We start from the raw sequence: 72089 nt of genomic DNA, 5'->3' as shown, positions 1-72089 counted from the left end.
GGTGATGGATGTAGACCAAGAAATAGATTGGCTTTGTTGGGCATTCATTGGGCTTGTGTACAACTTTAAGAGTTTAAAATGGTGATGGGTGTATACCAAGAAATAGATTGTCTTTCTCTAGTTAAGCATTAAATGGGCTTGTGTACAACTTCATGGTGATGGATGAATACCAAGAAATAGATTGGCTTAGTTGAAAGTCAGTGTAATTCCAGTGTAATTCCTTGGGAGTGGAATTTTTTAAGGTGTTAATTTTTGGTGATCTTTAGAGAGATTGCATAAAAGTGGTACCAATGGCTAGGGGGTTCATGAAGCACTAGAATCCTTGATAAGGGTCAAACCGTTAGATTTCTCCAAGAGATTTTGTCGCAACCTCTCCTTCATTATACAAGAATGAAGTCTTGAGCTGTGCAACGATGAATTTGATGTAAATGGCTAGCTTAGGTTTATTTTTGGGGCTAGAGTGTGGTGGAAGGTTAGGTTGAGGTTTGGGCCTGGGGTTAGAGTGTGGTGGAAGGTTAGGTTGAGGTTTGGGCAAAGAGTCTGGTGGAGGCAAACGTTTAGCTTAAAAGAAGCTTGGGGTTATGGGGGCAAGGTTAAATTTGCTTAGGATTAAAGTTTTTATAAAGGCAAGGCTATCTTAGTACCAGTCACCAACTTGGCGAGGGAAAAAGCAATGACAAACTATAAAAATGGTGCAATTTACCATAGGCTAAACTGATAAATGAACTTGGAAGGGTTGCATCTCCATCGGATGTATGGGGACTTGGAAGGGTTGTATCTCCATCGGATGTATGCGGAGACTTACAATTACAATTTAGTACAATTGTAAGGTGGGGTGCAAGTCTATGTCAGTAGGTTATTAATGGTGTCCAGCGAGTGGATAGTAAAGTAAACAGAGGTTGGTTATGATAATAACACTGTATCCAATAAAAAGCTGGTAGAGGCATTATTAAGTTAAGGTATTCCAGGTCCTAAGATAACCAAAACAAAGGGGCAAGGTTTAGCATGGTTTAGCATTAGAGTTTTATGAGGTCGGGTTCAACTTGGTTCTAGGTCACCAACTAGGCGAGGCAAAGACCGAGGAATGTACAAGGTGGAAAAATGGAATTAACTTTCAAGGTGGAAAAATGGAATTAACTTTCAAGGTAAGGTCAAGGATGATTAAAGTTGTAGGTTATAACATACAAGGAAGGTGGGGTCAAGGCACATAAAGCTATCAATTTTAGCATGGTGCGGATGTACAAGATGAAGGGATAAAACGCATGTAGAAGGGGGATACAATCCACAAATAGCTATAAGACTGGTGCCTTTTAGATGAGGATAAAGTGATAAATTCCTTAGAAGGGCTACATCTGCACCGAATGCATGTGGAGATTAATAAACAACATGTACAATTGTAAGGTGGGGTGCAAGGCCGTGAGGGTAGGTTAATTACTAGCAAAAGATAGTAGAGTTTCCTCTACTATGGTTGCGGATAGTCAAGTAGAGAGACATAGTTGCATGGAGATAATAAGGGGCGCTTGAAGGTGGGCAAGTGAGGTTTTCTCTGCTCATGGGTTTGATGGAAATGGTGAATGCTCGGCTTGGGCAGTGTGAAGTAAGCAGATCTATGCAACAAGTGGATGTTTAATTAATGCAAGGGAAAAGGAATAAAGTTTGAGCTAGCTACTCTTCAGGTCTCAATACCAAGAGAACTGGTTGGACCTGATGTTCATGCAAGGGCAAGGGACCTATAACTGGGATGGATCATCACTTGTGGATGCAATTATTGGATGTTTCAAACACCTTAAGACACTCCAAATCAATTCTTAGCACTAAGGACATATGCTTTTAAACTCTTTCCAGATCATACTCATTGCATCTACAAGCAATGTAGGAGATAATGAGTAGAACTTGCTGATTAGCTAAAAAATGAGAAGTGAAGCGAAAGGGCAAGGCGGGGGGGGGAGGGAGACTTGTAGTAAGGGCGTGTTGCAATGTTTAACTTCCTGTTCTTGGATCAAGTAACAACTAAAAAGCGTTAATCAAGGGAGATAAGCATGGAAAAGGTTCATTAACTACCATAAGTAAGGTATAGAGGGAGATTTGGCAAAAGCACTCTACAGAGTAATGGGAATGGGGATTTGGAGAGGGGGGGAAAGGTATTATAACATGGATTAAGGCAGATGCATGAGTATACTGAAGCATCTTCAGTTGAGCAAACTCAGATGAAGCATCCCCGTCGATCTTGGCTTAGCAAAATCAGAGTGTTTAGGTAGAGTTGCTTACCAAAGTAAAGGGGAAGTGGATTGGGAGAGAAAAAGAGCTTGTGTCAAGCTGGAATCATGGGTATCAGCATAAGTAAGGTATAGAGGGAGATTTGGCAAAAGCACTCTACAGAGTAATGGGAATGGGGCTTTGGAGAGGGGGGGAAAGGTATTATAACATGGGTTAAGGAAGATGCATGAGTATACTGAAGCATCTTCAGTTGAGCAAACTCAGATGAAGCATACCCGTCGATCTTGGCTTAGCAAAATCAGAGTGTTTAGGTAGAGTTGCTTACCAAAGTAAAGGGGAAGTGGATTGGGAGAGAAAAAGAGCTTGTGTCAAGCTGGAATCATGGGTATCACAGACCAATGTTGATGAAGCATTTCCATTGATCCTTGTGAAACAAAAATGGCCTGCTCTTGTGTAATGGAAGGCCATGGAAAGGGGTGACCTACACATTGCAGGCCCTTTGAAAATGAGTAACACGATCTTGTTGAAGAAATGAACCCTTTCTTGTTGAAGAAATGAACCCTTTCTCTTGGAGACAGACCCGCAGAAAAAATGGGTGTAAAGACCTCCCCTCAAGCCATAGAACCGTCAATAGTGGGTGCCGCAGCTATTCCAGATTATCAACATTGAAGGTTGCAAGAAGCAATACAACAACAAGAAGCTAGGTGGTGCTGCTATAAGTGAGTTTATAAAGCAGTGGGGAATGAGCTTGAGAGGAAGAAAGAGAGGGAGGAAGGGAGCGAGGGCAAGGGGAAACACTACCTGTTCTGCCTTTGTCCTACTAGATGTGGCGGGTACAGGGGTATATGGGCACCCAAAATCCGTGGCTTTGATGGGTGTGGCACAAGGCATAGGGACAAAGGCAGGTTGAGAAGTGGGCGAAGATGCACAGAAGGCACTGGTTGGCTCTGCGGCAAGGGAGAGAGGGAGGAAGGAAGTGAGGGCCAAGTCTGCTTAATACTCACCTTACTAACTTCTTTCTGTTTTTTCTCATGTGTCTTTTTTGTCAAACACATGGACAAAAATGAGAGCAAGACGTATCCATAGGCAATGGTCAAGAGGAGCCAATGGGAGGAAAGTTATAGGAGCCAAAGGGTGTGGCACAAGGCACAGGGACAAAGGCAGGTTGAGAAGTGGGCAAAGATGCACAAAAGGCAGTGGTTGGCTCTGCGGCAAGGGAGAGAGGGAGGAAGGAAGAGAGGGCCAAGTCAGCTTAATACTCACCTTACTAACTTCTTTCTGTTTTTTCTCATGTGTCTTTTCTGTCAAACACATGGACAAAAATGAGAGCAAGACGTATCCATAGGCAATGGTCAAGAGGAGCCAATGGGAGGAAAGTTATAGGAGCCAAAGGGTGTGGCACAAGGCACAGGGACAAAGGCAGGTTGAGAAGTGGGCAAAGATGCACAAAAGGCAGTGGTTGGCTCTGCGGCAAGGGAGAGAGGGAGGAAGGAAGAGAGGGCCAAGTCAGCTTAATACTCACCTTACTAACTTCTTTCTGTTTTTTCTCATGTGTCTTTTCTGTCAAACACATGGACAAAAATGAGAGCAAGACGTATCCATAGGCAATGGTAAAGAGGAGCCAATGGGAGGAAAGTTACAGGAGCTTATCAAAACCATGCTGTAGAGGATGCTTCTGACTACCTGAAAGGTGTATAGCCTTTAAAGGGTTGGAATGGAGTTTCATAGCTTTCTGTGAAAGTGAGATGATGGTAATGGGACATGAGTTGCAAGCACGCAGGTGGGCTAACAGCAATGGTGTAACTAGTAAGTAGTTGGTTGGGGGTGGGGGCCGGGGGGCATCTTATTGAGGGTAAATATACAACCAATAGGGAGACAGGGCCAAACTGCTGTGAGGCATGGTTGCAGGGCATAATCACGCAGCCGAGAGAATACTTGATAGAGTGCCACGATGGCTTTCTTTAATAAGACATACAAATAAAAGAACAAGTGAAGGGGCCACGATGGCTTTCTAAAACAATAAGAAAGTTGTAAAATAGTTAGGTAGAGTTTAACTAGAATTATATAAGGTGAAGCATTGTTCATGAATGTCTCTTTATTGAGCGACTGAGTTTCCTCCTCGCAAAGAAGCAAACTAGAAATACTAGCAAAAATTTGAACATTTATAAGATTTTTGGATTAAGTTCTCACATATTTCACCGGTTTTTCTTTCCTATATATGTGTGTGTGTGTGTGTGTGTGTGTTTGTGTATATAGATATAAATATAAATAAATAAATAAATAAATAAATAATATAATAAAAAGAATATATATGTGTGTCTGTGTATATGTGTGTGCATATAAATATACATAAGTAAATAAATGAATTTATATATTTGTGTGTGTGTGTGTGTGTGTGTGTGTGTGTATGTGTATAGAATCTACTAGAAGTATGCAAGGTGAAGCTCTGCCTAAGCATTGTGAAAGAAATAGAATACAAGGTGAGGACTCACGATGGCCTGTTGAAGGTAAGGGGAGAGGAAAGATTTATCAAAAGTAGGTCTTAATCAATGTTGCAATTGTATTGTTTTAATATAAAATTGTAATGTCCATATATAGGTGAAATAAAAAGATCCAATTAATATTATAAAATTTAAATAACATTTAAGGTAAGTCTCAATCAGAACATTTGTTTATTTTCTTCTAGTCGGTATCGGCTACTCGCAAATGGCTTATATATTATAAAGGGGAGCCAATAATAAGGTAAATGGTGCACATTGCACATCAGTATTTTGAAACAAAATAAAACATAAAGGAAGTAAAATAAAAAGACGCATTAAAAATAAAAAAAAGAATATTTTAATGCTTTTAAATAAGCATTTTTAATGAAGTGATTTTTAAAAAAATCCTCAAATGAGAGGATCATTTGTCAATACCTGAATGTTTGAGAAAGGTGTGTTTGAGCTTAGGCTTAAGCCGATTGAAAATCGAGATTAGCCGATTGGAAAGGATGGCAAAGGAGAAAAAATCCGATAAAATATACCTGAAAATAGCTTGAATATTTTACAAATTTGTAAATTTTTGCTAGTATTTCCATTTTGTATTTGTATGAGGAGGAATCTTGCCACTTAGACAAAAAGACTTTCTTGAAGTCTGCATCATAAACTCAAACTCCTATGAGTATTTTGTTTGATGTTTTGATCTCTAAAGTCATTTTCAAGCATGCAGACAAAGTAAATGCTGCCTTGGAGAATTCCAAAGTTTTAGCTTTCTATTCACAAGACTTTTGAGTCCCTTAGGGACACTTGTCTCTCAAATAAGGTGATGTAAGGAAATAAAAGGGACAACAAATGTTATTTTACAAATACCCTTGGCGTGTGGCACTCATCCAGCCAAAGAATCCAACGGCTTCAGTGTTGCAACAACCTTGCACAATGAACCCTATGGCCTTCCACAGGCCAACAAGAGAAGTCAAGCCATGTGAGGATGTGAAATGAAAGGTGAAATAAAAGAATCCATTTAGTATTTTAAATCCAAAATAACATTTAAGATATGTCTCAATCATCATTGAAAACAATGAAAGTATGCCTAACTCAACTCTCCTCTAAGGCTTCTTTTAAAAAGCCAATAAACACATAGAGCATTCTGTTGAGTTCGTATTTCATGTGATTTAGACAATCGAGGTGGAAGGTATGGCCTTTTTTGTGGAATACTATCCTAGACGTGATTGCCTACTTTTGTAAAGAAACAAGTGAAAGGGTCACGACGGCTTTCAAAAACAATAAGAAAGTGACAAAATTGTTTAAATTGGTATCAATGTTTGGGAAAGGATTGCATCAGCTTAGTCTTGAGCCGATTGAAAATCGAGACTAGCAAGCTGCAAACCATGGTAAATGAAAGAAAAACGGATGAAATATGTGAGAAATTCATACAAATATTTTGCAAATCTCAAAATTTTTGCTAATATTTCCGGTTTTTTTCTTTGAAAGGAGGAAACTCGATCAATAGATACTTCTTGATGTTAATACTAATTGGAATCAAACTATAAAATGCAAGAAATATAAAACCATGTGAAGTTGTGAAATGAAAGGTGAAATAAAAAGAACTATTTAATATATGTGTGTGTAGAATTTATTAGAATTATGCAAGGTGAACCTTCACTTTAGCATTCTAAAACAATAGAATGAAAAAAAAAACATATATGTGTGTGTGTAAAATTTACTAAAATTATGTAAGGCGAAACTTCACTTTAGCATTCTTAAATAATAGAATGCAAGATAAGTAAAGATAGGATGTGAAATGAAAGGTAAGTCTCCATCATGCACTGAAAACTATGAAAGTCAAGTAACCCACCCAACACTAAGGGTTTCTTTTAGAAAGCCAAAAAGTTGATTCAATGCCAAAACGCCCTTTTTCCCTTCTTTTGGAGTCTTTGGCTTCTTGCAATATAACTCATCTTTTAGCAAACTTAACACATGCTATAATTAACTCAAAACAATGCAAATTAGTCAACCTTAAAGAGAAATTATTTGATGTAGTCATAGTTTACATCTGAATGATAGATTCATGATTATGAAATAGTTATCTTTATCGAGACAACATCAAAAGGCTCACTAACTTTTTGGAAAAACTTTTTGCTTTCTAGAAAGCATTTTTGCGTTATGAAGAAAAAGACTTCAAAAATGCGTGAGCTCTAAATCATAAAAAACATCGTAAAAAGCATAATTGATGACATCACCGCTCTCTTGAAATCATTTGTGCCCTTGAATATGTCTCACTTACTTCTTGGGGGTATTTGAATCTCTTGTTAATGTTCCACGGTCCCCTAGTCTCTCTAGGCTTTAGCGTCACTGATTCCATAGTTTGAAATAAAACTTTTACAAATATTATCTCTTTTAATCAAAGAGAGAAATCATATTTATATATTATTTTAGTCACATGAATATATTAGTATTGAATTTTGAATGTTTCTAAAAACATATTGAGTAGATTCTAGCACGACCATTCCAATGACCTTTGCAGCCTTGATTCATGCATTGTGGATAATTTTCTTTCTCTCACGAGTTTATTGTAACTCTCTTAGAACATTGCAAGATGTTAAAAATAGAATTTGGAAATCTCTTCATCTTGGTTGACCTTGATGGTATGAGATAATCCTTCCAATGTTTGCAAACTCGTAGGCTTGATCTTGCCACATTTCACAAACTTGTTCTTAAGCTCCTTCATATCTTGAGCGAAGACTTAAACTTCCCCAACCATGCCCTCTTATGAGCTAGTAAGTGCAAACTGAATTTATTTGCTCCTCAAAGTAAGTTGTGGTGCCCCATGCTTTAACACTATTGAGGTTGCAAATGTACCCGTCGATGCTCGACATATGCTTGCATCATAATTGAAGTGTGGCTAAAAGCATGTGCTACTCCTAACACAATAAGAAACCATGTTTCCACCATCTCTTTTAGTGCATGTAGCTAGCATGGTTGTATGTACATGCATCTTGCAAAATAGGCATGCATAATTTTATCATCCATGTATCTATAAATCCTAGCCAAGGCCAAAATGCCTCGATTGAACATGTGTATAATTGGATGGGACTCCTTGCTGGCATAAACTCTTGTGAGGAGCATGCATGGGATTATCAAGAACTTGGAAAACAATTGTACTTCAAATTCTGGAACACCAACACAAATCCTTTAGCACTGCTCGATCATTCATGCTTTGTTAAATGATTAAGCACTCGGTGGAATAAAATTGAGAGCTTGAGGATTGGCCTTCAAACCAGTGACATGGCTTGTCCATGGGCACTTTGCTCACAAGAACAAAAAAGTAGGGTTGATTCTTAGGTCTCTTCGTAGATATACGTTGTCTTTTCTCCACATGGATTGTAACTCCATGAAAGTCTTTAGTAACAATCTCCTTGTGAGTTAAGGGCCTACTTTTGATATGTTCAGGGTTGTTTGCTTCCCAATAATCCCACCCTCTTTCAATTTTTGCCTTGATTATGTACCTTGGAGTCGGTGGCATCGTCTTCTCTTGTTGTCTTTTTCTTGTTCTTCTGTTTCCTCAAATTTTCAGCTCTAACTCCTCCAAAAACATGTTGAATCTTTCTAAGTTTTTGATGCTATGTTGATGCTTGAGCTAATAGTGTGATTTCTTCCATAGCCTTCATCAAAGCTTCTTAGTCTTAATGCTTTGTTGTTCCCTCTGCTTCTCCTCTTCTCTATCTTTTCGGGTTGATCAATCCCTAGTTACGATACCTTAAAACAAGGATATTTTGAAATTTCCATTAGGTCTTACAAAACCTTTCCACAAATTCCAAAAAGGTCTTGCTTTATTAGCATAGCAAGAAGTTGGCCTTCTTTTTGTAGCCATCGATACATCATAGGTAAGAGATGCAAGCACCACAAGGAAAACACATACAGATGAGATTTGCCTTGTTGCTACCTAACATACTTGCATAAGAAGACACATAAAATAATTGTCAGACCTAAGGTAGGATTGGAAAGGGCTAAGGTCCAAGACATACATGTGCAGTAAAGGGGGGTCCTATAAATAGCATGGCCCAGGGCCTATATAGGGCACGATTGGGTGGTGAAGAGCATGTACTTGTCTCCTTGGTCCTACTTGAGGATGAAAATGCTTCTCCAATGGGGGAGTAATGTCAGGCCTAAGGTAGGACTGGAAAGGGCCAAGGGCCAAGACATACATGCGATAAAGGGGGTCCTACAGATAGCATGGCCAAGGGCCTATATAGGGCTCCCCCTGGTCTTATATTGTTATCACAACCAAAGGATTGGAGCAACAGGGATCTTCTCAAGCATGGAGGCATAGATTCTCTCTCTCTCTCTCTCTCTCTCACACACACACACACACACATACACTCTCTCTCTCTCTCTCTCTCTCTCTCTCTCTCTCCTCAATTGTACAAGGGCTTAAATGTGGCAAAGTGCAACTTCTTGGAGGATTTGTACAAGTAAAAGATCTGCAACATGTGGGGCTTTCTTGAGATAGGATGTAAGTATCAAAATAGAGTTTCAATTTTTGCATTTGATTCAATTATCTAGGTTGAACGAGCACAAATATTTAACAATGGCGGTAGAATCCAAGGTTGGGCTATAAGTTTGGAGCTCATTTTGAGCTATATCATGCAAATGCAAGGGCAGTTAACAAAGCTTTAGGATATTTCTAGCACAACTTCAGTTGGTAAGCCATCCAATTTCAATAAGGCAAGTTAAGGCAAGGCCTATTTCTTGAATGATAGATCTCTTTCTAGCATATCTTTGCTTGCCGAAGGAGGCAAAGGTGCTCAATAGGACCGACCATTTGTGACAGTTCAAGAAGCAGGATGATCAAAATGTAATTGTATATGGTGAAGCATGACTTCTACACATATGAGGCATATTGCATAAGCAAACCACACCAAGGGATGATACAAATTCTGGTCCAAGGGTGGTGATTCAAGCAAGTTGATAAGCAAGTTAAATTTACAATTAACAATTTTGAACTTATTACTTCTTGTAGCATTTTCTACAAAGCAGTTTGGCAAGCAAAAGCCGCTTTAGTCTCAACAAAGGTCTTGCGGTCAACTGAAGTTTGATAGCTAAGATTCTTGAGCTATCTCCTTTCAATGTTGGGCAATCTAAGGTACTTTTGTGATTCTCAATACGACGTACGATCATCGATTTGACAAGGTGGATTATCTATGAACGATTGACAAGGTAGATTTTATTTTTCCATGACATTTGTACATTGATAGGAGCACTAATTGGTTATGAGCACATAGGATCCATCACGTCTTATCTTTTTGATGTACATATGTGAAGCAAGGTTTCAATTTTAGGCATATTGCATAGAAGCTTTCGAAGTTGGGGGAACTTTGCAACATGTCTAAATGCTTTTTCACTAGAAGTCAGTATAGATGATTTTAAATCTTCTTATTTTGCTGTGCTTTTATGTTTACTTTTGCCAAGATCTTATGTTTTGCAAAGCAAGGTGCTTTGACAATCATCATTTGACGATCATCATGAGAAGCATGGCTTCTACCCCATGCCGAGGTACTTCTCATTGACTTGGGATTAAGAGTAATGGTGGTGCGTCGAGTGGGTAAAGTCGAGACGGGTATCAAACGATGCTGTAGGCAGAGCAGGTGCGGGTGAGGCAGCGCGCAAAGCAGGTAGCTGCGTGTAGAGGTAGGGTGGCATGTAGAGAGACGGCAACGTGCAAAGGCAAGCATTCATTTTTTTTAATCACTTCATAGTGAACGCAAACTAGCATGCCTGGTGGAGTGGTTATGGGAGCAATTGTCAAAGGTCGATTTTAGAATTGTGAGGGTTCAAATCTGTATCGCCCTTTTGTAAGGGTAGTAAACCTTAAGATGAAAGAAAGGAAATCTCATAGAGAATCTCAGCCAATAATTGAATAAACTTGCGAGGCTACCAATATGTGTGAGTAGGGTATGTAGCAAGTAGGCATGGTCATGCTATCAAGCAGCTAGTTCCTAAGATGACATGAATCTGCTAAGAGAGCCTCAAGGCAGGTAATCTCATCTTTCAAAGAAATCAAAGAAAATATAGTATGCCAAACTTCTTTTTGATGTTGACAAATTTTCTCTTCTTTTCATGGGGAAATATGATTGTTTCAAGATCTAGTTGTGAATACGATTCCAACTTGAGAGGATATGTTACTTAGTTTATAACATTGATTGTGCCTATAGGAGTGGTATTTTTTGGGGTATGACCCAGCTAATGCAAAAACACTCCATAAGGTTGAGGGTCTTAGATTAGACTCTTCACAATTGTATTTTTAAGGAAATAAGTCCTCAATTTGCCAAGAAGTACTAGATAAGTTCATCTTACCAAGTTGCTTACAATCACTATTGATGACATGAATCTAATTAAGGGATTTGGATTACCAAGGCAACACCCATGGTTACCACTTGAATAATGGTTGATCTTCACTAATATCTCATTTATTGTTTAACAGGTCCAAGAAATACTGGTCCTTTTGAGGCTAGACTTTTGGTAATATACCTTTCAGGTTTGGAAAGTGCACTTGACTCTAGGTAAGGGTAAGCTGTTTTCCATCTTCTAGTAAGCCTATGATTTGGTTTAGTTTCATTTGAGGATATGCTTTAATTGAGTTTTCCAAGTGGGATGCATATGCTAGAATGATTTCATCCATTTTGATCTTCAGTCACATGACAAGGTCATGTAAGAGCAAATAATTTTGGGATAGTAGGTACCCTATACATTTTTGCACCCTGCAATTATAGACCTACATGGTAGGATTTTGTTTGGCACATGTTGTTAGTCATAAGGTGTGCAACATGGTCTAGGAACTCATGGGGTTTGGTTTAGCTAGTGTCGAGCAAGGTTCATGAGGGTCCCTCTCACTCATGTCATTGAGTGCTTACAATTACCTCCACATGCAAGTACATCTCATACTTGATGGATGTCCTATTTCTTGACATCAAGATATGAACATATTCCACATATAGAGAATATGAGTCTCTGAGGCTGACACTGGCACATGTTTTTCGAATTATGTGTCACAACAAAGTCTCTAAGTGCTAGTCGAATCCATTTATTATATCAGTTTGAGCATGTTGTACCAAGAACAATTTTAATGTCAAAAAATTTTCGGATACGATAAGACTTGTTAAGGTTACAAGTATGAACAACATTAACGGGTAGTTGTTTACTCATATAGCAAGGCTATGTATTGTTAATGAAAATGTTTCATTGTTTGTACTAGATGTGAATTTATTGCTCACATTGGATTATGGTTCAAACATTTTAGCAAGGCTTTCAAGTGATTGCAAGGGACAATATTTAGTTTCTTTTAGCAAGGCTTTCAAGTGATTGCAATGGACAATATTTAGTTTCTTTCATGTAACTATTTACCCTCCTTTTCCATGTGTGCTATGAGCATAACATTCACCATAAGCATTGTTAAGTAGAGTCATGAAAATGTAGGTTCAGATTAGATTTTGCTAAATGCGTGCACACTAGGTTGTTATGGGCCTTGGTGTTTAGCAAAGGCAGCTTTGGAAATTCATAGCTTATGAAGTATTTCACACTATATGTGCAGTATCTCTCTAAGATTTGTTGTGAGTCTACCAATAAGAGGTAACGGCTTGGTTTGCGTGCTTGTAGATAAGTTACTAAACTTTGTAAAGTTTATTCATTTCCCTATTGAATCTCTAATGTTATCCAGGTTGGTTGTTCATTACTCTACAATATTTTGAGTAACTATCATCCATGTTTACCAATCATTTTTGGAGGACTATCTATAAATGATTGGGGAGAAGTAACTCAATATCAATATTGTCAATCATCTAGAGATAGTTATAAAATTACAAGTATTAGTCTCGTATTAGAGGATATGCTAAGAGCATACATTAGCAGAAAGCAATCCAATTGGAAAGCTTCTCTCTGTTGCTAGAGTTTTCTTACCATGAGGCAAAACATGTTGCAGCTAGGTTGTGTTCATTAAACTACGCATATAGTTGACATTCAAAATATGCTCGATATCCCCAAAATAAATTTATGGATTTTTATATTTGCATCAGCTCAGCAACTTTGTCCCAAGTTCCTTCCAAGAGACATTGTTCCTTCCATTTTATTTAGTGTTTTTGTGCATGCATAGATATCATTAAGATATATGCTACATACTTTACATCCATATAGACATACTGAATTATTAAGGACATAGACATTCACCCATTTTGATAAGCACCTAGCAAAGAAAATCAATCAAGAAAATAATCCAACGATGGCATCATCTTGATTATCATATCTATTCCAAAAGACTCATGCAGTCGAGAAGATCAACCATGCAAGATTCTTGTTGTCTGTCTAGTGATTTTGCCATATTTTTCAAACATATTAGGGTCTCATTAGTCATAACTCACTAATTACATTCTTGGGTACATCCTTGTGACTTTTTTGCATATCTAAATGCATTCATGATGTAAGTAAAGGTGATTTCATTTAGAGAGAGGCAATGCCTTTGCATCCTTTAAATAAAACCCACAATTTCTCGCCACTATCTAGGCCTATCACACATATTCTCCAAAAAATGCACTCGAAGAACCTATAGAGAAGCACTCATGAGTCAACAAATATTACCACCAACTTCGTATTATGAAGAGAGACTGAAGGAATTGCATACGTTGACGAGAGTTATCCGTCTTGAATAAGCTCCGACAAGACAACAAAACCTTCATACATTGCTCAGCTTACAAAGAATCATTATACAATGGACGAGAACATGCTCATGTTCATAGTAAATCAGTACTACAAACCTAGAAGATATCCTCCTAGGACACATGACAACCAATGGGGGCACAATAGGCCACTTAGCTGAAAGGTCCCTACTATGAATGTGGAGATAATCACTAGGCAAGCGTTTGTCCACACTATGGATATGGAGGTAATCACTAGGCAAGATTTTTTCCACAATATGAATGTGGAGATAATCACTAGGCAAGAGTTTGTCCACACAAGGATGAATGCACAAAGACTTTTGAATTTTGTGATGGTTGTGCAATCGATCATTTACTTCCAAACTGCCCCAAGAATTTTCCCTGATTCCATTCTTTCTTCAATGCCCCCTGCCCCCCCCCCCCCCCACACACACACACACACATAACCACTCTTTTGGCTTCCTCCTGGGTTGGTTATACTCTAAATCCCTTAGTCCCATTTCTGGTTTTTGACCTAAGACTCATTTGGGTTTTGACCTATGATGGTTTATTGAGAATTGGATAGGTGGTTACTTGATATGGTAAAACCTGTCAATGGTAGAGTTGATAACATGATTGAAAAAATTAGTCAAGAATACCTGCCTTCATGTATATATGGTGGTTTGATCTGTTTGGGCTAAGGAGGAGTGCCAAAGAATGCCTTGGGGATATATTGAGTTGATTCCTTTCTGGTAAGTGCTTTCTTTTAATATGATAATATGAACAGTGTTTTTGCTTTTGACTAAGTAGGCAGGGGAGTTACACTATCTCCTTAGCTCCATTTAGTGTCGACCTATGGCTATCTTTACTTGGTATAAGGCTCCGTTACCATTTATGATACTGATATGGATTGCTCTTGGTTTGTATTGATAACTTGGAAATTATCCTTCTTGTTTAGCAGGTATAGCTCAGCATAGTGTTGTCTTGGATGATGCTGTATACCTCATCATAAGGCTGCCGGTTCAGTTTGGCATGAGTAGGTTTTTTTAAAAATACCTTGGGCTATTTTGCAGAGAAGTTATATTTTGGATAGGTAGTTCTTGCTGGTTTGCATAAGTAACAACTCAATTTGGCTTCCTCCTTGGCTGGCTAGAGCTCGACACTAATATCTTTTGCTCCAGTTAGGACTTTGACCTAAGGCTCCCTTAACCTGGTATAAAGGCACATTTACCAATTATGTTACTCATATGGGGTTGCTGTAGGCTGCTATAGGTGTGTATTAATAATCGGTTAATTTTCCCGATTAATACACACCAAGGTATAGGTTGACTGCTCGGATGAGTACTATTGTCAATCCGATCAAGAGGGCATAGATCTCAAAAAAGCTAAAAGCAGTTAGGGTAGAATATGTGGCTTCCTTTGCGGCCAAGAACATGGCGTGGTCAAGGAAGAGAGCCTATCTTAATAGAACCTGCAAGAATAAGGACATAAAGTATAAATATCCTTAACATTAATCAGTCCAATGACAATCATTGGTAGATTTTAGGCTGTTGAAGTTTTTATGATGTTGTAATTGGCTACCAAAGTCTATTTAAGTTTATCTTTCAATGATAAGTTTACTTGCATTAAAAATATTGTACCTTTGTGACATGGATAACAACTAGGATGCCCGTACATCACCTGCATACAGAGCGAATGCTAACAGAATGTTATGTTGTTCTATGGGTGTAGGTGAGGGCTACTCTCTTTGGTTCAGCTTTTGGTTGCTTTACTATTTGGAAGATTTGATGCTTTGCTGGTTCAAAATTTGTGAAGGGATTTCTACCGTTTGGGATGGTGACTTGTACCAACCTGATGATATTCATTTGTATAAAATCATGCTATCTAAGTTTGTTTTGTACAATAAACCTTGTATTTATCTAGGTACCTTGGTATTTGAACATGTATATGTTCGTCTGTGGGTAATATAAGTAAATAACTAAAACACACACAACTTGCACATAGATCCAGTCTTACCACTGGATCAGGACCAGGATCCCGATATTGTGCTAAGTCAAGTTGATCTGGTAATGCAGTCAATCAGAGCTAATGGGGGCTAGCCTCACACGGTCATTATGAATGTTTTCTGATCGGTTGAAGGATGAGGTTGCTACTAGAATATTACACTACACTCTATCTTTATAGTTTGTTGTTTTAGACTCTGCCTTTAATAATATTTCCTTTCAAATTTCTGGGTCATATCTAACTATGCCTCCTTCATGCAATTTCCTTGTATCAGGGACTGCATTTGCCAATGGAGCCACTTTCACGAGCTTCACTTTTGGTTCTTAGATGCATACAAGATGCGAAAGCATCTGCTCTCATTGTGGCCTCGTCTAGTAATCCTATTACCTCCTTGATTCACGCAGTCTCCTTTGACAAATGGGCCAAAACTTTGGCTGTTTTGGTTAAAAATAGTAAGGAGGTTGTTTCAATTATTACCGACATTGTTGCTAATATTCCAACTATCTCTAGAGCTCATAAAGAGGACTTGGCTAGGTTCTCTTCGGATGGTGCTGAACTTGCTAACCTTCTCAGAAAGCAGTGTGGACTCAACCCAAGTTTTGTCATGGCCTTGACTATTCTGATTCTCCCACCTACCAACAATCTTTCTGTAGAGATGCTACTGCTGCGGAAGCTGTTAAAGAATTTCAGAAAGATTTATGTTCTCTTAGCGAGAATTCGCTTTTGGAATTAGTACCTAAGGTTTTCAAAATCTTCCCATTTCTACCTATACGACAAGTGGAGGTTGAATTTAGGGGTGGAGCACAAACTCTGGTTACTCCCTAGTAAAGTTTTCTGGCCCTATCTCAATAGAGACCTGTGTTTTTTTGGCAAATCTATCTGCTGCTACTATGGAGGATTCTTGGCTAAATATGCTCAAAGGAGTGCAATGTTTGGACAAAGGAGAGCTGGTTAAAGCTCCATTCAACATGTATTTTCTAGATTCCAAGAAGTGTAGCTCTAATGTAGGTCTATATGTGAGAACCAAAGGTCTCATGGAATTCAGTAAAAACAATGCTGATTATTATACAGAATCAGTCTTGAATATTTACAGACCATATCTCAAGTGTACTTGTAGATTTCTTGCCCCTAAAGCATCATGTGACTCTAGCATTATATGGTTTGACCATGCACTTTGGTATGCAATCAACAATCTGGAATCTATATTTCCGAAAAAACCTACATCCTTTCATCTTACTTTCATCTGCTCTTGGTTAGGTGGGCAAGCCAAGAAGCTGGTTTTGACACATTTCCTTTATACAATTCCATACGTTGATGGCTGACATGCTCAAAGAGCTCGGGGCAAATGAACTAGTGATTCTCCTTACCACTTATGGTTCTTACAAAGGGATTAAAACTATTCTAGGTCTTTTGAAGCCTAACTTTGAAGACCCAACACACTTCTAACTCCAAACTCCACGTTTAATTCATTTCTTACCTCCTCTTCGTCTGCTGACTCCACTTTTGGAAGAGGAAAGTCTAGAAGCTTTACAAGAGGAAGGGGTCGGGGATTGCCTATTAAACGTCTTTTGGACATGTGACTTTGGAGGCAGCGGTCAATGAGATCAGGAGGCGCTTTCTACCAAGCAAAACTGGGGATTGTAGTAAAAATTTCATTCATTGTCATTTGACCAATAGAATTTTTGATTTCTTTTCACCAAAATCAATTTTTGTTGAATGCTTTGATTTGATATATGGTAAAAATTATGTAATTGAAAATGTAGTGTTTGGTTGGAAATATTTTGACCCTATCAAGTGTTTTGTGTACTCAAATGAATTTCTGAGACATGAACCTATTGTAAGGTGTAAATGCAAAAATTTTACCACATAATGTAAGGATTTTGGTAAACTTGGTGAACATGTCTGTATGACAAACCTAACTATTATTACGAATTCTTCTCTTCGAAATTTACTTGGAATGGGTTTGAATCACATACCTGTAGAGCCTCTAAATCCTAGAATGGCGCTGTCCGCACTACTAGACTGTCTGCCTGACTTGGACTTAAAGCTCCAACTAGAGCAACAGATCCTACAAGATCTTGTTGAAAAACTTAAGATGACCTTTTTTCAAAAGGTTAGTTTTTTACCAGAAAAATGGATCAGCTTGGATACTACTTGGGTCACTTCAAAAATCATGCGAAAACGCCATGAGCTGACTTGTGATTTGGTTTATAGTCGGATTTGATAAAGCTACCAACACTATATCAGTGATCTGTAAGAAGCTTATTTATGAATTTGTCCTGGTAAGGCTGGGTGAAAATAAATTGAAGAGGCAAATGAAACACTAAAGGATGTGGCTGTAAATTTGCTAAGAGATTTGGACAATATGGGATACAATGAAACTTCAAGTAAGCTTCCCGTGTTGTTCCCAACTTTTAAAAAACACAAACAAAAGTTTTGATGGATTTTTGATGCTTCAACTTGTATTTTTTCTTGTGTTACAAAAGATGTTACTTCCTACTTGAACCTAGTCATGACAGAGGTTTGCAATCTTTGTGCTAAACGAAGAACATATCTTAAAAGATTCAGTGGTATAGAGTGCTGCACTTTTTGATTGGCTAAGAATTCATCGGAGGTGTTTATCAACTTACTTACGGATGTATCTTCACAAGTGATATTACACAATTTTATGAGAACATTCCCCTCTCAGGTAATGACAGCCTTCTGGGAGTGCTCGATGAGATTGTCAACCCGGATTTTTCTAACAAAAAAATACAAGGGTTTGAAAAGATCTCACTGGTAAGAACACCTTGTTGGGTTAAAAATTCTATAAAAAAGCTACCGCTTTGCTTCGACAAAGTTACTCTAATTATTGTAATTAAATGGGTATTGCAGTATTTCTTTGTTCAATTAGGGCCAAAATGTTATAGACAAAAGATGGGAATACCTATGGGATTCTCCTGCTCACCAATAATGTGAAATCTATACTTATTATTTTTTGAATACAAATGGCTGTGTTAAAAAATGAAGCACTATGAGAAGGCCAAAAAACTTTTAGTCTTCAATAACATGTTTAGATTCATGGATGATTTATTGAGTATAAACAATCAGACCTTCAAAGACTACTTGGTTGAGATTTACCCACCTTGCCTCATGATAGAGCCTACCTCTCTCGAAGAGTTGGAGATAGATAATAAAACTATAGTTTTGAACATGGAAATTCAGCTTCACTCTCCCTTTATTGGACAATACACTACACGCTTCTTTTTGAAGCGGGATAATCTGTTACTTAATCCTACCAAATTTGTTAAGAGGAAGAGTAACAGACCTATAAAAAATGCGCGTGATACCTGCTTAGGTATTTGATCACTTATTATATACTCATCTACGGATAAATTTTTTGCCTTTGAAGAGATTAACAAGCTGATATGCAAATTTTGTAATAATGGTTTCATGTGGAATGATCTGGTTACTAGCATAATAAAAGCTATTAGCTTAAATAGCTGGCCGGGTGCCAGAATTGATCCTATTTTACTTTGCAATCTAATAAGGAAGTAGGCCCATACCTAATGGGTCTACGACCTTATTAGGTATGTGCTTGGGTATGGGTGGGTGCACATGCACACACACACACACACACACACACACACACACACACACACACACACACACACACAAATGTCTGGGAGACATTTTTAAATCTAATTCAGAGGCTAGATTAGCTCACTTCCTATGCAGCTTATAATTGCATGAAAATGTTGTTTGGCCGGTCTTGGACTTTTTTCATGGCCCAATGTGAATGGACTTGTTGGAGTTTACATTATGTTGTCCTCTTGTAATTGGTTTTACTTACGCTCTGCGTAGAAGATGAGTTAAGTATCAAAACAGGAAATCTTACTGCCTGCATGTCTATGCGTGATGAGCTGGCCTGCATATTTATACGCGATGAGCTGGATATGCAAGTGGTAGATTCTTCCCCATTTTTTTGGAGATCGTGTACTGGAATTACACATGGCTTTATTTATTGCATACCACCTACAGATTGATGACTGGCCGTAGATGATTGGTAGTGCTGCATTTGGTGGTATGTGCTGCAGATTACTCTCAGTCTTGATCCTTCAAATTGTATATAAGGTGAGGGTTCTCCCTCACTTAACAAGATTTTGTGCATTCAGTCAGTAGTTGTTGTCGTGAGGTACACTATGTGAGTGACTCTACTTTGAGTGTGCTACACTATGGCTAAAGGGAAGGATAAACAACAAGCTTTGGAGGTTTATTCTCTGGCTTCTCCTTCTCAGGTGGAGTTCTTTGGCTTAATGGGTGAAGATTTAATAGTAATCCCTCTTTGCTTGGTAATTAATAACTGATGGACATGTCTAAAGATGTTGCAATGTGCTTATGGATTGTGTTTGCTTGAGGTTTGGATAGGCGACTCTGGACTAGCTGTGTTTTTCATGATAAAAGGAATATGGTTAAATGTAACCACATTAAAGATGGTGATTAAATCAGTTGGATATGGTTCTTTGAGGATTGGATTGGTGGTGCTTGGTATGGTAAGACATCCCACTAGTTTGTTGGATAAACATGCAATAAGGATTATTAAAAGGCTGGTTTCAAGAACGTGTGGTGGCTTTTTCAGTTTAGTGATCAATGGTCTTCCAAAAAATGCATTGGAAATATATGCTAAACTATTGCAAAAGTATGTTGATAATCAATTCCACAGGAACTAACTATGACTTTTTCAAGCAGTCCTAAGGGTCTTTCGATGTGTCTATCAGCCAATTGTAATTTCATTCGAGTTTGTCTATTTGCCAGTTTCTCCCATGATTCCCATACTACTTTTGTGGCTATGGCTATGCCTGCCCCATTATCCAGGATTGCCATGGTTTCTACATCATTACATCTCACTGGAAGGGTTGTGTTTTCTTCTTCCTCTTCATAGTATTCTCCGACTTTGTTCATTGGGACGGATCTAATCTCTTTGTTATACAATTCATGTTTCAATTTCCCCAAATTTTTTGCGATTAGCCCTGTTATCCCCACCTTCTCTAGAGTTTTCTGTAAATCATTCCATAAATATGGTCTGATTTTCAATAGTTCTCCCAAGGTAAGAGTGCATTGAATGGGTATAGTCATGATTGAATGGATGTTGTCTACCTCTAGGGTCTGTTCCGCTCTTTTTATCTAAGTGGTTTTACACACTATGGATTCTTCTTCATTGTCTCCTAAGTAAGAGGGTAGTGTTTTTAGAGTCACCGGTTTAGAGATTCTTGATGCTTCAGATCCGCAGTCCCCATACAAGAATTGGATATCATTGTGTCCATATCAGGAGGTAAATGGTCTAACCAAACTTCCTCTATGGGAGCCAACTTCAAAGTTATGCTCCCCTCATTTATCTCTCTCAGTTTTTCCCATAAATGTCGTGGCCAGTGTTCCTCCACAAATGGAATTCCATCTAAAGCGTCTTCACTATTAGGCACTATGAGTTTTGGCTCTTTAGTTTCAAGGTGGGGTTCTATCACCACTTCGAATTTCTCTTTACTAGTTTCTACCACAAGCTCCTTAGGTTTTGCTAGACTCTCAAGCTTGGGTTTTTGTTTTTCCAGCATTTCTTGAGTAGTTCTTACAAAATTTTGATAAGCTTCAAGCTTAGCTGCTTCCATATCTAGAGAAGGATAGTTTTTCCATTTGTTTTTTATGTTTTGGCCTGCTTTAGGTCCTAGTTGGTAAGCTTTGTACAAGACTGCATTAATTGGCTCAAAAATTTTGTCTACCAAAATTGACCCTCTAGACTTCATTGTGGTTTCTTTGATTTCACTCCAATTTCTTTCACTTTTACTTGGAATAGTTTTCTTGGCTTTTCCCTCAATTTCATCCCTTTGTTTCTGTTTTCTGATCTCATACCTTTGACTTCTTCTTTTCTTGGTCTTTTGAGAGGAAATCTTAGTACTCTCTGATTCATCAAAGGAGTTAGGTTTCTTTTTCTTAGCCTGGGCTCTAGTGATCACCTTGATTGGAACAATAGGTTCACTCTCTAATGAGCTACTAGGTATCACTAGGACTACATTCACTACTGTGTTTCCCTTGTTCAAAGGATTTTTTGGACATTCTTCAGGGAAGTGTCCACCCTTTTTGCAACATTGTGTACAAAAAGCTTCAACGGCTTAATGTTCTTGTCAGGTTCTGGGCATTCATTTTTCCAATGATCATATGCACCACAGTTATGGCAGTTTCTAGTCCTTGGCTTAATCATGGGTCTTACCATAGGAGGTCTAACACCTTGATTAGCTACATAGTACATCGGTGTAAGCTCTGGTGTAACATAAGTCACATTATCTTCCATTGGAGGTGGATGTGAATTATACCACTCCCCTTCTACCATTACTGTAGATGGGTTAGGCTCAACATAAGGTGTAACAGACACTAGGCTTGTTCATCTATGACTCCTTCTTAATGCATTATGTCTAGGATATGAAGGTTGTTGACCCAACACTGGTTGTGGTCTTTCCATACCCATCGGTGGTCTTTGTGCTGGGGCTATATTATGCTGATATTTGTACATGGGTTGTCCTTGTGGCCTCATGGGCACATATTTAACATTTCCATCATACTTTGGTCGATAATAACACTCATTGGTCTCATGGTTGGTCCATTTATCCTCAATAGCACACCATTTTTGTGGCCTAATTGATTGTCCTTGTTGAGGTATACCTTGCCCTGGTCCTCTCATACGTGCTTTTTGCATGTTATTCATCATTTTGTTCATCCTTTTGAGCATATCTTCTATGGCTGTTAGTGGTGCTATAGCAACTGTTCCCACTTGTGTTGGTTTTCTGGATGTTGTTTTCTCACTTCGAGTATCCTTAGGGACATCTTCTTCGTTGAAAATATCACAATTGTCTCCCAGGTCAATAGCATATGATACACACTCTTTTAGGGTCATATGTTTCTTCCTATACAGTATAGCATGAAGTTCTTTGTTTAACAATCCTTCTAGAAACAATGACACTAATCTTTCTTCTACTGGTATTTCTAGTTATGGGAATCTTGTAATGTATTGCTTTATCCTGGCTTTAGTGCACTCGGTTTTCTTTGTGATTAGGTAGGATTGGGTTTTTTAACATTGCTCCCAAAAGACCTCTCGTGGAGTTCTTCTCTTGGAATACTTTCTAGTCCTTGGCCCAATATCCAATCTCTTATGGAGTACCCGTGGTATTTGGTATGTTCTACTTCCTCAGGACTCATCATAACAAAGTTATTGTTATAACAATCCCTAAATAGGTAGGTTGGTAGATTTGCTGAACCCTTGTCTTTGATTTTGAAGATATAGATGATTTTTGTGGGTGTTAACTGCCCTGATTTGGCATGAGAAGTCCATAAAAGATCCTTGACTTTCCTCCCAACAATAGACTCTGATCCTAAGATTATCCATGCTGAGCCGTTTCAAAGGTTTCAAATCGACTTGATCGTATCCCTTGATTTCTAAAGTTGGCGGACCTTCGTTTTTTGCCAAATCTAGAATTATGGTATTCACTTATAACCGCCATTTATCTATCACATCAGGGTTTTCAACTTTTAAATACTGAGTCCCATTTTTATCCATATATATTTTTCCTTGTTTGTTTGTCATGATTTCCTCTTCAAACTCTATTACTCTATGTCATGGTCATCAATGCGAATGGCATACTCTTCATTAGGATCCAGGTAAACCTGAGCTCCATGGACATTAGTCTTATAAAAGTGAGTATGTGCTTATATTGCATTGTCGTTTCGGTTCTTGAATGAGTCGAATAGGAAGACGTTTTAGATGTTGAGTCTGAATAGGTGTCTGAGACTTCTTCAAAGATAGTGCCCAAGTGATCACCTTGATTCACACTCTCTTCGGTGGATACTCTACTAGCGGTCTCTCCAAATATGCCTTGATTTGCTAGTATACGACCATATCTAAGGTTCATATAGACTTGCTAAGCCCTGGATAGAGTACTTACCATCATATTGAATTGTTATCCGCTTTTCCACTTGACTTGAGTGCAACTCTTGTCAAGCTCTCAATTCTTTGCCTACAACCTGATTCCTGTGTCAATTTTAACCAAGTTAGCAATTTTCACAAAGACTGTATAATTTCTGCTAACTATTGAGATTGGTCTATGTATATCACTTCAATCTGAGCTAAATGAGTCAGTAAATGAGACTTTCACACTTTACCTTTGCAAAGAGCTAAAAGAACTAATCTGCAACCTGAAAACTAAGGTAACAAGTATCAATTTGGATCCGATGGAACCCAAAACTAACCAGTGGCCTTGTATTATGTTGTTCTAACACTGTACAAGCTTTAAAAAATCTCATCTCTAGGTCTCAATAGTAAATTTTTACGGTTATTTACTTTTCTCAGTTTTTACACTTTTCAGGCTTGTTTGCTAGGTAAACACCTTGTTGTGGTTTCTGGACAAGTTTTTGAGTTTGAACATGATTTGTCCAAGTTATCAACTGTTTAGTGTCGCAGACTCAGTTTTCAAGAATATGCCTTAAGTCTCAATTTTGTGATCCAAATTTCATCAAATTTGATTTGTGGGATCTACTTGATATGGTTGACCTTGTGGTATATTCAATTGTGCAAAAATTTGCAATCTAAAGCAAACGTAAATAATTGCGATTATTTACAACTGGGAAATTTTTGCAACTTTTTGCCAAAATGTTGACACAAATTGGTTAAGCAACTCAATTTGTCAACAGTTTTGTGTCTGTAGATCAACTTTTCAAATCTGGGCACAATTTCTACTTTAATGATGCAAATCTTACCAAATTCGATATGAGTGCTCAATATAACCTGATAAAACTTGTGGTATGCTTAGTTGGTCAAAAAAGTTGAAAAATAGGGCAAGAGTAAAAAATCGTGATTATTTACTTCTGGTAAATTTTTTTGCATATTTTTGGTCATCTGAGCATATATACATGTTTAACACTTCAATCTAAGCCTCTGAGTCAAGTTTCACTGAATTTGGACAAGATTTACCAAGTCACACTCAAGTTCTCGACAATCAGTACAGATTTCAGTTTTTCTCAAGGTTTTGGTCTGTTTTGTAATCCAAATTCTACGAGCCTTTATAAAAGATGTTTGCAATCATGCATAGAGTCTCTGGTATCCCTGGTCAATTTTGAGCTGAAAGCAAATAATCGCAATTATTTACTTTTAGCCTAAAATAAACACTTTTTGTAAAATTTTCAATGGACATTCTTTTTATGGCCTGTTTTAAGCTCTGAGTCAAGTCAAAACTTAATGGGGCTTAAAATCTCAAGAAAAAGTAAATAATTTGAGTTTTGCAAACTCTTGAAAATTTACCTCAATTGCATCCTTAAGCTTATCCACTGGTTCATACAACTTTTAGAGCATAATCTCCAGCCGGATTCAATGGTTGACAGTCTTTTGGTGCTGTTTCAAGCCATAGACCTAAATTTCTGCAACTTCACATAAACAACTCACAATTGATTCTTTTGGAGTGAGCAATGTTTTGAGATCCAACCTCGGATTCTACTTACCCGACTCCTAGGTTTTATTGCAATGAGGTTGTGGAAAGTGTCCACAAACACTTGTTTTCTTGTTTTTTATGGTTTTCAGAGCCTTGATCTTAAGACTTGTCTCATCCATCAATCATTCTCAAAACCCTAATCTAATCCTACAATCCTACAATCTTACAAGGTACTTAGCAAGTACAATTTACTTCCAAGCTACCCCTACACAACAAAAGACGACAGTCTTAAGCTATGCGGTTTAAAGAGAAAGTTTAACTCTAGGTGAACCTAGAGGAAGTTAAAGGACAACTACACAAGATGATCGTGTTTTTTAGTTTAGGTCTATTCGATCCCTGACAATGGTGCCAAATGTGCGACGGATTTCTAACCCACTCCTATCTTATTGCAGACATAGCGAGAACCACGAACATAACTATCAATCCATGGGACGAAGCTAATTCAACTAGTGCATAGAGGCTACAAGAGGTTGTCCATCTCTTGGAAAACAAAAAACAATTTACATCTAACACAAGCTACACTTAAATGATCAAAGTCACCAAAAGCTAGTCGCTAATTCCGCAAACAAAACACGACCGTTACAACATCAAATGACATCCGAATGTTATGAAACTTCTAGGACATGTATATAAGACCTAAAGCACACATGCTTATGGTCTCAAATCTCACTTTAGGTCAAGTGCAAAAATCACGATTATAAATAGCAGTTAGTTTTTGACCTAGTCGTTTTCGACTCTGAATGTATCTAAATGCTTAGCAATGATGTCCCAATACCCCACCTATGCTTACTTTGTGGTTTTTTAGCTTAAATTCCTACTTATGATAAAAGTAGGCCGTGGGTCGATGACGCCAAAAGCTACATTTTACCATGAAATGTTTACGTCAATGCGTAGAGCTCTTACTTGCGCTTGCAACGCAACAGACAACACTGCAATGTGACAACCGGAAATGGGGGTAGGATGCGCGAGAAGGAGAGAAGTGAGCACCGAAATGTAACTTCTCTGCATAACAGCCCAAGGTATTTTTAAAAAAACCTACTCATTCCAAATTGAACCGATAGCCTTATGCTGAGGTATACATCATCAGCCAAGACAACACTATGCTGAGCTATACCTACTAAACAAGAAGGATAATTTCCAAGTTATCAGTACAAACCAAAAGCAGCCCATATCAACATCATAAATGATAACGGAGCCTTATACCAAGTAAAGATAGCCATAGGTTGAGACTAAATGGAGCTAAGGAGATAGTGTAACTCCCCTGCCTGCTTAGTCGGAAGCAAAGTGTTCATATCATCATACAAAAAAAAAGCACTTACCAGAAAGGAATCAACTCAGTACATCATCCCAAGGCATTCTTCGACACTCCTACTTAGCCCAAAAAGATCAGACCAACATATATACATGAAGGCATGTATTCTTGACAGATTTTTTCAAACATGTTATCAACCAAACCATTGAGAAGTTTTACCATATCAAGTAACTACCTATCCAATTCTCAACAAACCATCATGGGTAAAAACCAAAACAATTACTTGTACTTGAAGCAAGTGGGATCAATCACAAGGGTCAATTTGAAAAATCACACTTATAGAGATGTTAAGCAAATGCCCATACAAGAATTTGACTCAGTCCCTTCAGCTGAATCAAAGCTTTCGTCTTGGTTAAACAAAGACACACCTATTTGGATGTGTGGACCCTCAGAAAATGAGAGTTTAAAACGAGAAGAATGTATCTTAGAAAGGGATTGCACAAATGAAGCATATATACTTGAACGCTTTCCGGAGCATTTGTTTGAGCCATTCAAATGGACTCAAATCTTGGGGAACAATGGATGTGTGTGTGAACACGTCTATGCCAACTCAATTTTGCAATGAAGATGGCTATGACATAATTCCCATACAAATGATCTCGACCATTCACATTGAATATGAAGTTCAGGAACCCAAGGACTTATTGAAAGCTCAACAAGTCTTCTCAGACCTCTATTATGATGCTACTGATGAGTTTGAAGAACATTCAGCTACATCTGATGATTCGGGGTCATAAAAAGAACATGTGAGAGCCAAACTACTCATGAAAGGAGGAGAGGAAAAGTTTTTTGACTTTCCAAACCAAAAACCTAAGAAGCAAAAATGGTATAAAAGAAAAAGAGACACAACAAACTTGAAATCTAGACCTATGCCATCAATTTCTAGTAGAACACAGTTTCTGATGCAGATAGATGCACATGATTGTATCAAAGACAAAATCATGGGTAGATATCCTTCAGATTACAAACAAGGAACATCAAAAACATTAAGGAAAACAAGAAAGGAAACTCAATCAAAACCTAAACACCAGGATGATGATTCATCCATGACCCGAGTTGGACGAAAGAAGAAATATCAAGAGTTCAAGAAAGATCTAAAGGAGATGTATACCATTGAAATGGAAACAACATAAGAAGAAAGTAAAGATGTAATGAGTGTTCCATCCCATTACAAGAAATGTACTCTCCAAGATCGAAAGATCATAGTCGAACAACTTGTCAAGTAACTAAGAAAACAGGGTCAGTCCTATGAAGGACCTGAAAATGTAAAGAAGATAGATCTAGCCAAACCAGGAGAAGAGCCTAGACCTGCCTACATTGCGGATGACTTGATTGTAGAAGAAGAAGAGCTTTTGCTAAGCTTATTGAAAGAATATTGAGATATCTTTGCTTGGTCTTATAAAGATCTCAAGGGTGTTGATCCAGAAATTTTTCAACATACCATACCTATGAGAGATGATGCGAAACCAAGTAGACAACTTCCATATACTTATAATGAAACATTTACCAAAAAGATCAAACAAGAGATAGAAAAGCTCAAGGAAGCCGTTCATTTATGAAATTGAACACATAGATTGGGTGTCTCCAATTGTGGTAGTACCCAAGTAAAATGGAAAATTAAGAGTGTGTGTCAATCTCAAAAAAGTGAATGCAGCCACCATTAGAGACAACTACCCTCTTCCAAATGTTTTAGAACAAGTTGCAGGAGAAGAAGTTTATAGCTTCTTAGACGGCTTTTGAGGGTATAATCAACTTTTGGTTGATCCCAAGATCACCATACCTTTGCAAATGAATGGAGTATTTTTGCCTATAGGGTTGTGCCTTTTGGATTAACTAATGCTCTTGCTACCTTCCAAAGATTGATGAGCCATTTTTTTAATAAAAGAATATCTTCAAAATTTCTTGGAAGTATATATGGATGATTTATGTGTACATTCATCAACTCGAGCTGATCATTTTGAACACCTTAAAAAGGTATTCAAAAAATGTAGACTTTATAGGATTTGCTTAAATTTTAAAAAGTGCACATTAATTGGCAGATAAGGAAAAATTCTTGGACATATAGTGTCTAAAAATGGCATAGCGATGGATATGGATAAAATTCATGCTATTGCTGAATTGTCGAGACCGACAACACTCAAAAGGGTTCAAGCTTTCATGGGACATTGTGTATATTGCAGACGATTCATTTACATGTATGCTATAATCACAAAACCCATGTAAAGCCTGATTACACTCTTTGTATGGATTGATGAATGTGAAGAATCCTTCATGAAGCTTAAGCAAACTCTCACTTCAGTCCCAATATTGAAACTACCAGATTGGAATGAGATATTCCATATACATGTTGATGCTTCCAATTTTGCCATTGGATATATATTAGCTCAACCAGGAGACGAAAAATTAGATTTTCCTATTTTATATGCTAGTAGACAGTTGAATGTGGTAGAGAAGAATTATACAACCATTGAAAGGGAAGGATTAGGGTTGATCTATGCCGTAAAAAAGTATAGACATTATCTATTAGCCAACAAATTTATGTTCTTTGTGGACCTCCAAGATTTATTATACTTGATCAATAAGCCATGCAACACAGGAAGAATAATGAGATGGTTCATCACTCTTTTGGATTTTGATTTCACTGTATTTGTAAAAAAGGGCACCACAAACCAACAAGTAGATCATTTATCAAGGATTATTTCAAGAGAACCACCAAAAGGGGTAGATGATGATCTACCAGATGCATATCTGTTCTCCGTAGAAATGATACCCCGTTGGTCAGAAGATATGGTTTCATTGATGACCATAGCTCAAGTGGATTCTCAAATACCACTTTCTATACACCATGATTAATTGGGCAATCGACTCTGTATCAATTACTGCTTGGAAGGCTATACAAAAGGAATCAAAATGGAATATTGCTTTTGTGTATTAATAATGAGAAGAAAACCCAATACCTGAGTCAAGCACACATTACCATAGTGGGACTTCACTTTGCGGAAGACCAAACTATGCAACGGATCTTGAGACTTGGAGTATTTTGGCCAACCATGAGGAGTGATGTTCACTCATTTGTAAAATATTGTCTTCAATGCTAGAACCAAGCACCCATACCTCATGTGACATTATTTCAAATTTCACTTGTTCCTAAGTGGAGTAACTATCTAGTTACTTACTTATCAAGCAAAACATTTTTGGAGGATATGAGTAAACGCCGCCAAAGAGAAATTGAAACTAAAGCAAGAGACTATACTCTTATTGGAAACCAATTGTATGGAAGAGGAAAGGATCAACATTTGTGTCTTTTGTGCAAATGAAGACGAATATATACCCATTCTAGAACAAGCACATGCTGGATTAGCTGGAGGTCACTTTTCTAGTGAAACCACCGCTAGAGCAATTTTAATGGCAGGCATATGGTGGCCAACACTTTTTGCAGATGCCAAAGAATAAGTTAGAAGGTGTGATGCATGTCAACGAGCAAAAATGCCAACTAGGGTAGGTAGCATGCCTTTAAGACCAATGATGGGGGCTAGAGCTGTTACAAAATGGGGCATAGATTTTGTCGAGCCGATACAACCACCTGCTTATAGAAATCAAGCTCAATATATCATTGTAGCTACAGACTATTTGACCAAGTGGACGGAGGTTAAGGAAACCAGGAAGAATTGTGGGACGGGTGTCTAACCTCACTCCTATCTTATTGCAGACATAGCGAGCACCACGAATATAATTGTCAATCCATGGGACGAAGCTGACTCGACTAGTGCATAGAGGGTACAAGAGGTTATCAATCTCTTGGAAAAAAATAAACAACTCGCATCTAACTCAAGCTACACTCAAATGACTAAAATCTCCAAAAGCTAATCGCTCATCGACAAACAAATCACATCCGTTACAGCATCAAACAACATCCAAACGTCACAAAACTTCTAGGACATGTTTATAAGACCTAAGCACACATGCTTATATTTTCAAATCTCACTTCGGTCAAGTGTAAAAATTTCGATTATTAACAACAGTGAGTTTTTGACCTAGTTGTTTTCGACCCAATGCATAGAGCTCTTACCTGCGGTTGCAACGCAACAGGCGCGACTGTAATGTGACAACCGGGGAGAGAGTAGGAAGTGCAAGAAGGAGAAAAGGGAGTGCTGTTAGCTCACGATGTGTTTCTATTATCCAAAACTTATAAAAAACTTACAAAAATTGGTTTTCATACCTTAGCCAAGGTTTTTGATGGTCAAAACTAATAATCTGAGAGCTCTAACTAAAGATAGGTTGATACAATTTGGAAGCTTGTAGCCCCGGCTCATCAATTACAATCTTTATCCGGAAAGTAGGAGTTACAATATTCCCGATTCATCAAGCTAATAAGTGTTTTTACAATGAAAGCTCCGAAAAATGTGATCCGAGTGAGCTTGCTGCTAACATTCTCCCCCCCTCGCCTGTGTCGTTCCTTGACACAACTTCATGGACTAAAGTAATCTTCGGGTTGACGGCTGGCGAGGCGATCTTTAAGCGTGTGGAGTACCTTCTCATATCTCAGTCTTCTTTCTTTGTCAGAAATCTGGAAGAATTGCATGGTGACCCTGTTTTTGAGCTCAATGACTAAGTAGCCAACAAATCTGGAGGTTAGCTTGCTTATCACTGGCCCAAATATCTTCGTTCGCCAAGTGAAGAACCCTGTGTAAAATGCTTCTTCAAATACCAACATATTGCTAGATGGCAAGAACATGCATTGGGTGTAGAAGCCGTAAAGAAGTTCTTTGGAAGACTCACCACTTAGGTCGTATCAGAGACCCTTATTGCCTTCGAGGAATGACATCCACGGTTCTTCTGCTTGCTATGGCTCATGAAAAGCTTCAATGCATATGAGCAGCATTCGAAAAGTTTTGTAGAGCATGGCACATGAGAGATCAGGGAGGCTTTTGAAAAATGTCATGGCGCCCGTTAGGGTTTTCACCATGTATTCCTCTGTTGGTGTTCCCTGCTCTGGAGCTGGCAATCTTGGATAGTTCAGCCATGTAGGCTGCTTAATAGTCAGTGCTTCATGTGCTTGCCATGTCCTTACTCTTGGTACATGACAAAAGGTTGGGTCTTTTTGAAGGGCTGCAGGTGCTCTTGTGAACAGAATCAAATATCTGGGATTCTTGTTCCACCCGCTCTTTCTCCACTTGGGGTGGACATCCTGTGTGCCTTCTGTCTGCATATCTTTGTATAATCTTTCCTTGACCTATAGTAGCTCTACCTTGATCAAAGGATATGGCAATAATTGTTGATGCCATTGTGCATTGATTTGGTTGGGAGTGAGTTGAGTGACATTGACTGAATGGAGAACTCTCAAGTCCCAATCCATCATTGCTTTCCATTCGGCATCTGTCTCGTGGGCAACCTGCTACTTGAGTGCATCTTCCTCAGATTTAGACAGCTGGACCATGGACACTTGTTCAGCATCTATGAGTGGTACTTGAAAGTGTTCGTCTCCTCCTAGCCCTTCTGTTGGCTGTGTTTCCATCTCTGCAAAAGAGACTGATGGAATTTCAACATTTGGTTGCTATGAGGTACCAACTTCTTCTTGTGTCTTTGGTTGTCCCTCTTGCAGCAACAACTGATTGACTTTCTTTAGCTCTGCTATTTCCTTGGGCAATTGTTCTTCTCATTGTACTCGCATCAAGGCAAGGTCTCTTTGTTGTGACTGCTCTAGCTTTAGCTCTAGCTTAAGAAGATCCTTATTCTTCTTTTCCTAAGCCTTCTATACCTCATCTATACCTTTGATCGAAGCGACAACAGGATTTTCTCTGATCTATCTCAAAAATGCTGCCTGATCATTGATCCTTTGCTTTGAATATTGCAGACAGGCATTTGCTACGTCTAATCACACCTGGATCTTTTGTACTGACAGAGTTGTGGTTAAGAGTTCATTTGTTACCTCTGTTAGCTGTTGGTCTTTGATCTTGCAAGCATCTGTTAACTTGGTGAGAAGTTCTCCTAGCTCCTCCATTTCTTTTTGTTGCTTCCCTTTGGCTAGCTGGTGTTGTTCAGCTTCAGCTCTCAGATCTTGGATTTGTCTCTGCAGATTTGAGATGACATTCATTCTGTCATCTAATTCTACTTGTAGAGCATCGATGACCATTCCCAACTCCCTAGCTTTAGCAATGTGGCTAAGTTCCGCTGTTCGCATTTTCTGTGTCATCACCTGCAACTGCTTGGTATATTCATTCACTTGCAAGATGACTTCGTCGTTTGTCTCCCACTCTTCAGACTCTGTAGGGTGTTTGGATGTTTCAACTGTTTCAGCTTGTAGCTCCTTGGCTGGTTCTATGGCGGCTACTTGCAGTTGCGGCGGGGGTTCTACCTCTCCTTGAGACTGTGCGGATATCTCTGCTGGTTTGGTTGCTTGAGGCCTTGTGGTTGCCTCTATGGTTTCTTGCTGGGTGGTTGTAGAAGGTGCAGCCTCTGTCTGTTCAATTGGCCTTTGTTGCTCAAAACTAGTTGCTGCCAGTTGTTTAAAACTTGCTGCTTCCTGTGGTTCAGGCTCCTTCTCTTTGGCTTCCTCACCCTCAGTGGGTCAAACTGTTTGGTGAAGGGGGAGGGCTTGGCATTGGGTGGTCTGCTTGTTCTGTAGCGGGTGAAGTAGCATTTGGAGACATTTCCTCCTGATAGTGTTGTGCCTTGCTTTGTGCAATAGCCTCCGCTTGAGTTTGTTGCTCTACTGCTTCTTCTCTTGCTCTCTTCTTAGTTTCTTGAGCTTCTTTTAACTTGAGGGCTTCTGCCTCTGCATACATCCATTCAGGAAGTTTGTGGGGTTCTCTGCTTCTTTCCTTGCAGAGTTTTTGGTTCTGGGACCCCTTATCTCTTTGGGAACCCACTTTTCCGGGTCCTCACCTGCAGCTTGGCGGCTTCTTTCGTAAGTTTGTTTTTCTCTTTTAATCCTCACCTTTTTCTGCTGAGGTTCCTCTTTGTGTGCATCTACTGCTTTCTTCTTCATCTCTTCAATCCTGGATCACCTTTCCTTGTTTTCTGAGCTCTCACTGCTATGAGCTTTGTGGGAGCTTTCAACAGATTCTTCATGAGATTTATAAATTCTCTTTGACGATCGTGTGGTTCTGGGAGAAGGCTATGCAGACACAATCCATGTGTTCTGATCTGGGGCTGGTGGCAAATTGTCGGCCATGCCAATAGCATGGTATGCTATTCTTGTCAATACTTCAGGTGCACCCAGATATGTGATTTTAACTTCTTTTTTGGTGCCCTACATCGTTGTCATCACATATTGAGCGCGATCAATTGGTTGCCTAGTTGTCGACCTCAACACTTGGGTGAATGTAGTCGCAACTGCGTGATTTGGTGTGGTATACTATGGCGGTCTCTTTGCTAGAAAATGGAAGTGCTGATGATACAAACGTGCTTGTTCCTCCACTTGCTTTTGGATGAGTTCGGGAAAGGTTGCAACAACAGTATGCTTGGTGAAGGTGCTTGCTGTCTTTCTGTCTTGGGCCCTCATTGTCATCCCTTCAGTCGGCAACTTCAGTGCCTCGGCCACAATCTCTTTTGTGATCACCACTTCTACTTTCTGCCCTTGTTGGTCGGTGATTTGGGTTGATCCATCCTCTTTAATTGTAGACAGTAGCAGCTCATAAGCTTTTTGGAAATCTATGCCACATGGTTCCTGGTCATAGAATTCGCTGAGGCCCAGCCTTCTGTTGGCTTCCTTTGTGTCTGGCTTTGCAGCAACATCATAGATCTCTTTCGGTAGCAGTTGTAGCTCTACTTGGTGTCCTTCTACACTCTGGAACCTGCCTATGAAAATTGTTGTATTGTTTTCCTCAAGCTGTTATCTGGACAAGTATGTTGCCTTGTCCGTCTTTACTGCGCTTGGGTCCAATTGGTAGGGTGGTAGCTCTTGCAGCTTCTCTTTTTGGGATACCCTCTTCTTGGCCTTCTCCGCAGCTTGCATTGCTCCTATTCGGTGAATACAGTACCAAAATTAGAAAATTTCTACAATTTCCACTCTGAAATGCCCTTGAGTTTGAATCACTGACAAATTGAGTCCAAATTGCTTCAAATCAATTTTGGAACATGCATAGATGCATAAAAACGTGTAAAGATCAAAATCATAAAGTTCAAGTAAAAATTTGAAACAAAAGTAAATAATCGCGATTATGTACAGCTGGGGAAATTTTTCAACTTTTTGCAATTTTGACATGATAGGCTTGAAATACATAGCAATTAGATACTCTGAGTGAAATGTGGGCTCATTTTAGTGCACACGGTGGAAATGGTACTAGATGTAGGCTTTTCGTCTTTGAAACAGTAGATATAAAGGGATTTTGAGATTTTGAGATCCAAATTTGCTCAAACTTGGTCAATGGGCTTGGGACATCATGTGCTTTGGTCCCATAAGGTCAAAGTTGCAATTTCCCCCCATTTTGGCAAGAAATAAATAATCGAGATTATTAACTTTTTCATAAAAATGAACATTTTTAAACTTGGTTCTAGGCTTGATGTAGACCCTGTGTATGAGATATGGGGTGATTTGGATCAAAAAATGTAATAGATAACTCAAAATTTGGATTGGAAAGACTTCTTTGCGTTTTTTGACAATTTTCCAAGTTTTCCTTGATCATTTTGGCTCATACTTGAAATGTAGCATGTAATGGGTGTGTTCAAATGATAGGTGAAGTGAATGTACCATTTTCAAGTAAAAAAAGTGCAAAAGTAAATAATCGTGATTATTTATAGTAGTCAACTTTTTTTTGCCAAACTTGACAAATTTTGACCTAAACATATTCAATACACCTAAAACAATCCTAAATTGAATTTGGTAGAGTTTTGTAGTGTTGACATCACTTCGTGCTTTGTTGACTCTAAAATCACCGATTTTTGTGACTACATGGCTTGTGGAGTTGGTTAGTCACTTTTGAGGCTATGGACTTGTCCGCTACATAGTCCTGAAGCAAGCCATCCAGTTTTGGCCCATTTGGAGTCAGTTTGACTTCGTATGTCAAATTTGATGCTTTGTAGCCTTCGAGCTGTTTTTTGCTTTTCGGGAGCTTGCCTTGATTGTTTTTATGAAACCAACCATATACATTGTGTATAGACCCAATCTACAAGCTGTCTGTGTTGTCAGAATCCAATTTTGGCATCTGCCAAAAATCTAGCTTTTCTACTTGAGACCCCCCTCGACCCCTACCGAATGGTCATTTGGTGACATAGAAGAGTTCTATTATACAAGGGCATGCTACAGTTCAAGTCTCGTCTGATTTGGTTGAGCTGCCAGGCCGCTATGGTCAATTTTTGGTCGTAGGACTTCGTGCACTGCTCGAATTCTAGGGTTTTTTTTCATGGGCTTAGACTAGCTACCGGCCATATCGAATGGATCATTGATAAGTATAGAAGTTATCCCTCATGTCTCATGTGAGATGTCGCTCTAAACGGGCGACTGTGGACTCCAAAAATCGCGCATGAAGAAGGTCGAAAGCTCTTTCTCCAAGGGCGACAAGTGAAAATGATGTGATTTTAGGCTACCTTGGATATGTATACTCGGACTTCCCGAACCATTTTTCCCCAAATTCCCCTGTTAGTCCTACCATGCCATGAAATCTATGTTAGACTCAAAAGTTTCCTCAATCAGATTCCGGTAGCTCATTCTGCAAAAAATTGCGAAAGTAGGTTTTGGCTGCCTAATTTAGGATTCCCGCTTCCATCTACTAATTTGATTGAAATTTTTTGTGTCTGTTTGCCTTGTCCTTATGATCATCAGCATATCTTTAGTTTTTCCATATGAGCTCATTTGCTATTTATTATTAATTTTTGACATGTTTATTGACAAAATCAAAGAAAATAACAAAATGTACTAAAAAAGCAAAGTGAAAATCCAATAATTAAGAAAATCCATTGAAAAATACAACATTAATTTTTTTTGTTGTATTTCTCCATTTTTAAGTCCCAATATCAAGAACAATGATAAAACTAACAAAAAAAATCATTTTTTGATGATTTTCTCATAGTATACACACTATTTACACTCATCGAGGAGATGTTATCAGTTTAATTTTTCCTTTTGATGATTTGTAAGGGCATTATTAGGTAATTTTGCAAAAAGTCACACGTTATTATCAAACTTTTTCCTCCCTGTTCAAACATTGCCCTTAATTCCCTAGTTCCCTTCCACTCCTCCTAGATGGCGTACTCCGGGACGACTATGTGCATGGGTTGAATACTCATGTCTATGCATAGCCTTGGTTGGCTCTACCATAATGCTTTGAAGATCAATGCAATTAAAACCATTATGCTGTGCAAGAGTTGGGTCTTGAGTAATTAACTCAAGGGTTTCTGCTGTCAAGGTTTTCTTTTGCTGTCTTCCAAAGAGCAAATCTTGTAGCTTGTGTGCTCTTTGCTTGATTGTACCATCAGGATGCTTTGGCATGCTGATTTCCTGAGCTGTTGGTACCAATATTGGCTGTTCTCAAGCTTTTACCTGCCATTGGTATCTTGGTTTGCTTTGGTTAGAATGTTGTGGTTGAGTCCTTTGCGACTTAACTCTCCGTTGCTTCATTGGTTTTACGGTTTGCGGAGAAGATAAGTGCTCCTTTTTCTTCCAGATCCATTTTGTGTTAGGTTCCTGCTCAATATATTATTCTTTGTGTTTTGAACCTTGGAATTGTCTTTGATACAGTAGATGATGTTTTGGGCACCCAAATTTGAATTGGCTTGTCCTTAAGCTGTGCTTTTGGTACCCAAATTTGCCTGACTCCTTGCATGCTACTAGTAGCATTTTCTTGTCTATAGGATGGAGAACATTGATTTCTTCGTAGTTTGCTCTGCTGGTAACCTCCTTTCCATTCCTCTTTGCTCGATGCAATTGGAACAGGAGTTGTCCGCCTTTAAGTGATAGCTTGAGCTGATTGGTATCCAAATCTGATACTGCCATTTGTACGTTCACATCCATGAGATTCCAAAAATCATTGTTTCATTCATGTGTTCATCTGGTAAGTATACAAATTGATGAGGGCATGAACATCCATGTACTATCACATTTAAGTTGACTACTCCCAATGTCGGTGTTAGGTTCTTGTTGCATCCTTTAGTAGTCGCTATCATGCTATCAAAGATTGACTTGTTGCTTTCTTGTAGGTGGAATAACTGACTGCATTTACTCGAGCTCCTGTATCGACCAATGCAATTTTGTGCTATGATTGTTTTGTTGTACTTTGATGCGAAGGTTCATTCCATCTAACCATTCATCATATGTTGTTGACACTACATCTTTTTGTAATTCCCATAGTCTGTCATCTAGTTCCAGAGTGTTGATGGGAATAGGTATTTGTTGATTTTTGAGAGTAGCTTTCCTTTTGAGTACCCAAAGCCGAGATTCCTCTTGGGATTCATCAATAACCTGGTGTCATTTTATCTTTTTTTTGCTTAGTTGCATGCATCCTTTCTAGTAGTTCATTGGTTAGTGGCAAATTGTACTTCTTTAAACGACATCCACTAATCCAATTAGCCATTGGTTCACCATCTAGGGTGGACAACTTAACTACTCCACTTGGAGATACATCTTCAGATAAATGGTATGTTTTTCTTTTTCTTAAACTTGGGAATGTGTTGCTTAAGGGAATAGACTAAAACTAGGTCCCCTTTTTTGAAGATTTTTGTAACTAGATGGGAATCAAAATACGGTTTTTGGTTTCACTTTTGTACATAGATGTGAGCTACAACAGTTAGCCTTTGCTCATCTAGCTTTTCTAAATCTTCAAGCATTTCTGAAAATTCATGTCCAGTCCACTCAAGATCCTTAGCTACCCTTAGTGTTGGCAATAGAAATTCTATCGACAGTATGGCATCAAGACCATAAACAAGGTTAAAGGGTGTAGCATTTAAAGCTATTTTGAATGAAACTCTATGAGCCCATAGAGAAGCATGGAGATTCATTTCCCAATCTTTCCTTCTTGAACTAACCACTTTAGTTAATAACGAGCTAAGAATTTTATTCGTATGCTTAGCTTGTCCATTTTCTTGTGGGTGATAGTGAGACGATTTGTTATGGATGAACATAAATTCATTAAGCAGATACTCAATTACCTCATTGAGGAAATGAGTTCTCCTATCACTGATAATTTCTATTGGCAGTCCATATGTTGTGAACACGAACTCATATAAGAATGCAGATGTGGTTCTGACATCATTCTTTTGAGTTTCTTTACCCTCAGTCCACTTGGTCAAATAGTCCATAGCTACAATGATATATTGAACTTGGGTTCTATAAGCAGGTGGCTGTATTGGCCCAACAAAGTCTATACCCCATTTTGTAAAAGCTCTAGCCCCCATCATTGGTCTTAAGGGCATGCTATCTACACGGGTTGGCATTTTAGCTCGTTGACATGCATCACATCTTTGAACATATTCCTTGGCATCTGCAAAAAGTGTTGGCCACCATATGCTGCCATTAAGATTTCTCTTGCGGTGCTTTCACTAGAAAAGTGACCTCCAGCTAATCCAGCATGTGCTTGTTCTATAATGGGAATATATTTGTCTTCATTTGCACAAAGATGCAAATGTTGATCTTTACCCCTTTGATACAACTGGTTACCAATGAGAGCATAATGTCTTGCTTCAATTTCGATTTCTCTTTGAAGGTGTTTACTCATATCCTCAGGAAATGTTCGGCTTGATAAGTAAGTAACTAGATATTTACTCCACTTAGAAAAAAGTGATATTTGGAACAATGTCACATGAGGTATGGGTGTTTTTTTTTGACATTGAGGACAATTTTTCACAAAAGAATGAACATCACTCCTCATAGTTGGCCAAAATACTCCAAGTCTCAAGATTTGTTGCATAGTTTGGTCTTTCCCAAAGTGAAGTCCTACTATGGTAACACGTGCTTGACTTAGGTATTGGGTTTTCTCCTCAAAATTAATGCATAGAAGCAAAATTTCATCTCGATTTATTTTGTATAGCCTTCTAGCTAGTAATTGATACATAGCCGATTGCTCAATCAATCTGATTGTAATAGGAAGCGATATTTGCGAATCCACTTGAGCTATGGTCATCAATGATACCATATTTTTTGACCATCTAGGTATCATGTCAAGGGAGAACAGATATGCATCTGGTAGATCATCGCCTACTCCCTTAGGTGGTTCTCCTAATACAATCCTTGACAAATGATCTGCTCTTTGATGAGTGGTGCCCTTTTTCACAACTACAGTGAAATCAAATTCCAGAAGAATGATGAACCATCTCACTATTCTTCCTGTGTTGCATGGCTTGTTGACCAAGTACAATAAGGCTTGGTGGTCCACAAAGAACACAAATCTGTTAGCTAATAGGTAATGTCTATACTTTTTCACGGCATACATCATTCCTAGTCCTTTGCTTTCGGTGGTTGTATAGTTTTTCTCTACCGTATTCAACTGTCGGCTAGCATAAGAAATAGGAAAATCAATTTTTCCGTCTCCTGGTTGAGCTAGTGTACACCTGATGGAAAAATTAGAAGCATCTACATGTATGTGGAATATCTTATTCCAATCTGGTGCTTTCAATATTGGAGCTGAAGTGAGAGCTTGCTTAAGCTTCATAAAGGATTCTTCACACTCATCAGTCCATTCAAAGAGTGTAATCAAGCTATACATTGGTTTTGCAATTATAGTGTACATGTAAATGAACCATTTGTAATATCCACAATATTCTATGAAGGCTTGAACCCCTTTGACTGTTGTCGGTCTAGGCAAATCAACAATAACATGAATTTTATCCATATTAGTAGCTATACCATTTTTAGACACTATATGTCCAAGAATTCTTTCTTGTCTGCCCATGAATGTACACTTTTCAGGATTTAGGAAAATCCTATAAAGTGCACATTTTTTGAATACCTTTTTGAGGTGTTCAAAATGATCAGCTCGGATTGATGAATGTACACATAGATCATCCATATAGACTTCCAAGAAATTCTGAAGATATTCTTTAAAAGCATGGCTCATAAATCTTTGAAAGGTGGTAGGAGCACTAGTTAACCCAAAAGGAAAAAATACTCCATTCAGTTGCAAAGGCAGTTTTATGCTGATCTTTGGGATCAACCAAAAGTTGATTGTATCCCGAAAAGCCATCTAAAAAGCTGTAAGCTTCTTTTCTTGCAACTCGTTGTCGAGAAATTTGCGGTCTTGCCAAGAAAGCACCGGGCTTATGGCTGTGAGAGTTTGTGAGAGAACTCAACAAAAACTATATGAAGGAGTTAAACCATAGATGCCATGAAAACTAGGGTTTGGAAAGAAGTGCAATCAAAGAAAACTCACTCTTTCTCTCTTGCATTCACACACACACAAAGAAAGAACACAAAAGAGAATGTCAAAACAATACGAAGATGAAAACATCAAGGCTATGGTCATATCGTATCATGGGTAATATGAAAGGGTTAATGGATGAGTTAATGGCATTCAATCTTGGCTGACCAAATAGGCTACGAATTGTTCTTTGGAATTGTAGTTTTGTGCTTACCATAATATATATATTTTGTTTAGTGATTGGGATTAATTGTGTGTACAAATCCTCTTGGTTCATAGCAAGATAACTACGCTTACATCAAAAGAAACATTATAGTCTATGAGAGGTAGTATGATGGGATCCGGTGATAGAAGTATTTCATTGAGCCTTTTAGGGCCAAAGAGAAACACTATACGTTGTTGAAAGTGTATTTTACGGCTAATCCATACGTTCATTCTAATAGATTGTACAGAGTGAAAGCGATAGAAATGATCATCATGTGGGTTATTCATCTAGGATAGTATGTGGGAAATGTAGATATGAGAGAAGTGAAGAGATGAGAATTTTCCCTCCCAAGCCCTATTCTTGCCCGTAGACAATAAGGATACTGCGGGGAGAGATGTACCTGTAGCAAAGAGAACCTAAAATTTGTAGAGAGGATGAATTACTAAGAGTGAGAGAGATAGATTTGGTTAAGGAGATGAGATTAGATACATATATATATATGTCGGATTAGAGATGAAAAAGAAAACAATAAGAAATCAAGAAAACATCAATGTAGAACACATCTTACTTGACAAACCCTTCGGCACCATTATTGATGGAGAGAGAAGAAGAGTGGATAATTCCACTTTGATTGATACACCAAGTGCAAGACCTTCTTTGATTAGAGTTGATCTTCCAAGGTTAGCTTGTTGCAAGAATGGCTAGTCTCCCTCTAGGAGAAAGTGTAGGCTTGGGCTTATGTTAATGGCTAAGTACAATTAGGCATTACTACTCACTCCCTCAAGAATTCCTCTCATCAATGGCTTGAATGCTTGAGTTCCTTCCAAGGAAGAAGAGGTCCCATTTTATGGGTGAAGGGAACCCCCAAGGGTTTACACAAGAAGAGAGGAGCCAGTGTGAACAGGAATTGGAAAAGTTGGAAATGAGCTGCCCCTGCATGATGTGGGCAGACTGGGGTCCATTATTTTGATTATATCTCCTCAACCGTGGCTCCAAATAAAAAAGTAAAAATATGGGCAAAAACTTCAGCTCATTAGCTACAATTTTCATTTTGAAATTGTTTTCCAATTAGGATTGGAATCTTGTGTAAAAAATTCATCAAAATAGGGTCCATTTATGGCAGCAAAAGTCTTCATGTGGTCTCCTTAGCCTAGACTTTCATTTAATTCCAAAGGACACCTCATGCCATATGAAAGCATGACATTGCTCTTTGACAAAGTTTTGTAATCATGCTTGCAATAATGCATTAAAATAAGTGTATCTTGGAAATCATGCCACCTAGTGTCCCACTAGGATTTGATTCTCTCCTAGTAGCTATTTAAAAAGAAATATAAGAAAAGTATAAAAAATACATAGAATATATATATATTGGAGTTTACCCTAGATATAGGATCTAGCTAGGGTGTGAGATGATAATGAAATAGTAGAAATAAAGAATCAATGCTTTTTGCCCCAAGTTAAAGAGGCGAAGCTATTGATGCTTTTCCCATAGTATTTTCTGATGGTAAAGTAAGGATATGTTACCCTTGAGAAAAATAATAGGATGAGATAGAAGGCTTATTATTATACTTAAATATGCATATGTACATTATAGAAAATATAATTATGTATCTAAAAAAATACAAGATAGATCTTGTAGCATGCGCTCCCACTATGTACGTGTCACAGCACGACATCGTTCTAAAACATGCTCAGTGATTGGAAGAGGAAAGTTGTCTCTAATGATAGCTGCATTCACTTCTTGAGATTGACACACACTCTTAATTTTCCATTTTTCTTGGGTACTACCACAATTGGAGACACCCAATCTGTGTGTTCAATTTCATAAATGAATTTGGCTTTCTTTAGCTTTTCTATCTCTTCTTTGATCTTCCTGGAAAACGTTTCATTATATGTGTATGGCCTTTGTCTGCTTGGTTTCGCATCATCTCTCATCGGTATGGTATGTTAACAGATTTCTAGATCAACCCCCTTGAGATCCTTATAAGACCAAGCAAAGACATCTCGGTATTCTTTTAGTAAGCTTAACAAAATCTCTTCCTCTTCTTCCGTAAGGTCGTTTGCAATGTAGGCAGGTCTAGGCTCTTCTCGTGGGCAACCAGATCTATCTTTTTTGCGTTTTCAGGTCCCTCGTAGGACTCACCCATTTTCGTAGTTCTCTGACAGGTTGTTGGACTATAATTTTTTGGTCTTAGAGAGTATATTTCTTGTAATGGGATGGAACGCTCATTAAATCTTTACCTTCCTCCTCAGTGTTTTCCATTTCAATTGTATATATCTCCTTTAGAGATTTTTTCAACTCTTGATATTTCTTTCTTCGTTTAACTCGTGTCATGGTTGAATCCTTGTCCTGGTATTTAGGTTTTGCTTGAGTTTCTTTTCTCATTTTTCTCAATGTTTTTGACATTTTCTGCTTTTCATTTAAAGGATATCTATTAATGATTTTGTCCTTGACACAATCATGTGCATCTATCTACATCATAAACTGTGTTCTACTGGAGACTGATGGCATATGTCTAGCTTTCAAGTTTCTTGTGTCTCTTTTTCTTCTATACCATTTTTGTCTTCTTGGTTCCTGGTTTGGAAAGTCAAAAAACTTTTCCTCCCCTCCTTTCATGAGTAGTTTAGCTCTCAAATGTTCTTTTTCCGACCCTGAATCATCTAAGGTAGCTAAGTGTTCTTCTAATTAATCTGTTGCATCATAGTACAGGTATGAAAAGACTTGTTGAGCTTTCATCAAGTCCTTGGATTCATGAATTTTGTCTTCAATGTGAAGGGTCGAGATCATTTGTATGGGAATTATGTCATAGCCATCCTCATTGCAAAATTGAGTAGGCATAGACGTATTTACACATACATCCATTGTTGCTAAAATTTGAGTCCACTCAAATGGCTCAAAGAAATGCTCTGGAAAGGGTTCAGGTACATAGGCTTCATCTGTGCAATCCCTTTCTAAGATACATTCTTCTCGTTTTAAGCTCCTGTTTTCTAAGGCTCCACACAACCAAATGGGTGTGTCTTTGTTCAACCAAGATAGAAGCTTAGTTTCGGTCGAAGAGACTAAATTAAACTCTTATATGGGTGTTTTCATGACATCTCTATCAGTGTGTTCTTTTAGATTAACCCTTGTTATCGATCCCACTTACTTCAAGTACAGATAATTGTTTTCCCAATCCTGGATGAGTTGTACTTGTCGCATGAAAGGTCTTCCCAAGATGATTTCGTAATTGAGTTTCTTTCCAAAGTCTACTATGGAAAAAGTGTGTTGATATTCAACCCCACAGGAATTAACTATCACTTTTTCAAGCAGTCCTAAGGGTCTTTTGATGTGTCCATTAGCCAATTGCAGTTTTGTTTGAGTTTGTCTAATGGCTGATTGTCCCTATGATTCCCATACTGCTTTCATGGCTATGGCTATACCTGCCCCACTATCCAGTATTGCCATGGTTTCTATGTCATTATATCTCACTGGAAGGGTTGTATTTCCTTTTTCCCCTTCGTAGTATTCTCTGACTTTGTTCATTGGAAAAGATCTAATCTCTTTGTTATCCAACTCGCGTTTCAATTTTCCCAAATTTTTTGTAATTAGCCATGTTATCCCCACCTTTTCTAGAGTTTTCTGTAGATCATTTCATAAATATGGTTTGATTTTTAACAATTCTCCTAAAAGTAAGAGTGCATTGAATGGATGTAGACATGATTGAATGGACGTTGTCTACTTCTAGGGTCTATTTGGCTCTTTTTACTTGAGTGGTTTTAGACACTATGGATTCATCTTCGTTATTTCCCAAGTAAGAGGGTAGTGTTTTCAAAGTCAATGGTTTAGACATTCCTGAAGATTCAGATCTGGAATCCCCATACAAGGATTGTACATCCATGTCCATATCAGGAGGTAGGTTGTCTAACCAAACTTCCTCTATAGGAGTTGACTTCAAAGTTAGGCTCCCATCATTAATCTCTCTCAATTTTATCCATAAGTGTCATGGCCAGTCTTCTTCTATGAATGGAATTCCATCTAAGGCATGCTGTCCGGCACTATAAGTTCTGGCTCTTTTGTTTCAAGGTGGGGTTCTACCACCACTTTGGATTTCTCTTTACTGGTTCCTATCACAAGCTCCTCAGGTTTTGCCATACTCTCGAGCTTGGGTTTTGTTTTTCCAGCATCTCTTGAGTAATTCTTACCAAATTTTGATAAGATTTAGCTGGTTCCATGTCTGGAGAAGGATAATTTCTCCATTTGTTTTCCATGTTTTGGCCTGCTTTAAGTCCTGCTTGGTAAGCTGCCAAAGCTGCATTAATTGGCTCAAAAATTTTGTCTACTAAAATTGATCCTTTAGATTTCACGGTGGTTTCCTTGATTTCACTTCCAGTTTCTTTCACCTTTTCCTAGAATAGTTTCTTTGCTTTGTCCTCAATTTCAGCCCTTTGTTTCTATTTTCTCATCTCATACCTTTTGCTTCTGCTTCTTTTGGTCTTTTGAGAGGAAATTATAGTATTCTCCGAATCATTAGAGGAGTTATGTTTCTTTTTCTTAGCCTGGGCTCTGGTGATTACCTTGATTGGAACAATCAGTTCACTCTTTGATGAGCTACTAGGTATCACTTGGACTACGTTCAATACTGTTTTACCCTTGTTTAAAGGATTTTTTGGACAATCTTTAGAGAAGTGTCCTCCCTTTTTGCAACATTGTATGCAATAAGCTTCAACTCACTTAAGGTTCTTGTCAGGCTCTGGGCATTCATTTTTCCAATGATCATCTGCACCACAGTTATGACAGTTTCCAGTTCTTGGCTTAATCATGGGTCTTACCATAGGAAATCTAACACCTTGATTAGCTGCATAGTACATCAATGCAAGCTCTGGTGTAGTATAGGTCACAGGTTCTTCCATTGGTGATGGATGTGAGTTTTACCAATCTCCTTCTACCATTACTGTAGATGGACTAGGCTCAGCATAAGGGTGTAACAGACACTAGTGCTTGTTCATCCATGACTCCCTCTGAATGCATGTACTTTACAAGCACTGCATTATGTCTCAGATATAGAGGTTGTTGACCCAACATAGGCTGAGGTCTTTCCATACCTATCTGTGGTCTTTGAACTGGGGCCATGTTAGGCTAATCTGTACATGGGTTGTCCTTGTGGCCTCATAGGCACATATTGAACATTCCCATCATACTTTGGTCGGTAATAACACTCATTGATCTCATGGTTGGTCCATTTACCTTCGCTTGCACACCATTTTTGCGGCCTAATTGGTTGTCCCTGTTGAGGAATCCCTTGTCTTGGTCCCCTCATAGGTGCTTTTTGCATGTTATTCATCATGTCATTCACCCTTTTGAGTATGTCTTCTATGGCTAAAAGCGGTGCTGCAACAGCTGTTCCCACTTGTGCTGGTTTGGTGGATGTTATTTTCTCGTTTTGGTTATCCTTAGGGACATCTTCTTCATTAAAAATTATCACAATTGTCTCCTAAGTCAATAGCATCTGACACACACTCTTCTAGGGCCGTATGCTTCTTGCTATACAATATAGCATGAAGTTCCTTGTTTAGCAATCCCTTTAAAAACAATGATACTAGTGTTTCTTCTGGAGGTATCTCTAGCTCTGGGCATCTTGCAATGTATTGTTTTATTCTAGTTGCACAATCCCTAACAGACTCACCTTGTTTCTGTTTAAAGCTATATATTTGAGCTACCGTATTGTGTTTGATCCCCGTTTTGGAACATGCAGCTACAAATCCTTGAGCTAATGTATTTAAGTCCATGATTGACCTTGGTGGAATGTTTTGGAACCTTGTCAGGGCTTCTCCTTCTAATGTCATTCCAAATCCCTCGAATTGAGTATGGAAATCAAATATGCGTTCTGCTCTTAGCACTTGCTTAAAGCTTGCTAAGTGGTCATATGGATCTCTAGATCCATTGTATTTTTGACCCATTTCTGAAAATCAGATGGTGTGACACGTCTATTTGGTTCAACTCCTGGTCTCTTGGCAGTTGGTCCTGTTCCGAGTCCTTCAAACTAGCTTGTTGGAAATAGTGACTCATGTAGCCCTGGACTGGCTTTAGTGTCACCCGATTTTCTTTGTGATGAGGTGGTTTCTGGCTTTTTAACATTACTTTCAAAATATCTCTCGCAGAGCTTGTCTCTTGGAATAGTTTCTGATCCTTGACCCAAAATCCAATCCGTTATGGAGTACCCTTGATATTTGGTTTGTTCCACCTCCTCAGGATTCATCATAACAAAGTTATTGTTATAACAATCCCTAAACATGTAGGTTGGTAGATCTATTGAACCCTTGTCTTTGATTTTGAGGATGTGAATGATCTTCATGGATGTTAGTTGCCTGATTTGGCATGAGAAGTCCATAGGAGATCTTTAATGTTTCTATCCTCCCAACAATAGATTCCGATCCTAGGATTATCCCTACTGAGCCATTTCAAAGGCTTCAAATCAACTTCATCATATCCTTCCTAAAGTCAATGGTCCTTCTTTGGCTGCCATATATGGAATTATGGTATTTACCTCTAACCCCATTTGCCTATCATGTCAAGGTTTTCAACTTGTAAATACTGAGTTCCATTTCTATCCATGTACATTTTTCCTTGTTTGTTTGCCCGGATTTCCTCTTCAAACTCTATGCCATGGTCATAATGCAAATAGCATACTCTTCATTAGGATCCAGGTAAACCTGAGCTCCATGGCAATTAGTCCTATAAAAAGAGAGTATATGCTTATAGCACACCGTCATTCTGGTTTTTGAATGAGATGAATAGGAAGACATTTCAGATGTTGATTTTGAAAAAGTGTCTGAGACTTCTTCAAAGATAGTGTCCAATTGCTCGCCTTGATTCACACTCTCTTCGGTGTATACCCTACTAGCGGTCTCTCCAAATATGCCTTGGTTTCCTAGTATACGACCAGATCTAAGGTTCATATAGACTTGTGAAGCCGTGGATAGAGTACTTACCGTCGGATTGACTTGTTTGCAACTTCTTCCACTTGATTTGATTGCAACTTTTGTCAAGCTTTGAATTCCATGTCTGTAACCTGATTCCTGTATCAGTTTTTATCAAGTTAGCTATTCTTTCACAAAGACTGTATAGTTTTTGCTAACTATTGTGACTGGTCTATGTGTATCACTTCAAATCGCGCTAAGTGAGTCAGCAATTGAGACTTCCAGATTCCAGTTTAGCAAAAATCCAAAGGACTAATCTGCAACCCAGAAACTGAGTGAATATGTACTAATTTGGATCCGATTGAATCCAAAATTTCTCGGTGGCCTTGTATTATGTTGGTCTAACACTGTATAAGTTCAAAAGTCAAAAATCTTGTCTCTGTGTATCAGTAGTAAATAATCGCGATTATTTACTTTTCTCAAATTTTTGCACCTTTTGGCTTGATTTACCAAGAATGAAACTTGTTAAGATCTCTGGACAAGTTTCATTAAGTTTGGATAAAATTTGTTCAAGTTATCAACTGTTTTGAGCCCGTAGATCCAATTTTCAAGTATCTGTCTTAAGTCTCACTCTTGTGATCTAGCTTTCACCAATATTGATTTGTGTGGTCTACTTGATATGCTTGACCTTGTGGTATACTCAAATGTGCAAGAATATCAAATTTTATAGCAGATATAAATAATCACGTTTATTTACTCCTGCTAAATTTTTTGCAAGTTTTTATCACAATCTTGACACAGATATGTTAAGCAGCTTAACTTAAGCTCCCTTGCCAAGTTTCATCAAGTTTGGATAATTTTTGTTCAAATGGTCATCAGCTTTATATCTACAAAATGACTTTGCAAATTTGGCCACAATTTTTAATCCAATGATCCAAATCTTACCAAATTTGGTTTGTGGGCTTAATACAACATGGTAAAGCTAGTGGTATGCTGACTTGGTCAAAAAAGATGAAAAATAGGACAAAACTAAATAATCGTAATTATTTACTTCTGGCAAATTTTTGCATCTTTTTGTTCAACGGAGCATGTACCCTTGTTTATCACATCAATATAAGCCTATAAGTCAAGTTTCATCGAGTTTGAACAACATTTTTCCCAATTTACACTCAAGCTCTCGAAAGTCAGTACAGAATTCAGTTTTTACCCAATTTTTGGTTAATTTGGTGATCCAAATTCTATGGGCCTTTACAAAAGTTGTTTTCACACATGCATAGAGTCTTTGGTATCAACCTGGGTCACTTTTGAGCCAGAAGTAAATAATCACGACTATTTACTTTGTCCTCGGACAATCTTTTCATGAGCTATTTTAAGCCTCTGAGTCAAGTCAAAACTTAATTTGGCCTAAAATATCAAGAAAAAGTAAATAATTTGAGTTTTTGTAAACTCTTGAAATTTTTACCTCAATGTGTCCTCAATGTGTCTTCTGGTGCTATTTCTAGCCGTAGACCTGAAATTTTGCAACTTCACATAACAACTCACAATTGATTCTTTTGAAGAGAGAAATGTTCTGAGATTCCATCTCGAATTCTACTTACCCTACTCTAGGTTCTACTGCAATGGGGTTGTGGAAAGTATCCACAAACACTCATTTTCTTGTTTTTTATGGTTTTTTGAGCCTTGATCTTAAGACTTATCTCGTCCATCAATCATTCTCAAAATCCTAATCTAATTCTACAATCCTACAATCCTAAAGGTACTTAGCAAGTACGGCTTACTTCTAAGCTACCTCTACACAGCAAAAGAGAACAATCTTAAGCTATGCGGTTTTAAAAAGAAAGTTTTGCTCTAGGAGATCCTAGAGGAAGTTAAAGGATAACTTCACAGGATGCTCGTGCTTTTTCCTAGTTTAGGTCTCTTTGATCCCCGACAGCGGAGCCAAATGTGAGACGGGTGTCTAACCTCACTCCTATCTTATTGCAGACATAGCAAGAACCACGAATATAATTGTCAATCCATGGGACGAAGCTGACTCGACTAGTGCATAGAGGCTACAAGAGGTTGTCAATCTCTTGGAAAACAACAAAAAACTCGCATCTAACTCAAGCTACACTCAAATGGCTGAAATTACCAAAAAGCTAATCGCTCATTGACAAACAAATCACATCCATTACAGCATCAAACAACATCCAAATGTCACGAAACTTCTAGGACATGTTTACAAGACCTAAGCACACATGCTTATAGTCTCAATCTCACTTTAGGTCAAGTGCAAAAATCACGATGATTAACATCAGTGAGTTTTTGACCTAATCGTTTTCGACCAAGAATGCATCTAAATGCTTAGCAACCTTTGCATGCTATAAGGGGAGTTTCCCACGGTCTTAGACCACTAAATCGGAGCTTGAATACCTAAAAATCCTCCCTCAAGACCGAACTAGACATACCACTCATGACATCTCGAGTTTTTGGTGTACTCGTTAAACGTGAGTTTTAGGTTCTCTCACAACCAAGGATTTTTGGTGTATCCATAACTTGGTGCTATGATAGTAACCCCCCCCCCCCCCCCCCCCCCCCCCCCCCCCTGAACAGATAGGGTGTAGGTCAAAAATTAGCTACCAATGAGTGGAGTTTTTGGTTCACTAAGACAAAAATGGACCGAGAACAAATATTTTTGGGAGGTCTTACCACTTACGTGTGGCAGTGTCTAACCCGTAAAAGTTTTTACTATGGCAATAACTGATAATTGATAAGCTGCAACAAGACCTGACAGAAAAATAGGCCTTTGACAAAAAAAAGAAAGATGATGAAGTCGACAATACATAAAACCAAAATAAGTACAACACTGCTAGAGCTTTGCAACTGTTCATGTACCAACAAACCCAAAACCTTGGGATTGTCCGGTCGAGCGGTTCCGCATCATCACAGAGTCAATTATCTTCCCATACTTCTTAAAATTTTTGGTAAGCTTCTCTGTTGACGTTTCCCATGAGAGTCCTCCCATGAAGATTTTCCCTGCACTGGTCTTGCTGAAGAATGTGTTGAATGTATCATGAGCTATTCCAACACTTCTTGTCACTGGGCATGAGACCGTCAAGGCAGATTTCATGTTTGAGGCAAAGGAGTTCCTAGCAAACATTACTGACTTGGATGCCGACATGATCTCTCTCATGGTGTAGAACTCAGAACCATGCAAGCTTAAGCACACAAACGATACCCTTCGCTCGCAAAGAGCTGGAGTGTGGAAAGCAAAGGGAGATGGGCCAAGTCGAGACATGGGAGAGGTCGGTCTTTGCGTATTTGTGCTGCATGTGAGGATGACGAGCGAGTTAACTATTAACTGTTGATGGTGATGATACCCGCTTGCTCTCCTGTGTGCCCTGAGCATGAACCCATGCTCTGAAAGTAGATGTTGTGAGCAAAGCTAGGGTGGATGATACCTTGGAGCTGCCATGGCGTGGAGGAACAAAGAAAAGCAAAGAACGAGTGAGAGAAAGAGATTCAACACTGCATAAAAATTCTATGATATATTATTTTTCTTTGTAAAGAACCTTACAATGTAGCATGCAAGGAGTCAGGCAAATTTGGGTACCCAAAGCACAACTGAAGGACAAGCCGTCGTCCGAAATTTGGGTGCCTAAAAACTCATCTACCATACCAAAGGAAGTTCCACAGCTATTGACTCATATAAAAACATCTTCAAGAAGAGAAACTAACACAAGATGGGTCTGGAGGAAAAAGGAGCATTTATCTACTCCACAAACTGTAAAGCGAATGAAGCAGTGGAGAGCTAAGTCTCAAAACACTCAACCACAATAGTTCATCAACGAAAAACCAAAATACCACTGGAGAGTTAAATCCCAGCAACCATCATAATTGATACCTACAACTCATGAATTATTGTGCCAAGCACCCACATGGTACAATCTGACAAAGAGCACACAAACTACAAAATTTTCTCTTTGGGAAACATCAACAAGAACCTCGACCATGGAGACCCTTGATTAACTACTCAAGACTCAACTCTTGCACAACATACTGGTTTGAATTGCATTCACCTTCAAAGCACGGTAGAGCCAACCACGGCTATGCATAGACACGATTGTGCAACCCATGCACACAGTCGTCCCGGAGTACTCCATCTACAAGGAATGGAGGGAAACTTCAGTAATTAAAGGCAATGTTTGAAGAGGGAGGAAAAAGTTGGATGTTAGTGTGTGATTTTTTGCAAAATTACCTAGTAATACCCTTAAAAAATCATCAACAAGGGAATTTTAGCTGATAACATCTCCTCGATGAGTGTAAATAGTGTATATACTATCAGAAAATACATAAAAAGAGCATTTTTGACGTATTTTCATCAATTTTTCTTGATATTGAGAGCTTAAAAATGGAGAAATAAAAAAAAGTAATAAAGCAGTGTTTCTCAATGGATTTTCTTAATAATTGAATTTTCACTTTGCTTTTATAGTGCATTTTATTATTTTCTTTGATTTTTTAATAAACAGGTGAAAAATTAATAATAAATACCAAATGAGCTCAAATGGAGAAACTGAAGATACATTGATGATCAAAAGAACAAGGCAGACAAGCACAAAAAATTTCAATCAAATCGAGAAATGGAAGCGGGAAGCCTAAATTAGGCCGCGAATGCAAATTCTTGCAGAATGAGCTAACGGAATGCGATTGAAGAAATTTTTGAATCTAACGTAGATTTCACGGCCTAGTAGGACTAACTGGGGAATTTGGGGAAAAATAGTTTGGGAAGTTCGAGTATAGATATCCAAGGTAGCCCAAAATCACCTCATTTCCACTAGTCACTCTTGGAGGAGAGAGCTTTCTACCTTCTTTGCACGAGATTTTCGGAGTCCACAGTGGCCCATTTTAGTGCCGTCTCACACGAGACATGAGAGGTAAGTTCTAAACTCATCAAAGAACATTTCTATACAGTCAAGTAGCAGGTATGGGCCTAGAAAAAAACCCTAGAATCCCAGCTACGCACGAACTCCTACAACACAAAATTGACCATAGAGGCCTGTCAGCTCAACCGAATTAGACGAGACTTGAACTATAGCATGCCCCTATGTAGTAGAGCACTTTCATATCATTAGATGACCCTTTGGCAGGGGTGGAGGGGGTCCCAAGTAAATAGTCTAGGTTTTTGCCATATGCCAGAATTGTTCTCTGACTCCATGGGCAACTTATAAACAAGGTCTATACACAGTGTACCTAGATGGTTTCAAGAAAACAGTCAAGGCAAGCTCTCAAAAAATAGGAAATAGCTCAAAGGCTACAATGTGTCAAATTTGACATATGAAGTCAAACTGACTCCAAATGAGCCCAAGCTGGATGAGCACCATCAGGACTATGCAGTGGACAAGTCCATGGCTTCAAAAGTGACCAACCAACTCTACACGCCAAGTAGTCACAAAAATTGGTGATTTCAGAGTTGACAAGAGCACGAAGTGATGCCGACAAGACCAAACTTTACCAAATTCATTTTAGGACTTGTTTTAGATGTCTTAAAGATGTTTAGGTTTCAAATTATCTTTTCATGCAAAAAAGTGATTGCTGTAAATAATTGCAATTATTTACTTTTGTGCACATTTGGCTTGAAAGTTATCCTGTCACTTCACCTATCACTTGTATACATCTATTACATGCCACATGTTAAGTATGAGCCAAAAAGATCAAGAAAATCTCTGATTTTGTCAAAAAAAGACACTAAAGACTCTTCTGTCCAATTTTTGAGTTAACTGTAATATTTTTTGATCCAAATCACCCCATATCTCACACATAGACTCTATATCATGTTTAGAACCAACTTGAAACAAAAAAATATACAAGTTGATGAAAAAGTTAATAATTGTGATTATTTACTTTTTTACCAGAATGGGTTCAAATTTCAACTTTGACCTTATGGGACCAAAGTACATGATGTTCGAAGCCCACCAATTAATTTTGATCAAATTTGGATCTCAAAAACTCAAATCCTTTTATATCTACAGTTTCAGAGTTTGAAGCCTATATCTGACACCATTTTCACCCAGTGCACTCAAATGAGCCCACACTTCACTCAGAGTATCTAAATACTACATGTCTCAAGCCTATAATGTAAAAAATGCAAAAAGTTGGAAAAATTTTGTAGCTATAAATAATCATTGATTATTTGATTTTGTTGCAAATTTTGCTTGGATTGCATGATTTTGATCCCTACATGTTTTTATGCATCTATGCATGCTCCAAAATTGATTTGAAGCAAAATGGACATCATTTGCCAAGCAATTCAAACTCAGGGCATTTCAGAGCGGAATCCGTGAAATAGGTGCAGTGCAAGTGACTGAGAAGGCAAAGAAGAGGATGTCTCAGAAAGATAAGCTACAAGAATTTCCACCATATCAGTTGGATCCGAGCTCTATGAAGACGACAAAGGCAACCTACCTATCCAAAGAGCAGCTTGAAGAAAAAAACACTACGGTCTTAATCTGCAGATTGCAGAGTGAAGATGGACACCAGGTGGAGTTATAAATGCTACCCAAGGAGGTTTATGATGTAGCTGCAAGGTCAGACACTAAAGAAGCTAACAGAAGTCTAGGACTTTGGGAATTCTATGACCAAGAGCCATGTGGGTAGATTTCCAAAGAGCCTATGAACTGTTGTCCACATTTAAAGAAGATGGATCTGCTCAGATTTCGGATTAGCAAGCGCAAAAAGTTGAAGTGGTTATCAACAAAGGTATAGTGGTTGAGGCATTGAAGCTGCCAGCAGAAGGTATGACAATGCGGGCCAGGGATAGGAAAACAACAGGTAGTTTTACCAAGGATACCGCTGCCGCCACCTTCTTCGATCTCATCCTAAAACAAAGGTTATCAACAAAGGTATAGTGGTTGAGGCATTGAAGCTGCCAGCAGAAGGTATGACAATGCGGGCCAGGGATAGGAAAACAACAGGTAGTTTTACCAAGGATACCGCTGCCGCCACCTTCTTCGATCTCATCCTAAAACAAGTGGAGGATCCAGCTCGTCTTTACCACCAACATTTTCACTTCCTTTCAAAGAGACCACCAAGATACACAACTCCGAATCATGCAGTTGCAACTACTTTCGTGCAAGGGTTGAAGTCAACAAAAAGGCAACCAATAGATCAGGTGCAACACGTGCTTAACACACTCAAGAGCACAAAGAAGGAAGGAAGGATAACATATCTAGGCACTCTAGAATTTCTAACACAAATCGAATACCATGCTATTAGAATGGCAGATAACTTGCCGCAAGCCCCAGATCAGAATACGTGGATCATCTCAGCTCAATCTTCTCCATGAAACACGAGATTGACGAAGAAAAGGGTATATAAATCAAATGAGGAATGAGCAGAAGGCTGGCATGAAGCCCACAACAGTGAAAGCTCAAACAATGAAGAAACAAGGGCATGAAGAGAAGAAATATTGAAAAAAGCAATGGCAGCTCATCAAGAGGAACCTCACCAAAAAAGGGCAAGGTTTGAAAGAGAGAAACAATCTTATGAAAGAAGCCGCCAAGCTGCAGGAGAAAACCCAGAATCATGGAGTCCGAGGGAGATTAGGGGTCCAAATACCAAGAACCCTGCAAAGAAAGTCCCAGAGAATCAGAAGGATTTACTTGAGCGGATGTATGTTGCAGTCAAAGCATTGAAGATTCAGGAAGCTCTAGAAGCGCAAAAGAAAGCAAGAGAAGAATCCATTGTGCAACAAAGGCAAGCAGAAGCTGCACAACAAAGTGAACCACATCATGAACAAGGAGAGATGCTTCCAAGACCCACCACCCATTACGGAGCAAGAAGACCATCCCATGCCAAATCCAAGCCCTTCACCAACTACTAAATCCAATGAAGGTGAGGAAGCAAAGGGAAAAGAGAAGCAATAGAAAGAGGCTAGTTTTGAAAAGACAAAGGAAATAGAAAAGAATGAAGCTGGATCTTCTACAATGACACAACCATAATCAAATGAAGCAGCTACAAAGCCTCAAGAAACATCAGCTGAAGCATCTACAAAGCCACAAGCAAAATTTGCTGCATCGTTGAAAGAGCCGCAAGCCAAATCTGCTGGAACTTCTAAGTAGCCTCATGTAGAACCTAAAGAACGGAAAATGATGGATGAAGTGATCATTCATGTTAATCAGTATGCAAAGCAAATGCAGCTAATAACAAAAAAAAATGCGAATATCAGCAATTAGTCGTAGTGCCAAGGCTAGAGACCTGGAACAGGTAATAGATGCTCTATAAGGTCAGCTCAAAGATAGGATGAACATTATTGAAGATCTTCAAAGACAAATTAAAGAGCTAAAAAGCAAAGCAGAACAACACCAAATGGTCAAGGAAAGACAACAGAAAGAGATTAAAGATTTGGGGAGCTCCTCACAAAGTTGTCTGATGCATGCAAAAGTAAGGGCCAACAACTGACAGAAGTGACCAACGAACTGAAAATCACTACTCAGTCAGTCCAAAAGATCCAAGTGTAACTAGATGTAGCCAATGCCTCCTTGCAATACTCTGAGCAAAGAATCAATGACCAAGCAGAATTTCTAAGGCAGATAAGGGAAAACCCAGCTGTAGCTTCACTCAAGGGAACAAATGAAGTCTACAAGACTTTGAAAAAGAGGAACAAGGACCTCGAACTTGAGTTCAAGCTTGAACAAGCACAAAGATGAGACCTTGCATTAATGAGGGTACAAAGAGAAGAGCAATTGCTCAAGGAGATAGAGGATTTAAAAAGAGCGAACTAGCTGCTGAGAGAAGGATATACAAAAGCTCAAGAGGAGACAGGAACCTCTAAATAGCCAAGCATAGACATACCATCAGTCTCCTTTGCACATATGGAAACACAGCCATCAGAGGGGTTAGCAGGAGATTCAAAGTTTCAAGTACCAATCGTAGAAGAAGATCAAGTGCAAATGGTACATCTTTCTAAAGATGAAGAAGATGAACTGAAGGAACAAATTGTCTATGAGGTAGATGTTGAATGAATAGCGACAATGGATTGGGAGTTGAGAGTTCTCCACTCAGTCAATGTAGCTCAGCTCACTCCCAACCAAATCAATGCTCAATGGCATCAGTTGTCACTGGCCTACCCTTTGATAAAGGTGGAGCTACTGCAAGTCAAAGAAAGACTTTACAAGGATATGCAGGAAGAAGGTTCAGATGCTCTCCACCCAAAATGGAGAAAGAACTGGCTCAACAAGAACTCACGATATCTCATTTTGTTTACAAGAGCACCTGTAGCAATACAGAAAGACCCTACATTCTGTCATGTACCAAGGGTAAGGACATGGCCAGCACATGAAACACTGAGGAAGAAGAGGCCGACATGGCTCAATTAACCAAGACTACCAGCTCTAGAGCAGGGACCAACAACAGAGGACTACATGGTGAAATTCCTAATGGGAGCATGAAATTCTTCAAAAGCCTCCCCGACCTCTCATGTGCAATGCTCTATAAAATCTGCCAAATGCTGCTTGCATGCATTCAAGATTTTCATGAGCCTAAGCAAGCAGGAGCCCCATGGATGTCTTTCCTAGAAGGTAACAAAGGTTTATGCTATGACATGAGTGGAAAGACCTCATAAGAAGTCCTCTACGGCTTCTACTCCAGATGCATGTTCCTGCCATCAAGCAATATGTTGGCATTTGAAGAAGCTTTTTACACAGGATTCTTCACATGGCAGACAAAGATTTTTGGGCTAGTGATCCACATTCTGAAATCAAGGTTTGTTGGCTATTCTACCATCAAACTTAGAAACAAAGTCACTATTCAGTTTTTGCAAGTCCCTGACAAATTTCTACACGCACTTAAAGAACGCCTCGTCAGCCGTCAACCCGAAGACTACTTCAATCCATGAAATTGTGTCAAGGGACGACACAGTTGAGGAGGGGGGAATGCTAGTAGCAAGCTAACCCATGTATCATTTTTTGGGAGCTTTTCTTGTAAAAATACTTATTCTTTTGATAAATCGAGAATATTGTAACTCCTCTTTTCCAGATGGATATTTTAATTGATGAGCCGGGGCTATAAGCTTCCAGATTGTATCAACTTATCCTTAGTTAGAGCTCCCAGCTGATTAGTTTTTGACCAAAGAAAACTTGGCTAAGGTATAAAAGCCAATTTTTGTAAGTTAATTTCAAGTTTTGGATAATAGAAACACAGCGTGAGCTAACAACGCTCACTTCTATCCTTCTCGCACTTCCTACTTCCTTCCCGGTTGTCACATTGCGGTGCCGTCTATTGCGTTGCAACCGCAGGTAAGAGCTCTACGCATTGACGTAAACATTTCATGGTAAACTGTAGCTTTTGGCATCGCCGACCCGTGGCCTAATTTTATCATAAGTAGGAAATTAAGCTAGGAAATCACAAAGTAAGCATAGGCTGGGTATTGGGGCATCATTGCTAAGCATTTAGATGCATTCGGGGTTGAAAACAACTAGGTCAAAAACTCACTGCTGTTAATCATTGCGATTTTTGCACTTGACCTAAAATGAGATTTGAGACCATAAGCATGTGTTCTTAGGTCTGATATACATTTCCTAGAAATTTTGTAACATTCGGATTTCATTTGATGCTGTAACGATCATGTTTTGTTTTCCGATTAGCGACTAGATTTTGGTGACTTTGGTCATTTGAGTGCAGTTTGTGTTAGATGCAAGTTGTCTTGGTAAGTTAGACTCTTGATTTCCTAAAAAATTAATGGAATCCAACCATTTGGTGGCTGGTGTCACTCGCAATTATGGCAAAACCTGTCAGGGTTTTCTTATATACAAGAGTATGTTATGACGGTTTTTGTTGCTAATAATGCCAAAAATAATTGTCTATTATTATCAGGTTATACCAAGGTATAGGTTGACTGCTTGGATGAGTATTAATGTTGATCCGATCAAGAGGGCATAGATCTTGGAAAAGCTTAAAGCAGCTAGGGCAGAATATGTGGCTTCCTTTGCGGCTAAGAACATGGCGTCCTTTGTGGCTAAGAACATGGCGTCGTCGAGGAAGAGAGCCTATCTTAATAGAACCTACAAGAATAAGGAGATAATTATAAAGATCCTTAACATAAATCAGTCCAATGACAATCATTGGCAGATTGTAGGCTGTTGAAGGTTTTATGATGTTGTAATTGGCTACCAAAGTCTATTTAAGTTTATCTTTCAATGATAAGTTTACTTGCATAAAAAAGATGTACGTTTGTGACATGGATAACAACTAGGATGCCCGTACATCACTTGCATACATAGCCAATGCTAACAGAATGTTATGTTGTTCTATGGGTGCAGGTGAGGGCTACTCTCTTTGGTTTAGCTTTTGGTTGCTTTACTGTTTGGAAGATTTGCTGCTGGTTTGAAATTTGTGAAGGGATTTCTATCGTTTGGGATGGTGACTTGTACCAACCTGATGATATTCATTTGTACAAAATCATGCTATCTAAGTTTGTTTTGTACAATAAACCTTGTATTTATCTGGGTACCTTGGTCTTTGAACATGTATATGTTCGTTTGTGGGTAATATAAGTAAATAACTAAATTACACACACACACACACACACACACACACACACACACACACACACACACACACACACACACACACACACATCACTATTGGCTATGTTTTGTCTTTTTCAAACTTGACCCTAGTAACACACACACCCACACACCCACACACATGTCACATAGGATACATCTACTACTTATTTCACTCCTTTATACATGCGACTCAAATTATTGACTTGACCTTGCTAAGACATTTTTGTATATTTACCTATTCCTAGCCTAGATTAACTAGGAAACCCATGCTGTGGTTGATTAAACTTATAGACAGTTTTTCACCTACTTAGATTTGATATTACCCTCGTGCATACCCTTGTACAAAACCCCACCCGAATGAGCTCCTAGAGAATATGTGTAGGGGAACAAACCCTAGGATATTTTTTCAAGGGGTGTTATTACCTGGGTACATAATTATACGTGGCCTTTTATGAAGAGGCTTCTCCCAAACATGATGATCATCAACCTGTCCCTACCCCCGATGCTCTGTGGCACCTCTGTTGCCTTCCACCATCACTATACACTTGCTTATGAGCTCTACAGGTGCTCACCATGGCTTGCCTTCTTGGGCACTGTGCAGATCTTGTTAGCATACTTTGCGGGGGTCTTTGTTTGACTACTGGTGGTGACTCCCATATTTAAAGGTGAGGGAAGCTCTTGCCCCTCACTTAGCCTTGATTGCATAGTGTGTGTATAGGAAAGAGAGGTTTAGGGCATTTTGTTGTCAATCATATCTCTCTCTTAGGATTGCACTCTCTCTCTCTCTCTCTCTCTCTCTCTCTCTCTCTCTCTCTCATAAAGACTACCACTCTTACAAAACCCAAGATCGTAGGTTCACATGCAGTCATGGAATCCTTTGAGCATTTACTTGGCTTCTCTTTGCTTACTCTAATTTATAATATATGTAAGATAGTTTATTTTGTACACACACCTCTCAGAGCGCATGCTCACAAACAATCTGAGAATCCTTTGCTTGCTTGATCATCGAGATCAACTACACTATTTTTTGCCCCAGTTCCACACACCCAGTTGAAGAACCAGTTGAAATTGGTCACAAATGCACACTACCCACTAGTGCTTTGGAAAGGACAACTCATGAATACATTACCTCATATATCATAATTCAAAAACATCTCTGGAGACTTACCTCGTCCAACGACTTTTCTCTCTTTTGCTATGCGTGTGCAACCCGTTTAATCCTCTCTCCTCATTATTAGCCCACCTATTGCTCACCCTTACGCAACTAGGTTCTATCTACCTACCATTGCTCCTCAAGAGGTGTGATCTCTTTGGAAAACTTCCTTTATTACTTGCACATGTACTTGTTAGCTGCTCAGCTAATAGAAGCATCAAAAGGACGTCATTCTTCTTTTTATCCCCACTGATTGTATCACAAACTCATGTATTAATGAGAAATTCCGTAAAAGTCCAAAGCTATTGTATTATTATTGATCGTCAAAGAGAGTAAAGGGGCGGAGGGCTTCTAAAATTGTAATTAAATGCAGTTTCTAAGGTTTATTACTAAGCCCAATTGGTCAAGAATCCATTTCTTAGAGCTTGGCTAAGGCATAAAAGCCAATTTTTGTAAGTTTGGACCTAAATTTTTTGGATAATGAAAGTGAGCATACGCTGTAGTACAATACTGTGAGTTCTCTATTTTTTTGAATGTTTGTGTCTCCATCATGTGGTGTTGCATTGTGAATCTGAGCATACTAACGCGCTCGCAAGTGATAGCTCTCTCTTTCTATGTAAATTTTACGCGATGAAGTTGTGTTTTTAGGCGTGCCCGTCTATAAGCTATTTTCATTCCCTACACACAATACACACATCTAAACTAATTTTGAACCATAGAGATAGATAGATCACGTCCTAAGGAAGCTATACAGTGCTTCAGAGGCTGAAAATGACCTACATAAAATAGGCTGTTTATCTTAGGTGCAATTTTGTCAGAGTGTTAGAAATGAATTTTGAGCATATGGAGATGCTAAGGATACTCTGTACATTCTAGGTACTAAGCTTCATTTCATTTAGAGCATTATAGCTATAAAAATTCATTGGGATAAGTTGTAGTAAGGAAAATTACTTTTGATGTTTGACACACATCTAAGACCGATCTAGGCAAGAGCACATTGGACTTGGGTTTTTCAAGATATTAGCTATCTGTTCTTGCCTCCATGCACTAGTCAGGTCAGCTTTGTCCCACAGATTGAAATTTTATGTCCGTGGTTCTTGCTTTGCTAGCATTGATATGGTGAGGCTTGGGAGCCGCCGGCCAACATTTTGGCACTGTTGCCGGGAACGAGGCAACCTATACTAGAGAAAAACCCAAAGCATTCACCAAAATTTCCATTGCTTTCTCTAGTTTCAGCTAGAGTAACACATTTTTTGACTTTATCATGGCTAAGAGGTGCTTGAGAGTAGGGATACTCGGTAAGGACCTTGAGAGCATTAGTTTAGTAGGATGGATTAGGTGAAGGGTCCTTGAGACTAGCTAGTAGTTGGTAAGGGTATCACCTAGGTAGGAAGTAGAGATTTGAGACTGAAAGTTGAATTTTCCACTTTCTGCACTCTTTTTCATGTTCAGCAGGAGTAGGGTAAGTTAAAAACAATCATGATTGCATTTGATCTAAGATGCATTAAAGAAAACCAAAAAATTGTCCAGTCTATCTTAGGCACGCCTAAGATAAACATGGGGTTTCAGGGACTGACACTGTGAAAGTGAACTTGCAAGGTGGTAGACTAACTTGATTAGACTATTTCCCTTGATTTTGGAAACATTTAGATCACTGAAAGGCCTGGTCAAGCCCAAATTTGGGAAAAACCACCAGCTTCTGAGAAAATATACAAAAGTAATTTCAATTCTGGCTATAACTTGAAACCAGGGTGTGGATAGATCCTAAAACTTGTGGGAAAATCAATCTATGAAGTAAAAGTTGCAAAATTTCAAATTCTGGTGAGTTTTATCTTAGGCGCGCCAAAGATAAACTTCCATTTAGAGGGGGTATTTTGCCATCAACTCACATGACTTTATAAATTATTAGGCTATTATACAGCTCTTGAGCAAGTTTGAGCAAGTTTGAACAAGTTTGGAGCTGTGCAAGGACAAAAAACACCAAGAAAGCTGCAAATCTTTACAATGGGTGCAAAAAGGGTGACAAAACATTGATAAACTGTCCAAACTTTGTGAAAATCATTAGACAAGCTTGAAATCACATATAGGAACCTACACATGTCACACTGGGCAAAGATATGTTGAAATAGGGAAGAGTTATCTTAGGCACGCCGAAAATAATTTTTTCACCAAAAGAGGCATTTGTGAATTTGAGACTAAGGATATCTTCGTCAAGATGTGGGGACCCCATTCAAGTGATAAAAGTTAAATTTTCTCCCACATAGAGGTGCAAAAATCTTAGGCGTGCCCAAGATAGCCAGTGCAACATTTCAGAGCTGGGGTATATTGTGTGTGTCCAGTGGTTGGAGAAAGGAATTGTTATATATTTTGTGACTTCAGATTGACAATTGTGGAATCACATACAATTTGAAGTGCTAGTGTGTAGGGAATTACGAATTTGGAAAAAAGGGCTAGACAAGGAGCAAAAGCACTGTGTCTGGGACCAAAGGTAGCTTTCCAGGTTTGAAGTATCTGTTTAATTAAGTTGTGTGAGCCCATATATGAGCTTAAGATCTGGTAGAGTTTTGGGAAACTTGGGTACCTTAGGAGAGATTATGAGTAGAGTGTCCACAAAAGAGACTGTAAACCAAGAGAGACCATTAGAAACTATTGCGAAAGAAGTGCCAGACACTTATTCCGATTTAAGCTCTGAGATGTCTTCTTTTTCAACTCAATCCTTAGGAACTGGGACCTCTCTCAAGTTCAAGCATATCTTGACCTTCTTCAAAACCAACAAGCACAAAGCCCATATTTACTTAGATTCAAACAAGGAGTTTGTCGTAAGGGTAGATGACCATACCATCAAGTTTGAGGAGAAATTTAGGGCGAACAAATAAACAACTTCTATATGGACCAAAATGGGGTGCAATACCTCAAGATACAAGATCTTGATTCAGTAGACAAATGTGGATTGGAGGTTGATACTCTAATTCCTAATAAGGCTATGAAAGAAGGACCACCTGTGCTAGGACTATAAGGATAAGACTTGATAGATACCAAACCTTTGAAGAGCATACCCACTAACAACCCTATGCTTGGAGTCTATTGTTGGGAAGCTAACAATGTCACAAATCTAATATGGACTACACATGCCAAACCAAGACAATTGACACCCTTGAAGATAGTGTATACTTTCAAGATCAAGGAGAAGGGTTTAGCAAAACCTCCTGTCCACCTCTTTACGGATTGTTATAACAATAATTTTGTTATGATGACTCCAAAGGAGATTGAACAAACCAAATACCAAGGAAATTCGATCCGAGAAGTGATTATGGGAATAATACTTGAAACCAAACAGAACATAGGGCCAAATGATAGAGCCTATGATAGTATGGTCAATCAGAAAGGAAGCACAACCAGGGGCAACCACCTCAATGATGGAAACATGGGAAGAAATGCAAAAACCACCTTTAGCAGGGAAAGAATGAGTGACACTAGGACAAAGAGAGGTCCACATGAGTCACATTTACCAAACAACTAGTTTGAAGGTTTAATGGGAGAAACGCCGGCTATAAGAGAGAGTGTGGGTGCTAAACATAATCGTAGAGTCAGACCATCAGATTTTAAAAAATGGGTCAAAAAATAAAGTGGATAAGGGGATCCATATGACCACTTAGAGAGCTTCAGATAGGTTTTGAGAGTTGAACGCATAACCGAATTTCATACACAGTTTGAGGGTTTGGAATGACCTTAGAGGGCAAAGCTTTAACTTGGTTCCTGACCATACTTCCTTGATCAAATAATACAGTGGATCAGGGAATCCATATGACCACTTAGCAAGCTTTAGATAGGTTTTAAGAGTTGAACGCATAACCGACTTCCATACACAATTTGAGGGGTTTGGAATGCCCTTAGAGGGCAAAACTTTAACTTTGGCAATAAGTTTTGTTGTTGCTTGCTCAAAAATGGGAATCAAGCTTAGTACAATAGCTCAAATCTACACTTAAAAAAAAAAAAAAAGAGAAACTGTTAGAGATAGTGTGACTCAGATGAGGCAATATACAGATAGATGTCCAGAGTTGGACATCCCAACTGAGGAAAGGCTTGTCTCACTATTTTTAGAGGGACTATTAAACAAATATTTGCATGCTATTTTGTATAGCCAAAAACACATGACCTGGGAAGCATGCAAGTTGGAGGTGGTTGAATTGAGTGATTATTGCAAGATCTTCAACGAGGAGAGCTCTGCTAAAGATTTAGAGAGCAAGCAAACTACATACCTTGTGCTAGCACAAGTAGAACCAAGTATTGCAGCTCCTGCCAACACTATAGAAGACATGATTAAACGCATGAATGCCATGATGACCAACATGCAAAGGATGCCAATGAGAGGCTCGAGATATGAACCGACACAAGCACAACCTATGGAACAACAAAGACCATTGAAATGGTGTGCCATTGAAGTAAAATGGACAAACCATAAGACAAACGAGTGCTATTACAAGCCTAAATATGATGGAAATATCCAGTACGTGCCAATGAGACCACAAGGACAACTCATGTATATATACCCGCCAAATGTGGCACCAATTCATAGATCATTTATGAATATGGAGAGACAACAACCATTGTTAGTCACCACTCCCAGGGAACAATGCTATACCAGTCAAGTATATGTTGCCTGAGGGACAAGTTGATGCACAAGCTCTAGTACCCATTATACCATATCCTGAAACGAGTTAAGTAGCAATGGGAGTAGAAGAAGAATGGTATAATCAATTGACTCTGGTCTCTATAGAGCCAATGTATTAATAACCTTTAGATACAACACTTGTTTCCTTCATGGCAAACCAAGAAGCTAGACCTCCTATGATCAAACAAATGCCTAAACCAAAAACCGGAATTTCCATAAATGTGAAGCGGATGACCATTGGAAAGATGATTGTCCAGAACCATATAGAATGAAAAACCTATAGAGGTGTACTATGGAGCGTGTGGTCATAAGGGTGGACACTTTCCTGAAGACTACCCTAGGAATCTAGTAAACAAAGGGAAGACTGCCATAAACATAGTTCAAGTTATGCCCTACAGTTCATTAGAAGCAAAACCCACAATTCCAGTTCGAGTAGTGACAAGGGCACACACCAAGGGGAAAAAAAAAAAAAAAGTGGATCGGACATACCCAGTAATTCCTCTAAAGAATCTAGGAAAGAACAATGCAAATGATACAAACAAAAGAGATAAAAACTAAAAAAGGGGGTCGAACAATGGATACGGAAGGAGGTAGAGGAAAAGATGCAGGCTCTATCATCAGGCTTTAAGGAACCAAAACCAAAATTGATAGGATCAATATTGGTCGACAAAATTTACAAACCAATGAACACAGCCTTGGAAGCTTTCCAAGATGGATTGAAAGCCGTGGATTGAAAGCCGGTCAAACATTGGTAACCAAATGAAAAAACTATCCAGCACTTGATATGGAAGCATCTAAATTAGGATCGTACAAAAACTTAGTGCAAATCACGCAATCCATGCTTGGAAAACAAAAACCTCAGTTAAAAATCATAGGGAAACCAACAGAACTTGAGACTAACACCATCAAAGAAAAAATGCAAGAGAAGGGAGAGTTGAAAACTTTAGAGGACAACGACACACATTCACCTAATTTGATAGTTCTTGATAGTGAGAAAGGATGTGATGGGGTACCAATAGTTGAAGAAGATTGGCCAAAACACATGTGGGAATGAGTTAGGGAAGCAAAAGATGGAACTCTGACTATGAAATCCGCTCTAATTAAAGAGGTATGGCTAGATAGACCACCCATGGAATTAGATGAACAATCTTTGTATGGAGATTGTGGATCAGAGCAATCAGGCTTAACAAAATCTGGAACAGTGCAGACACTACCTTTGTACTTAGGTGAGAATGAAAAGAAATCAATGGTCTGCAAAACAAAAAAACTAAATAGACCAAAACAAACCTTGGATGTGGCAAATTTGGAATCCATTATTTCAACTCCAATTCAATGCACAATCACATTGGGTGAGCTACTGAAGTTACGACCACACCTATGGAGAGATCTCCAAACCACTATGGAGAAGATGGGATTAAAGGGATTATCCTAAACAAAATTGGAAAAATTACAAAACGAGGAGATACAGACTAAACTTGCCAACTCTGTGCACATGAACAAAGTAGGAGACTACTATGAGGGGAACAAGGGAAACACCACCCTTCCAGTACAATACAATGACGTAACAACCATGGCTATTTTGGATAGTGGGGTAGGCATAGCCATAGCAACAAAAGCCGTCTAGGAAGCCTGGGAAAAGCCCAACAATTAGGCAAACAAGGTTAAAATTGTAATTTGCAGATGGACACATTGAGAAACCGATGGTCTTACTAGAAAATATGATAGTCAAATCCTATGGAATTGACTACCAACACACTTTCTTCTTTGTAGATTTCGGAAAGAAACTCAACTATGAAATTATTCATGAGAAATACAATTGATCCAGGATTGGGAAAATGATTATCTCTACCTAAAACAAGTGGGAGTAGTTACCCGAGTAAATTTGAAAGACCATTCTTACAAGGATGTCCTAAGGACACCTACACAGGAATTAGATGAAACTTGAGCAAAAACTAAACTGCCATCATGGATAGACAAAGGCACTCCAATTTGGATGTGTGGGGCTTCTGAATGGGGTAGTTACAAAGAGAAGATTGCATTTTAGACAGAGAAGTGAATGATGTAGATTACATACCGAAACCATTCCTTGAACATTTGTTCAAACATTTTGAGTGGACTCAGATTTTGGCCACTATGGATGTGTGTGTTAATGAATCTACATCTATACACTTTTGTGATAAGGAGAGCTATGATATAGTCTCGATCTAGGTGGTATTTATCAAAATAATTGAGGAGCAACAAGTCTTTTGTGATCAGTACTATGATGCCACAGATGAGTTGGAAGAAGAAACAATTATAATAGGGGAATCAGACTCTGAAAAAGAGCACATGAGGAAAAAACTTCTACTCAAGGGAGGAGAAGAAAGGTTTTTTGAGTTTCCAAACCAACATTGAAGACACCAACAAAGGTATCGCAAGAAATGAGACAATAACTTGAAAAGGAAAACATAAAAAAATGCAATAGAAAACAAAACTCAATTCTTAATGAAAGTAGATGCAACGGATTGCATAAAAGACAAGATAAAAGGAAGATATCCAGATACAAAACATTTAGAGCAAAAAAAAAAAAAAACAGAAGTCACGCAATCCTGATAAGACCAAAGGAAAAGAACCTTCGATGACAAAAATTAAACGTAAATCAAAATACAAAGAGCTGAAAAGGACCCTGAAAGAAGTCTGGACCACGAAGATGGAGCTGGACAGTGACACACTAGGAGCAATCAATGTTCCATCCCATTTAAAAATACACTTTGCAAGATTGACGGATCATTTTTGAGCAAAACCTTGCGACAACCTAAAGAACCAGAGAAATCCTATGAAGGGCCAGAGAATGCCAAACAAATTGACTTTGGAGAGCCTGGAGAAGAGTCAAGACCTGCATACATAGCTACAGATCTATCAAACGAAGAAGAGATTCTCATTCGTACATTGAAAGAGTATAGGGATGTATTTCCTTGGTCCTATAAAGACCTCCAGGGGGTGGATCCTGCAATATGTCAGCACACTATCCCAATGAGAGATGATGCTAAGCCGAGCAGACAAAGACCATACGTAATGAGACATTTTTCAAAAAGGTCAAGGAAGAGATCAATAAACTCAATGAAGCTAAGTTCATCTACAAAATAGAACACATTGATTGGGTATCACCTATTGTAGTGGTACCAAAAAAGAATGGCAAACTCAGACTGTGTGTAAATCTCCAGATGGTGAATGCCGCCACTATACAAGATAACTATCCTCTTCCTATCATAAACCATGTGCTAGCTGGCAAGGAGGCTTATAGTTTCTTGGATGGATTCTTGGGTTACAACCAATTGATCGTAGATCCTAAAGATCAACATAAAAAAACTTTCACCATGGAATGGGGGATTTTTGCTTATCGAGTCATGCCTTTTGGTTTGACCAATGCACCAACAACATTCCAAAGGCTAATGAGCCATGATTTTAAGGAATATCTATGGAATTTCCTAGAAGTATACATGGATGATCTTTGTGTGCATTCCACAAAAAAAGAGAGCCATTTAAAACATTTATAGTGTGTCTTTGAGAAATGCCGTCTATACAGGATTTGCTTAAATCCTGAAAAATGCGTATTTATGGTTAGACAGGGAAAAATTCTTGGACATATTGTATCAAAAAATGGTATAGCCACAAACATGGATAAGATGGTAGTCATTGTTGAAATGGCTAGATCAACATTTTCCAAGAACTTTAGGCATTTATGGGACATTGTGGCTATTATCATAGATTTATCTATATGTATGCAGTCATATCAAAACCTATTTATAGACTAAGTATTCAATTTGAATGGACAAATGAATGTGAGAAATCATTCCAGAAGCTTAAATAGGCTTTGACCACAACACCGATATTGAAAGCTTCAGATTGGAAGAAAGTGTTCCATGTGCATGTGGATGCTTCAAATTTTGCTATTGGTCGTATCTTAGCCTAGCCAAGAGAGGAAACCATGGATTTTCCTATCTCTTATGCTAGTTGACAAGTAGATCTAACAGAAAAAAACTACACAACCATTGAAAGGGAAGATCTTGGTATGTGTTGGAATTAGGGTTGCAGAGAAATGCACACAGCTTGGAGAAGACGAAGGAAGCTCAAGGCACACAATTGAGAGTGTATCACTTAGTGTGCAATGGAAAGATAGATAGCCCTTGAGTGATGGGCGTATATACAATGCACGGGGGAAAAAACCTCCTAAAGAGGGAAAAAATGCCCCGGCGGTCCTAGTGTGTTCACACACATCACTACCACATGTATATGGTAACAAATCCCCCCTGGAGTGATGCGGTGAACGAGAGCTGGCACATGAGTAAAGGGAAGTGCCATGCCCTAAGGACAGGATCAGTCCACAAAGGGGAGTAAGCCCAAAGCTTTGCGGAAAGCTTCAAGCTTCTCACGAGACAATGCCTTTGTGAAAAGATCTGCAAGGTTGTCCTGTGTTGGCACATAAGCCAAGTTGATCTCTCCTGCTGAGAGCCTCTCCCTGACATAGTGGTAATGCACCACAATGTGCTTTGTGAGAGCATAAAAAACTGGGTTCCTCGCAACTGCCAATGCGCTATGACTGTCAGTGTAGATAGTGTTGGCAGTGTCCTGTCCAACACCCAAATCAGCCACCCATAAGGCGTCTGAGCCATATGCACTCAACCGTAGCTGTGAAGACTGCCCTGTACCAGAATACGTTTTGTTTACGGATGATACAACCTGTAACCTTTGCTTTCAGCACTATAACCAACAAAAATACATTTGACAGCCTTGTCATCCAATTTTCTGCGCTGTACTTGTGGCACCAAAGCATATGCCAAACAGCCAAAAACACGCATGTGATCAATAGAAGGCTTTCTATCATGCCATGCTTAATATGGAGTAATAGACTGCAAAGCTTTCGTAGGACACCTGTTAAGTACATAAGTGGCACACATGATGGTCTCAAGCCAAAAAGAATGCGAAAAAGCTTACTTTTGACCATACATCGTGCCATTTCTGTCAATGACCTGTTTTTTCCTCTCTCTAACACCATTTTTCTGAGGTGTATAAGGCACTGTACATTGGTGTTTTAGCCCATGACTAGCCAGAAATGCAGTGAATTCATGAGACATATACTCCCCCCTTCAATCAGAACGGAGGGTGCCCATAGTACATTTTGAGACATTTTCAGCTATAGCCAGAAATTGTTTGAAGCACATAAAAACTTCGGACTTCGCTTTAAGCGGAAATACCCATGCATTCCTGGAGTAATCATCAATGAAATTCACGAAGTACAGGTAATTGCCCAAGGACGGAGTTTGCATGGGCCCACAAACATCACTATGCACAAGCTGCAACCTGCATGTGGCCCAAACTGAACTATCCTTTGGAAACTTAGAACGCTGCATCTTACCCAAAATACAGCCTTCACAAACATGTTTGACAGGTGCTTCAAGAGGCGGCAAAGAAGGAACCATATTAGATTTTTGCACACGCTGCAAACGCAGCAAACTGGCAAAATTCAGATGACCAAAACGTGCATGCCAAAGTTTTGCATCTGAAATAGCCTTTGAATTTGCAACAGCATTTGCAAAATTTTGTCCACACTTGTCATAAAAAGTGAGCTTATACAGCCCACGGCACAAAAGGCCAGATGCAACAATTTCATCAGCAAAACTGAAATCATGAACTGTACATCTGTCATCCACAAATTTGACTACAAGTCCAAGTCTAGCAAGTGCGGATACAGACAAGAGATTCTTCTTGATCCCAGGTACATAAAGTGCATCAACAAGTGTAAAAGAACTGCCATTAGCAGCAGTAAGCACAATCTTTCCAACTCCCTGAATTGGATGAGAGGCATTGTTGGCACAAGTGACTGAATTCCCATGAGGGACAGACTCGCGAGAGGTAAACAATTCACAATGTGAGGTAATGTGCTTTGTAGCACCACTGTCGAAATACCACACATGTGAATCTGCAGCAACTGACAAGCATGCATCATGGACAACAGGATTGTAAGTGCACTCTGCACTAAAAGCCCATTTTGCATCAACATCAGCAACACAGTCTCCTTTCACAGAAGACTCAACAATGGTTGCATTTGTAATGGAACCAACATTTGCAGTGGAACCACCCTCTTTCTTCTTAGCCTCTTTGGCCTTCAACTTAGGACACGACTTGATCAAGTGATCATTAGCTTTACAATAATGGCAATGCATCTTCTTTTTGTCCTTATCACCAGAATTGGTAGACGAAGTGCTGCCAGCAGAAGCATTGGGAACAGAAGTTTTGCCACTCGCAGCAGAACCATAAGAAGTGGCTACATTGTTGTTACCACCCTTTCTTTGAGAAGCAATAAAATCCTGTTCAACTACACGCTGCCTACTCCTATTTTTTCTGGAAAGTGACTCTTGCAACAGCAATATGCATAATGCATCAAACTTGACAGCTTCAGGATTTCCTTGGGTCATAAGTCTTCAAGTACTAGCAAAAGTGTGGTAAGAATCTGGTAAGGCATCAATAACCGTCTGCACAAGGGAACTGTCTAAAATTACTTCACGTGCAGAAATAAGTTGCGTATTGATATCCTTGACACTAGCAAGGAAAGTGTCCATATCATCTTCCTCATGCATAATCTTCGACTCCAGCTCTTTACGCAGCAAAGCAATTTTAGCCTCATTGCGACTTGCATAAAGACCAGCCAAAATATCCCAAGGCTTTTTTGCAGATTTTGCTGAACGGATGTGAGGAACAGTGGTGCGCTTCACAGACAACTCAATCAATGCATGAGCCTGCGCATCTTAACATCCCATAGAGCTTGTTCTGCGGTAGGCAAAACAACTCTAACAACAGCAATCCTTGCAGCAAGACCTGCAACATCCTCCACATCGCCTACATCCTCAGAACCAGGACGTACATCAATGCATTGCATAATATTCCAGACGCCCTTTGACACAAGAACGTGTTGCATCATATAAGCCCACATAGGGTAATTGTCCCCATCCAACCTTTCCTCAATAGCAGCAACAACCTTGAACACATCTGTGTTGTTGTTGTCAGCCATGGTAAATACTGCACCTGATGTGAAAACTGCCCGAAAATAGGAGAAATGGAGCGAGAACAACACGTGCTATATAGCACAAGCCG

This window comes from Adiantum capillus-veneris, chromosome 17 (assembly GCF_014529385.1).
Source record: "Adiantum capillus-veneris isolate H3 chromosome 17, ASM1452938v2, whole genome shotgun sequence".
NCBI lineage: Eukaryota > Viridiplantae > Streptophyta > Polypodiopsida > Polypodiales > Pteridaceae > Adiantum > Adiantum capillus-veneris.
Note: the sequence above shows the minus strand (reverse complement) of the source record.